General features: G+C 34.0%; 4 protein-coding genes across 9 annotated transcripts; all 4 read left to right on the top strand.

The window, feature by feature from the left end:
• Positions 1 to 2,430: 2,430 nt before the first annotated feature.
• LOC106051330 (uncharacterized) lies at positions 2,431 to 21,736 on the top strand. 4 transcript variants are annotated; one of them, XM_056009770.1, is made up of 7 exons: positions 2,437 to 2,585; positions 8,454 to 8,474; positions 9,564 to 9,635; positions 14,052 to 14,837; positions 17,286 to 17,309; positions 18,316 to 18,410; positions 19,181 to 21,736. In XM_056009770.1, the coding sequence occupies exons 3-7, from the start codon at positions 9,572 to 9,574 to the stop codon at positions 19,367 to 19,369; spliced, it is 1,158 nt and encodes a 385-aa protein (XP_055865745.1). In that variant the 5' UTR covers positions 2,437 to 2,585; positions 8,454 to 8,474; positions 9,564 to 9,571; the 3' UTR covers positions 19,370 to 21,736. The 4 variants fall into 4 exon arrangements, with proteins under 4 accessions (XP_055865744.1, XP_013061955.2, XP_013061954.2 ...); XM_056009769.1 differs by lacking the exon at positions 8,454 to 8,474 and having other exon boundaries at positions 2,431 to 2,585; XM_013206501.2 differs by lacking the exons at positions 8,454 to 8,474; positions 17,286 to 17,309 and having other exon boundaries at positions 2,431 to 2,585; positions 18,322 to 18,410.
• A 2,763-nt stretch (positions 21,737 to 24,499) lies between these two features.
• On the top strand, positions 24,500 to 30,159 carry LOC129922765 (uncharacterized). Of its 3 annotated transcripts, XR_008774621.1 has the most exons (5): positions 24,500 to 24,520; positions 25,430 to 26,330; positions 27,434 to 27,528; positions 27,643 to 27,846; positions 28,619 to 30,159. XR_008774621.1 is itself a non-coding variant. In XM_056009767.1 (4 exons), the coding sequence occupies exons 1-4, from the start codon at positions 24,515 to 24,517 to the stop codon at positions 28,787 to 28,789; spliced, it is 1,173 nt and encodes a 390-aa protein (XP_055865742.1). In that variant the 5' UTR covers positions 24,500 to 24,514; the 3' UTR covers positions 28,790 to 30,159. The 3 variants fall into 3 exon arrangements, 2 of the variants coding, with proteins under 2 accessions (XP_055865742.1, XP_055865743.1); XM_056009767.1 differs by lacking the exon at positions 27,643 to 27,846; XM_056009768.1 differs by lacking the exons at positions 24,500 to 24,520; positions 27,643 to 27,846 and adding an exon at positions 24,875 to 24,980.
• Positions 30,160 to 33,464: 3,305 nt separating this feature from the next.
• LOC106076422 (uncharacterized) lies at positions 33,465 to 40,822 on the top strand. Its single transcript, XM_056009903.1, has 4 exons — positions 33,465 to 33,650; positions 34,526 to 34,638; positions 36,931 to 37,091; positions 38,628 to 40,822. Exons 1-4 carry the CDS (start codon positions 33,626 to 33,628, stop codon positions 38,671 to 38,673), a joined length of 345 nt encoding a protein of 114 aa, XP_055865878.1. The 5' UTR covers positions 33,465 to 33,625; the 3' UTR covers positions 38,674 to 40,822.
• Positions 40,823 to 53,005: 12,183 nt separating this feature from the next.
• LOC106070035 (uncharacterized) lies at positions 53,006 to 56,030 on the top strand. Its single transcript, XM_056009904.1, has 4 exons — positions 53,006 to 53,158; positions 53,286 to 53,407; positions 54,578 to 54,693; positions 55,691 to 56,030. The coding sequence occupies exons 2-4, from the start codon at positions 53,392 to 53,394 to the stop codon at positions 55,874 to 55,876; spliced, it is 318 nt and encodes a 105-aa protein (XP_055865879.1). The 5' UTR covers positions 53,006 to 53,158; positions 53,286 to 53,391; the 3' UTR covers positions 55,877 to 56,030.
• Positions 56,031 to 57,217: the final 1,187 nt, after the last annotated feature.

Below are 57,217 nucleotides of genomic sequence, written 5' to 3'. Positions count from 1 at the left end.
TTGGGAATGTGAAAAAAAAACTATAAATAGGAATTCAAAGACGTTGTACACAGTTAGCTAGCGTAATTTTGTAAGTTGTAAGTACACACACACACACACACACATATATATATATATATATATGTATATATATATATATATATATTGTTATAAACCTGGAGGTGGCACAGATGGGGGTGGTGGTGTGTGTGTGTAGTCAGACGACGCAAATCGCCCCAGGCCAGCGCTAGATGAGCGGTCAACCGTGACGAGTTACGACGATCGGCCGAGACGAGTATCAACATGATGGTTCGGGAAGGATCGACATCGTGAACCGAGCTCAGGAGTGTCACGAGGGATGTAGTCATCTGACCACCCAGAATGGTCGAGCGACGTTCTGTCCGGTTCTAGAAGGCCAGCAGGGACCCTATATAAAGAGCGAAGGTATCAGAGACCATGAGTGACAACATCCCGATCTACAGTTCGTTACAACGGTACAGTACAAGTCCGAGACGAGACAGAGAGACCAGTGCAAGAGTTGATACAGCGGAGAGATATTTGTACAGTCTTGTGTTACGTGCTGCCAATTGTACAGTATTGGCTGTTATTTATTAACATTAAACTATTACGTTATTTTCAAGACTGAGTTGTCAAGTTCTTACAGTTGGTGGTGTCGTTTTGGTGCCATTTGCAGCGAGCCTGGATAGGGAGATTCGTAACAATATATATATATATATATAGCGAAGCGACAACAAAAAAAGTACAGACCTTCATCAACAGATGCCTGAGAAATATCCTAGATGAGTGGGCAGACAACTATAGAGGTGCAGATCTTAGATTGGTCACACCTTAGAAAAGATAACAGCAACAGAGCTAGACAGGCCTTAGAGCGGTATCCCCAGGGAACAAGACGTAGAGGAAGACCAAAAAGAACATGACGACGCAGTACACAAGAGGAAGCCGAGAGGACCGGGAAGAGCTGGGAAGCCATAAAAAAAACTAGCAAGAGACCGTCGAGAGTGGCATGTTTTTGTCGAGGCCCAATGTTCCATAGAGGAATCCAAATGAATGATGATGATAGTAGCCTACTCTAAGTATGATTATATCACTTTGTTAGGGTCCGTCATTTGTTTAGAAGTATTTTTACCAATTGTTTTGTTTAGTGCGATTTCGAGCTTTAAGCGCTATATATCACTTGTTTCTATCAGAAAAGAATGGGGGTGGGCTGGGCAAAAAGTAAGGGGGTTATTGTTAAAGTTAATGCTACTGTGATCGCCTTTAAAATGCATTTTAAATTATAAAAGAAAAAGTTGTAATACTTCCACTTCAAACTCGTGGGCTCAAACCGATACACACTAATCACTATGCCAGCAAAGTGCTTATGAAAATATTTGATTGTATGCGACGACCTATAATTATTAATTCTCTACACAAAGCATTCAACTGATAGGCCTACCACCACATCCCAGAAATTTGTTACCTTCGAGCGAGGAAATACTCACACCTAAGACACCAGATCTCAAGGTGGTGAAGAAACACTTTGACTCGACGAAACAGTCACAGAAACACTATGGGTCTATTATGACAAGAGGAAAGGAGTTAAGAGTCATAATCCACTACAAGACGGAACGGCAGTCAGTTTGCAACTTAAAAAAAACAAACAACAGGAACAGTATAGTTTCGAAACATACTGCTAAGCCTAGATCATATAATGTGAAAAGTGGAAATCAGGTCTACAGAAGAAAAAGGAAACACATCAGAAAGTCTTATGAGAAAGCAAACAGATTTGACAATAATTATGACTTTCAGATGACATCTCAGAACAATTGGAACCACAATACCTAGAGAGTCCAAGATATACAAACTACGCTAGATGCTGCGCTGAATCTATACACACTGCTTCTTCTTACAACTCTAGACCACATGAAAGTTAACGTAACACGATCAGGCAGAATATTATATTATATAAGAGACTTATTTGTGATAAAAAAAATGACTTTTTAGTTGACTAGTTTGTTAGTTATTCTGATAAATAGATTTTCTGAATTAAAGAAGAGAGATGTAACTTATTATATATATGGATTATATGTACATTTGCACACTTTGAGCGCGTCACAGTGCAACACCACTTGTAAGTGTTTACGTAATAAATGGAGACTAAGTTCCTAATAGATTCTATGTCTTATGGTCTCCCCTCTTAAACACTAGTTTGTTATTTGTGTAAAAAAAATATTCTACATTATGCGAAGTAAATTTTTTTCCCCTTGTTCGATACCAAACTAAACAATTATAAAAATTACCAATACTTAATTAATTATCTTTTGATTTTTGTTTTGTCAGGTACAAGAAATAGTTGTGCGAAGTTTCAACTTTATCCGAGATTGGATGTGGGAAAAATAAACATTTTACCAGAATATGTAGGGCTACGTCTGGGGATTTTTATAAATGCAATCTTGGGTTTCTTTTGGAATGTCAACATATGATCGCAAAGTGAATATGTCATCTAGGAATATAGATCTAGATATCTAGATTAGATTATTTCTAGATCTAGTCTAGTAGTCTAGATTACAATTTTCAATATAGATCTAGAGTATTCTAAAGTCTAGGTAAGACTTACACCACATATTTCTTGTACCTAACTCCTAGGCCTAGATATAGAATATAGACTCTATAGACTATAGCCAGACTATAGTATACTATAGATTACTATAGTTATAGAAGTATAGGCATAGGCCTACCCTAGGCGCCTAGCCCTAGGGCCCTAGGCCTAGGCTAATAAACAAGTCAAGTGTGGCCGCTAAACTTTTTTTAAAGGGTTAGATCTAAGACACTGAGTCTTAAGACTAGATCTAGATATAGATCTATATAAAATATTTTTTGATTGGCTAAGTCTAACTTATAAGTAATAAGGAGCCCAGCAATATTTAATATAGTAAAGTCAAAGTGCGAAGTTCGAAATTATTAAGCCCGCAGGCAGCAATTTTCATGTTTGGATTTTTATAGCACCGTAATGGTCTGACCTATGAAAAAACTGATGGTATCTCTGAATTCCTCGTCCTTTTTTCTATTAAAATAGATTGGATTTAATGTATCACTAGGCTTGGTTAAAATTAAACATGAGTTCAAAGAGGTGTAGGTTAGGTATCGCCAAGCGTACTTTACCTCGAGCGGATTTTTCCCCAGTTAGTAAGCTCGAATGGGTTGATGGAAGGTTCGAACAGATCAAAGAAAATATATGTAAAAACATGTTTCAATATTTAATTTTCACTATAAAGTCATTTTCTTTTTACTCCAGCGCAAGAACACAAGCCATTGCACCATTGGATTTCTTACCCTCCACAACTTCAAATAGTCTCTATGAGCTGATGTGCCATCAGACTTAAAAATAGCCTTAAGCCCATTACCCATTTCCTTCACTACCGGGTAGTAAAAAAGAATAATTCCACACCTCCTGAGTTTGACCTCACCATGAACTTAGTCTTTACAAGGAAAAGGAAATAGTATGTGTCGGAATTGAAGAAAAAAGGTGCATGCGCAGTAGCAATATAGTAGTAATTTGGTAAACATTCAAATAAAAAAGTTATAGCAATAAAAAGTGAACTGTTCGAACCTCTTGACAAATGGGGGCTGCTTGAACTTCGCACTTTATTAAATTCTATATTCTGTTTTTGGAGCTGATTTATTTGATTCATAAGCCAAGCCCAAGTTGTTTGATTCCATACAATCACAAATTTAAATGAAGGGTGTTTGTATTAAATTACGATTTTCTTACCAAAATTTATTTCAGACAGCCAGTTTTGGACATCAGTGTTAATGATCTTATAATTTAAATATTAGATCTATATACATATATTTTTTTTTTTTTTGTATAGAGAATAAATGAGCAAATGTTTGAAGTGAGCTTGGTATATTGAATGAAGTTAAATGCTTAGATCTAGACTAGATCAGGGGTGGGCAAATACGACCCGCAGGCCACATGCGGCCCACCGGAGTGTTTCATGCGGCCCGCACACACCTACATAAATTAGGTGTGCTCACAGTTTATACATAAACAAATTCAAATATATTATATATAAAAATATTTCTAAATATCTCTATAAATTATGGAAAGTGTCTCATTATAAAAAGTTTCAAGTAAGTCTCAATCGGTAAATGTAATAACTGATGGAGCTCGACCTTTTAATGAAAAAAACATTCTTGTTTTATGTTTTTTTTTAAATAAAGAATATCCCAGCCATAAACTTTAAATAGGAAAGTTTGCACAATGCTGCATAAAGTATAAACATGTTATATAGAGCGATATTAAGAAAATCATATTAATCAGATCTATGAGGCTTAACCACAAGCAGATCCGAAATGTACCTGAAAAATTATAATCAAAATATTGCTGAAATGCTAGTGCATGTTAAATCTTTTCAAATAAAGCTTTCCAATTTCTCTAGACAAGCGAGAACAGTTTTTTTTTCATTTTCTTTTGCTGAAAGGTGAAACTTTTTCTAATAATAAAAATAAAATTAAGGCTTGTCTTCTAGTTCAAAGATTAAAGAGGAATGCAGTATTTCCCTTGGACAAGGCTACACAGCCCCAGCTGTGACCCATATATTTGCCACATCTATCGCGGGCATAACCATTGTCCCCGGTGGTCGATTTAGATTTTCCTATCGCAGTCTACATCTGTCCTCGGCATAGCCGTCTACATCTCTCCTCCTTTGGTCTCAAATGTGTATCCCACGGCCGTTTGTAAGTTAGAGAAACTATTTGTAGTGAAATGGTTAAAAGTACAACAATTATTCCATAATTGTAGAATTTATAAAAGCAAATTTTAAAACGTCAAGAACCAGTTTTCAATACCATCAGCTCACTATTTAGCGCAGAAGCTGATTCAGCTCCAGAGGACATAACTCTAATTATGACTCGAAAGAGAAGTTCCAGTCAGTACTTCTGCGAGAGTTTTATTTCTGCGCTTTAAAAACTTTGCTGCTAAACTTTCCCATTATTTGGGTACAAATACATATGTCAACAAGTACTGTTTTGTGGAAACTGTAATTTGATAGCAGTCACAAGGATAACAACTAGTAAGATAGTGTCACTATTCCGGAACATTACGCACCAGTGTAAAGAGTTAAATACTTCACATTAAGTACAACTGTCCATTTGGGTGAAATGTTGTGATGTAAAAAGACAATATAATTTTTTTTTAAATCGTAAAATTGGTTTCAGAAATGACTAACTCTTGTTGTAATTCCTAAATTGGGAGTGTGAAAAATGAAAAGTGAATGCATAATACAGCATGAGTTAAAAGATTATACACAGTTAGCTAGCGTATTTTTCAAAGTTGTAAGTACATAAATATATGTATATGCGGCCCCACATTCCAAAATTTTTCTTAATGCGGCCCTCAATACAAAAAGGTTGCCCACCCATGTACTAGATAGATCTAGATTTATATAGAGAGAATATAGAAGATTCCTGAAGCAGTTTAGTGTTTAGGCAAGAATGGCCATCCTAATCTGTATGATACTACAAAAGATCATCTCATCTGTATTAGAAATTTATTAAATCAATAAACAAAAAACACAAACATTCAACACACATATAATCATGCAAACATAAAAAAAAGTCTAAAAGTCTGTGTAGAAGTCACTATCCCAGTGAATTTGGTAGAATAAGTGTGTTCATATTTTTATTTTTTGTTTGTTTGTTTTTAATTATGCATAATTTGGAAACATCTTAATAATTTTATGTGAGGGGCTATGCCTGGGGATCTTAAAATTTAGTAAATGTTAATATAGAATTAAAATCTGAGTTTATTGATGCCTAAATATAGAGACTGTCTGAAATAAATTATGGTGTCCGGAATCAAATAATGTGGGTCAAATTTATCTGAATTAAATGAAAACACATGGCCTCTTTGACCTTAAATATAATAACAAATATAGGTTAGGGGTACAAATATAAGTAGTCATCCTTATTGTCCTTAAAGGGAAACTCCGATGGTTTTGACAATTTTTGATATAATATGTGTTTTGATTTACAGATAATGAATATATTCTTCTTTTTTTTTTATTTGCAATAACAACTTAGTAATTGATGTTTTTCTGAGGTAATTTTCCTGCGCATCCAAAACAGTCAGACTTTCACTGGGTTTCTATGTGACGTCACAAAGGTGTTTTAATCTATTGACTTATTGTATAACAGGAGACCATACAGCAAAGTTTACATTCTCGTAAAAGAAATATATCTTTGTCTATGCAGTTAGATCTAGGATCTTGTAAGCAAAGAAAAAATGCGTATTAAAAGTAGCTTTACATGCATGACTAATCACGTCAGTGTGTATTTTCTCGCCAGACCACTCAACACACAACAAACACTATCGCTTGGTTTTCTTGTCATGACTGACTACACGTAGTCTCGACTAGCCTTACACTGACCAGCTTGTTCGAACCATTCAGACAAACGATCTATTTACTTCTTAGGATAGGGAGAGGCTTAGATGAAAATGTTACTTTTTTTTCTCGAGTTGGTTATCCTAATGCTTTTGGATCTATCTATACATGTTTATATATATAACTGTATCATAGCTCTGGACTAGGCCGTCACTAAGCCTAACAGCCTAACACTACTAACAGCTACTGTAAGAATGAAGCCATACGATTGGTTAAATCAAGTTTCTCTTTCAGTATTGTTTAGGGAAGTGACGCATGAAATAACTTAAAACAAAATCTCAAGGAATCCCGTTTTTTTTTTTGAGATGTCAAGAATTTACTGACTAATTTATTAAATATAAAATTTTCTAAGAATTTAAATAAAAAATGATATAATGTTTACTATTACAACTTTTTACGCAGAATTTAAATATTGTCAATAACTCAAATTTGAAAAACTATCGGAGTTTTCCTTTAAACTAAAGAAGATTTTGATACTTCATTTTCTTTTCTATGTCAAACCATTGTCAAATAATGCGCTGTCAAATTCAAACTTTGAAATTTTGGCCTATAGGTGTCCAAATAGCATAAACTACTCTAGGTCTAGATTAAGATCTAGATCTAAATTCCTTGTTCCATATGCTAGGTCAAATTTGTACAAATGTTTCTTCTTCCCTAGTGCTATTAGACTAAGAGCATGGAATGGGTTGCCTGAGCTAGCCAGAAAAACCAGTGACTTGGTGGAAATTAGGTCATTGGTTAACATGCATGACTGAATGCATGATGGGTAGGACCGTAAGGACGTAATCATCTTCTTTTTTGAAGTAACGTCTGTATTACTGTATTATATAAGATAAGATAAGACTTCAGATGAGTCTAGATCTAGACATGGATCTAGATTGGAATCTAGATATATATATAAAGAATTTTAATATTCTGGCCAAGTGTGTAGACTAAAATAGTAGACCAGTAGTAAAAATGAGTACTGTAATAACCATGTTCTGTAGTGGCTCTATGGCTGCGCACCAGCGCACTAGAAAGAGACTGAAATGAATGGAAGAGAGGAGGAAGTGGAATGTTTTGATGGTTGTTGATCTCCGCCTTGCTGAACTCTTCTCTAACTTGAACCTTCAGTTCTGCTATGTCTTTTTCTACCACATCGACTCTCTGGTTCATCTTGACCTCCATTGTGGTTATTTTCTCACTGATACCAATTCAGTCCTGATCCCTGTGTCTAGTGTGTCTATTTTGTCCTGCATTGTTCTAATTCCTATATCAAATGTGTCAATCTTTTCAATATTGACCTGCATTGTATTTAATTTCTCTTGGAATTCAATCCTCATTGTGCCCATGTTTTCCTGCATCTTACCTAAGAGCTCAGTTATATCTGGCCCTACTTCCAATTCATAACTGTCCGGGTCTTCTTCTTCGTCATTCAGGGCCTGCCGGAGACGAGCTGTAAGCGTCTCCTTACTACCACCAATCTTCAAAGCTCTTGTTTTAACTCTTTAATCAAGAGTTGGCCTAATTGTTTCATAACAGGAGAAGCCATTACTAACCTACCTCTCATCCGTTGAGTCACCTATGATCCCACTTTTGACACCAACGTTATTACATTTACAGGAAGCAACTTAACAGCAAGGAAACAAAGACAACACAAGTTTAATTAAATAAATCACAAAGAAAGGTGGATATCAACAACCATCAAAACATTCCACTTCCTCCTCCTTTCTTCCATTCATTTCAGTCTCTTTATAGTGCGCTGGTGCGCAGCCATAGAGCCTGAATTGGAAACCACTACGCAGTTTATCTATATATCTAGTTATCTGAATGCCCCTACATAACAATGAGAACGAAGAAGGAGAACTTTGTCCATCTGCAATATCTTCCATTTTTATTTCCCCGCACAACTTGCACACTGTTTGTGTGCCTTTTGTCACTAAAGTAGGGTTCATGCTAAAGATCAATCTGTAGTTGACCTCCCTGGACTTTGATGAGATGTGCTTGATGTGCAGGTCCTTATGTAGCTGGTTTTTATGTCTTTTTCAGAATGTTGTGATTTGCTCCCCAGTCTGTACCAGCTAATTTTTCTTAAGAATATTCTTTGGAGGGCCATAGTCTTTGGATGCTTTACTCTGTGCTTTTTACTTTTTTTTTTATTTCAAAGCTAATCTACTTGATTGCTAATCTGGGTTAAAGATTTTAGCTGTTTTTTTTTTTTTCTGGCTTGAGAACCAAAAGTGAAGTAGCATGTCATTTTTTTCTGGACCTGGCGCTTTTTTTTTTAGATTTGTTATCATTCAGTAAAAGTAAGCTGGTTCGTTTTCTTGATTTTTATTTTGGATTTCTGCATTTATATCTTTAATTCTGCCCTCATTGATTTGTAGAGACCTACACTTTTTGATATGGTTTACTGCTTCTTGTCATTTCATGAGTGTGTTGTCGTTTCCCATAACTTTGTTCTGTTTTCTTCCTGGTTTAGGCATTTTACAAACAATAGCCAGAATAATTTAAAAGTTTGATCGTAGTCCACATAAGGATTAAGGGTACAAACTAGGGACCATCATGATGACAATCCAAAGCCTATACCACAATACCCAGCAGCTATCTAAAGCTGAGGAATTAGATGATAGCCAAATAATTCAGAAGTTGAGATTTCTAGATGTTTATTGTTTTAATTTTTTTTGTATTGTATACAATAGAAATAAACTGTTTTGTATTGTTGGTACTTATAGCTATGAAATAGCAATTTGAATAAAAAAATATTTGTTTAAATTATTTTAAATACTTTTTTTAAAAAGGTGGAGTATATTCTAAAACATTTCTAAGAAACTATATCTAGATCTTTTTAAAAAAAACAACTCCATATACCCTACTTATATATTATGTTATATCTTTTTTTATTTATTCTCACCAGTTTAAGAACTCAAAAAAAAGAGTAAACTATTTTTGTTACTCAATCTGTGGCTGTAATTAACTTCGTACTCAATTGATAATTTTTCTTTTCTCTCTTATTTTTTAAACATAGTGATAAAAAAGTGTTATTTATACATTTTGATATATAAATGTTATATGTATTTATTTATACTTCAAGAAGTCTCTTATATATTGCATTTATTTTTTCGTACTTAAAGCAGTCTTAACATTTTTTTATTAAAGGATTTTCAATGGACAAAAAAGTTGTCAATTCAGAAAAGACCAGCTCTGATGAAATAATTGAAAAATCTCAAAGTATGTTTTTTTCTTGTTTTTTTTTAGCAAATGAATATTTAAAACATTAGAAATATATATCATGTTGTTGTTTTTTTTTTGGCATTATTGACAATGCTGTGTAATAATGTAACTTAAAATAGAAAAAAATTGTTTGGTAGTTTTTTGAAAAAGATACTATTGTTTTTAAACAATTATTTTGTATATATTCAATGTTAAATTTATATCTCAAAAACAAAAAAAAATTAAGCCAGTATGTTTTCTTGCAACTTGAGTTGATATAGTTCAGCGATGCCCAAACTACGTCCCGCGGGCCAGATCCGGCCCGCGGCGTGCTTCAATCCGGCCCGCCAAAACATTGGAACAAAATGATTAAAAAATGTAAAAATGAGAAAGTTAAATTTGATATTTTCTTTAAGTTAGAATTCTCACTCTTTTTTTGGTGAATTCCATCTTTATGTTTGGTATTCTAATATTCATATTCAATATTTTTTTTATTGTAAGAACACAACTGTTGTTTTTTGTCAATGGCGATAAAACTTGACAGCTATTTTTAAAATCTTGAAAAATTCCGCTACTATCTTGAGCTAGCCTGTCCTTGACACCTTGTGTGTACAACACAGAGCATCATTGATGCCTCGTTTTGGGTCGTGTTCTTTTGATGTCAAAGCGATTGGTACCGTAGTGTTTAACGTTTGTGATTTAATAAAATGGGAAAACCTAAGAAACGAAAAGTGGATTCTGCATGTAGAAACTTTTTAAAAAGTGAACAGATCTTTACTTTTTTGCGGAATTCGATAATAAGTCAACATTTTTCATTTGTAAAGAAAGTGTGGCTGTTTTTAAAGAACATAACATTAAAAGGCATTATGAAACCAAATACATAAACACAAATGGTGACATTCTTGATTTGAGCCATGAAGACAAGATTGCCAAGTTACGAATAGAGATCGTGGGATTGACGAGAATATTTAACAAAAAGAGACAAGAAAATGAGTCGGCGATAAGGGCCAGCTACAGCTCACATCCTAAATAGAGCAATGAAGCCTTTATCCAATGGCGAATGTGTAAAAAAAAGTGCTTGCTAGCAGTGATGGAAGAAATGTGTCCTGAAAAGAAGAATGCATTAGAAGCTGTCAGCTTTTTTCGCATGACACTACACAATTTCCATTCACATTAAAAGACAGAGCAGCAGAATTCGAAATGTTTTCTATTGCTGCTGATGAGTCCACTGACATAACTGATACCGCGTAACTCTTGGTATTTATTCGCGGTACAAACAAAAATTTTGATATAAGAGGAGTTAGCAGCTATGAGGAGCATGCATGGGGCTACAACTGCAGAAGACCTGTTCAAAAAAGTGTCAGCCATCATAGAGGACCTTGCTCTTCCTTGGAATAAATTAGTTGGAGTGATTACTTATGGCGCTAGAAATATGCCTGGATGTCACAGCGGACTGACAGCAAGAGTTATTTTAAAAAGTTGTTGAGTCAAATGGAACAACCCTTGCGTCTTCACTGCATCATTCACCATACAAAATCTTTGAATCTAGACCATGTGATGTTGATTGTGTTCAGTACTGTACATTCCATCAAATCACAAGCGTTGACTCACAGAACTATCAAAGATTTTCTGACAGAAATATGAAGACGTTCTATTTCACAGTGAAGTGCGGGGGCTGGTTAAGCCGAGGAAAGGTATTAATACGTTGTTTTTTTATTTGAGACACAAAATTGAAGTATTTATGATGGAAAAATCAAAACAAGTGCCACAACTGAACGACCCCTCATGGTTGTGGGATTTGGCTATTTTATGCGACATCACATCACATCTAAATGAACTCAACACCAAACTACAAGGGAAAGACAAATTGATTTCGCATGTGTATGCAGACATGTGTATGCAGACATAAGCGCTTTCCAAACAAAATTGCAACTCTTCATTCAACACTTCCAACCTGAACCACTCTACAAAATGATGAGCAGCTAAATAAAGAAAAAATGATCCAACATCTGAGGCTCTTGATGAATAATTTCAGTGAAAGATTTGTGGATTTTCATAATTTAAAAATGAAATCCGTCTTTTTCAAAATCCATTTGCTGCCGATGTGTCAAGTGCTTCGACAGATCTGCAACTGGAACTGATTGACTTACAAGGGTGATCACAAGTTTTTCAAGCACTTATTTGTGTGAACAAACTTTTTCAGTTATGAAATATGCGAAATCCATGTGACGTAATCGACTCACAGATGAACATCTAGATTCAGTGCTTCAACTTGGTGTTTCATCTATGCAGCCAGATATTCAGAAGATGGTTTTGGATAAACTTCATGCATCACATTAATTTATGTAATAAGGTCCACAAATAAAACTAATAAAAATAGCTTATTGTATTTTTTTTTCCTTTTTGGTGATATGGCCCGCGACACGAATGCCAAGAATTAAAATGGCCCGCAGACCAAATAAGGTTGGGCATCACTGATATAGTTGATAAAAAAGTTAGTTTTTGCTACTGATAAACTGAGTATTAAGGCTATAGTTATATTAAAATACAATTATTGCTGTCAAACATTGTTATACTGAACTGATTTTAAAAGTTGTATCTTTCATTTAGCCTGTAGTCTGGCTTTGTAATTGCCATAACTGAGGATGAGTTGTTTTATTTTGTTTTTTTTTATAAAGAGCTTTTTCAGACATTCTGTTATGTTTAAAACATTTACCACAGCCCAACTTGTGTTGAATTGAAAGGCACTGATGTCCTAGTCTCAGTTGTAATGCAAATCACACATTTGAATCACCTGTGTATATCTAATGTCATAAAATATGTTAATGAAAGAAAAGTTTAAATGTATTTGACAGTGACTTCTAGTAGTTAATAAATGCATTTAAACAAAAAGTGAATGACCTGAATTCAAAACCACTGGCTAAAGCCTCCTCAACCTCCTAAAGCTAATACATTAACCACTGTGCCAGGGAAATGCTTATGAAAAAAAAAGGATTTCATGCATAGTTACCTATATTTAGTTTCAAACTTTTCTCTATTAGATACAAAGTATAAAGGGGACTAATTTAACATACCAGCCTTTCAACCCATTACAATTTCTTTCCTTTGTTTGAGATACCAAACAAAATAATTACCAATAGTTAATTGGTGTGGGATTAGGTGTGGGAGAAATAATGTGTACAAACTTTTTACCAGATAGACAGAGTGAGCTTATATAAGCTTTGTAAAAGAGCTTAAATTACACTTTAACAAGGGAAATGACTCAATAATATGACTAGTCTACAGCGTTTTGAAGTTCTCAAACATTTTGGTGTTTCATACTTCATTTTTTAGTTGTTTTTTTTTTTTTTAATTTTCAAAGGATTTTAAAAATTTGATGTCGAAATTCAAATTAGAACTTAGAAAATAGCTTTTAAGCAAAAGATAGTGACTGCACCAACATAAAGTAAACAAAAAATGTGTTCAGTGGTCTGACATTTAGCTCAGTACCTTCTGTGAAGCAGAAAGTCAAAGTGGGGTAATCCAAATGTTTACTTACCTATACAGTAGAGCATGCTGTCTGGTATGTGCAGTATTGAGAGGGTGAGGTGTTTGTCGGCTATTTAGTGACATCACCCATGCTAGGTCATTGGAGGGCTATACATAATGTAATATACATGTGATGCAAAGTTACATCAACAGTAGCGTTTTGATGGATGGAGGAATGCCAAAAGTGATATCTGATTTATTTTGGTCAGATGAAAAAGGTGTTGTTTCTAAGTTTATTTATGTTATCTGAAATAGTAAATGTCTAATAAACAGAATTTTTTTTCAAAAGGAACAATAAGGAAAATACCCAACAAATGAAGTGAATTAAAATAAAAAGCAATTTTAATTTATGCAAGTTAGAATTAACTGAATTCCACTGTTTGATTTTTATTATAATAAACTTTTTATTTTAACATAAACCTATAGTCATCCTTATTTTACTTAAGTAATCAAATCAAGTTTTATTGTTTAGCTTGTCACCACATGAAATGTGTATATCATTACTAGCTATGTAAAGTTTTTAGTTATTATAGATAGCCATTCCATACAGACAAATGCCAGCATTTACATTTAAAAAAATCTTTTTACTTAAATAAAATTGAAAAAGCATTCAATTCGGTTTTCTTATTCAGTTTAATTTTCAGAGTAGCCCTCAATAATTTGTCAAAATGTGTATGTATTGGTTATAGGCAGTTGAAGTGTGGCATTTCCAATATTTGTGATAATTACATACATACTATTCTTTGAAACAAGAGGGATTTAGAACCAATTGAAATGGTCCTGGAAAGTTTGGAATGAATTTTGTATGTAGATATTACATTTGAATAATAATTTATTTCTCATTTTAATTAGTAATTTTTTATAGCTCATTGCATAATTTGAACATTTGTTTAAAATGTATTCCAGAAGCTGTAGTATTTCCAATAAGTAAATTACATTGGAATGCTTGCACCCATAATCCTGGACATAGGGATTTTATACCTTTGAAAACTTTTAACAGTGAGCATCTTCCAGAAAAATACAGGAGTGAAGATATTTTGAACTACATTCTATCACTAGCAGCTTTAACTGTTCGAATAGTAGTTACGGTAAGAAGCCCTGAAAGGCCAGCAGATTATTTGTATTTTTGTGGAAATGGTACATTGTGGACTGGCACTGGAACTGTGACAGATATAAAACCTAAAAATCTTAAAGCTTTGAAACATTTCTGTATTACTGAGAGTACCACTGCAGTCATCAGCATTAAAACAGCATGCCATGTTGTTTTTGATAGCCTTGAGGCCTCTCATTGTTACGTGAATTTCTTTTTTGATGATGAAGAGAACAAAGAAGGTGTGAAACATGTCACAGGTAAGATTGTGAGCATTAAAAATGAAGAGGAAGACTGGAGTATTTTTCAATGTCACACCACTGATGTTTCTTTGATAAAGACTATAATTTCAAACTTAAAAATGATTTCAAAGTCAAGATATGTACAATCTCTATCTGAAAGCATTGCAGTGATCGCATCTCATCCTCATGGAATGTCTAAACACATTAGTGTTGGAAGGTGGACTTATGGCTCCAGCAATCCTTGCATGGAGCAGAGACGCAGTTTTTCTCCTAATCTAAGTATTCGTATACTAGATGACAGTATTAAATATACATTATTTCCATGGGAGCCAATAGATGTTCTTGTCAATAGTTCAAGAGGTAAGCTTATTATATGAATCTTTCAAAGAACACCAAAACAAAAATGTTATTATATAAATGCCACAGATTTCACATCTGAAGAAAAAAATAATTAAATAACAAATGAAAAAGATTACAAATTGTTGCCTTTATTAAAGTATAAATGGTAAAATAATATGAGATGAAATATTAATTATAAAGTTTCTTATATAATCTAAAAGTAAATATAATTTTCTTCAAATTCCATTAAGTTACATTTACCAAGTTTTTTTTTTTTTTGTATGTTGTAGTTAAATAACAATTGGAACTAATATATAATATTTAAATTATCAGGTTGAACATATTCTAAGTACCAATTACCTGTGAAATGACTGAAATATTATTCCATTTTTATTTGTACTCATTTTCATATCCTAGTGCGAAAATGTTTGTAAAATGATTAACATGTTTCGGATGTTCCTTCAGAGTTGAAGATAATTACTTCCTAGTCCAAACCTCCCGCAGGACGACGGGGGATGGGAGCGGGCAGGGTTTGAACCCGGGACCATCGATAAATCTGAACGACAGTCCAGCGCGCAAACCGCATGACCAGGCAGCCATAATAAGAATAATTAATAGATAAAAAGCTAATGTCTAATTATAATTTATAATTAAACAATACTTTTTTTAAAAAAATAAAGCTTATACAAAATGTAATTGTATCAATTAATTTGGATCAGTCATGTAATTAAATTTGTTATAGATCCAGACCAACAACAATAAATCTGTGAGATTAATAATATTTTTACACATTCTTTTGTTTAGCGCAATTTCATGCTTTTAGCTTTCTCGATATGCTATGATCCTATCACTTATCTGGACCAGTTGGGAAAATTGCAAAAAAAGAGGAGGGGGGGGAAGAAAGGTATAGGTGGATTTTACCATATACCCATAAACGTTTTATGAAGAACATCTCGTACTTAGGTAAGTGAGGTAAAATGTACCTTGGTGCTAAAACTGGCTTTCAACATTATAAAATAATCTCATTAAGCAATATTGTATAGATACTGAATAGATAGACATTGCTCACTTCATCATCATCATCTGTCCCTTGACTTTCGTCGTAGGGGTGCTCCATTTTTCCCAGTCAGCAGCTGTTCTTAGTAGGATATCAAGAGAGAGTCTGGTCCATTCTTTTGTTGTCCAGCCATCTTTTCTTTGGATGACCCTTTCTTCATGCTGTACCATGAATTTGACTTTTGATGGTGACTTATGTCTTACAATATGACCGAACCAGCTCAGCTTTCATCCCTTCACAGTATTGAGTTCTTCATTTTTGACTTGTAATTTACAAACTCATTGGTCTGCTTTTCCTGGTATCTGATACCCAGCAATTTTCTGTGGCATTTACTCTTAAAAGCTTGGATTCTTCTTTCAGCCTCAACAATCAGTGTCCAACTTTCACAGCCATATAAAAGTACAGAGACCACTGGCGAAGAATACAGTTTTAATTGTACTGGTAATCTGATGTTATTCTTCCAGATTTTTTATAATTTGGCCATGGCAGCAGACCTGTAGCTTAAAGGGTTTTTATCTCTTATTGATCTTATATCTCTTTTTAGGTATTTAAATGAGGCAAATTCTTCTAATGTTTTGCCATTCAACTTTACGCAACATCTTCACCACAAACTATTATTTTGCTTTTTTCAGTACTGATTTCCATGTCAACTGCTCTGTTGCAGCGCTCAGTTTTGAAGTAAGATCTTGTACTTGGTCTCAATTTTCTCCAATGAGGTCTATATCATCTTCAAACCAGAGATTAGAAATATACCACCCATTTATTGTCAAGCTAGGATTAAATCTCGAGTCATAATACCCTCCAGAAATAAGTTAAAAAGAGCTGGACAGAGAATGCATCCTTGCCGCACTATTATGGAGGTCCTAAAATTTCTCTGTAGTGTAACTGAGTTGATTTTCTGCGTGCGTCCAGCGTGTCTGAAGGTCATGGCCATTGTGTGATGTGTTTCATTTCCAGTGTGTGTGTGTGTGTATAGACTGCATCAGTGGTATGCTAGACGTGCTGGTTTCATTCACTGTTTACTGTAGTCTAATTTTGTTGAATAAAGCCATGTTATTGGTATTCTAGTCGTTACATTCTCCAATTTGGTTGTTTAGAACTACTAGGCTATTCGGATTTTGATTTAGGGCTTAGATAAGATCAGTAATGCTTTTTTTTATTGATGTTGAATGCCCTCATCACTTGTCACATGCCTTTATGCCCTACCGGCATAAATATTATTAAGTGAAATCTACATCATTGTTGTAATTTCTTGATACTTAGAACTACGTATGAAGTAGTGAATGTTTTTATTTTATTTTAAAATGCAGAATTTTTTTTAAATTTACATTACCAGTATAAAATAAAATAATAATAAAAAAAAAATATATATATTTTTAAAAATTTTCATTTGCCTTTCTCATGGTAACCAGTAACAGACAGGCCAGTTCAATGTTGTAAGCACATTCATTCATTTTTATAAAGAAACTTAGTGTTGACTTTATACTTAAGTTATTTTTTTTTACATTTTTATTTTATATATACGTTTGCCTATTTTTAATTAAAGGAAAAAAAACGTTTTAATGTACTGAATGAATGTGATGTAGAGCAGAGAGCTGCAGTTAGTTTTCTTTGCCAGTTCAAAAACCCTACCAAAAAAAGATAATAAAAATAAAAAACTTTCAGAATTAAATCCACCAAACAGAAACAAAATTTCTTTTGAAATTATGAAATTTTTTATTTAGAAATTCTCCACCTTGATTCAAACAACTTTTAAATACAAATGCAAATATTTGAAATCTAAGAATGTTTTTTAACATTTTTGGTGTATTTAATAGTGTATTAATATCAGAACTTTTAATTGAAAAATGAAAACATTAAAAATGAACTTTGAGAAAAAAAATTATATTTGATTCTAATTTATTTTGACTTATGATACACAATAACATTTAGTTAATGACCTTTAGTGAAAGAGTTCTTTTTATCATGATTGTGCTTCTATGTGAAAAAAATGTTAAGTCATCTATCATTCTAACTTGTTTGACATGGCTTTGGTGTGTAGAAGAATGAAGCAACTAGTGCCACATTAAAAGCTAGAATATCTATTTATTATGTTATATTATGTTATATTATAATTCAAATTTTAAAGTAGGCTATCAACAGGTAATGGAAAGTGAGGAAAATACTTAAAACTTCAGAAAGTGATGGATGGTTTGAGATATTTAAGTGAAAAAGCATTGTAAAAATCTTTAAAAGCTTACAATTAATTTTTTTTGTGGCAGTGTTATGAAACAAATCTTCATTAATATTCTCAGGGATATTTTGTAAAATATTTACATGCATTTGGCGCCCATTGAGTTAGAAGAAATTCTAAAATGTTTTAGAATAGGCTTACATGAGTATCAAAATTAATTTTGTGAAATGAAGATTTAAAATGCAGTATTAAGAGTTTCATCATTCTAGTTTCAGAGCCTGTTGGAATAGAGTGTGATGTACATTTCCCTGATGGAACTACCAGCAAGTGTCATGTTTGGCAAGTGGATCGTACAGTTAAATATGTATGTATATTTTTTAATGGTTGAAAATTTATGTTCACTCTAAATAAAATTATTTGGCTGTCTTTCATTTGTTTATTATATTCTTAACAGTTTATGCTATTGGAAAACACATATGCTTTTGCTTACATTAGAATAGGGTTGAGGACATGTGTACTGCTGATATTATATTTTGTGGCAATTTAAATTCAATGGATATCCAGAACATAGATCATAGAGTTTTCAACAGTCTTTTTTTTTTAAAATGATAACCCAAAATATATATGAATTTTACTTTTAATTAGTAAAAGTTCTCACAAATTTAGGCAATGGATCTCTAATGATGCTATTGTATAAGGCTTTTGATATTTCCAGAACTGCTGAAAGAAAACTGATTTTGAAATAAATACTATTGACTTTAAAAAGCCATACACTTAATGAGGAATACATTTTTTTTCATTGTACATACAAGCCAGTCTTGAACTTTTTATTTAGTTTTGATAAATTTCGATGTATGTTATCGTTATGATATTTTGGTAGAAAATAGAACTTTAAACATTTCTAAGTTCTTCTTCTGTGTTCTCATTATCATGTTGGAGGATTCAAATAGCCATAGCCCTATATCTGAGATGAACTGCATAATAGTTTCAAGAGTAGGCAGCTCTTCTTAAGAGTTTTTCTTATATAGGCGTGCTCTGGGACTGGCATCTTGTTTGGGAGTCTAAATAATACATAATATATTTTTAAAAAATATTATTCTTTGAATTTATTTTGTCAAAATATTTCTTTTTCAGACCAAAATGTCTCTTATAAATGAATGTGGAATAGGAATTAATGTTCCTTCAGAGCAGCTGTACCTTGAACTGCAACTAAGTAATGGAGATACACAAGTTATGAAAGATGATAAACTGCTTGAATACTATTGGAATGACCTGACTGCTTCCTCTACAATATTCCTGAAAATATCACAAAATGAATTATAACATACTAAAAGATCTAACATCTTGCTTCACAAAAATTAATTTTAAGAACTATAAATGTTCATGTCATTTAAGCTAGTCCTCCTGACATATATTTCATTTTCTCCAGGGTAATTAAAGGTTGATTCCAAACATGAATGCTTGGAAACCTTGGGATAATCAAACCAATGTGAAAGAATTACCTATTTGTAGTCATCATTTTTTTTTTAGTAAATAATTGCATCATATAAACTTGATGTGGGCTGCAGGAAAGATTACCCAACTAATAACCCTCATGCATCTGCAATCCAGGGTTCCAACACATGCATTCTGTGATTACTTACCAGAAACAAAAATTATGTCTTTATACTTGTGTAATGGAATCACTATAACCAAGAATTCCAAATTGAAAACAAACAAAACATTGTTAGTAAAATAATAATTTGAACAATAACCATGGTCAAGTTTTTATTTCCAATCAAAAGTGAGCATCATTCCTTTTTCTGCATATTATATGGCTTTTGAATTTACACTCTGAATTTAAAGGACATTACATTTGAAGTCTGGCTTTTTTAATATTCTTTATTACAAAGTAAAAAATTCCATTAGTCACATTTTTCATATAGGATTGATCTTATGCTTTTTTACCCCCATGTAGGGCTGTCAATTTGTCATAATTTAAGAAAGCTTTGAGAATATCTAAACTCCTATTTTGAATTGCATCCCTTGGAATCGAATGGCATAGTTTCTCATTTAGTTCCCCTTTCAGACCTTGTGATCTAAGGGGCACATGATGTAAAGATCATCTGTTTCTGTGGCCCATGGTTAACGACGGTGTCATGTGGCCTGCACAGCGACCAATCACCTTTACTTTTCCCCAACTTATGTCAGGTACCCATTAGAGCTTGGTGGACTCAGAGGCGCCCAAAGATCCTGAAATTCAAAATTCCAGTCTTCACCAGGATTCAAACGGGGAACCACCGGTTTGGAAGTCAAGTGCTTTACCACTCAACCACTAAGCCTCCCAGTTTCTCATTTAATATTATCATCCAAAGGGGATCAATCAAACTTTGTTGGGACTAAGATTAATGGAACTCACACTTATGAAGTTTTCAAAAACATGCTTCCCCCCCCCCCCCCCCTTAAGATGCAGAATCCAACATAAAAAGAATAAAAACTGCATTGTTGTATTTCTTGAGATTTTAATAGCACATAAACCTTGCACATATATCACTACATCATGAATGTCTATAAATGAGATTTGACTGGAGCACACTAAGCTTAACATGGAGACACGCTAAACAGATATCAAATGATGATGACACAAAATAGAGCAGTGAGATAAGTAACAAACGAATATTCACATTTGACTAGAGTAACACCTTTAGTAAAATCACTAAATTTAGTAAGCCTTCAGGATAGAAAACACTGAACTATAATTTTCAAATTCAAAAACAAAATCTAATAAAACACTCAGAAAGACACATTCCTCGTTCCATATGCTAGGACAAATTTTTACAAATGCTCTTTCTTCCCTAGTGCTATTAGAGCATGGAATGGGTTGCCTGAGCTAGCCAGAAAAACCAGTGACTTGGCAGAATTTAGGTCAATGGTTAAATGCATGACACGTAGGACGTAATCATCTTCTTTTGAAGTAACGTCTGTATTATATAAGATATATGATAGACACATTAAGCATTGCTTAAAATTTGATCTGTGATAAAGACTAAATTCAGTATTTTACAAACTGTAGTGTTTCCCATTGCCTGATAGGTAGTTAAATAGTGGCCCACGCATGAACTAATTCCTATGGTAAATGCAAAAAATAAATATTGATTTCATTAGCTCTTCTCAGTACGGTAACAATAGCAGAAAAAAAAATTATAAAATATCAATTTGAACTGCTGTAGATTTTGAATCTATTTTCAAATAAAGATCAACTATTTAATGATTTCTGGTTTGTCTGAAGAACACCATCATATTTCAAAACAAGCTGTTGTTATTTTATTTCAGTTTCCTTCAAACTTTTAGTGCGGCGCAGGATTTTCTGTTACATTTCAACAAAATCGTAATATAGAATCAAGCTCGAGCTAAAGCTTATCAATACAATGCCAGATTTTTGCCCTTTAAAAAACACCATCAAATTCATTCAACTTTATTTATTCTTATGTTTCTCTTTATTTTATTATTGTTCTATAATTTATAATAAATAAAAATGTTGGTTTATCATCCTTTATTTTTTTAACACATAGGAAATGATCCAACCTAAAAAAAAATAAGCAAAATGTTCCGTTGAATTCTTACAATTGTGAAAATGTTTGGGAAATACTGGACTTATTTATAAACATGTTGCCAATAAAAAGAAATGAAACAATAAAAGTACATACATTTGTCTTTTCTTTTTAATTTTGTTTGGTTGTGATGTCAAGTCTATGTGACTGTGCAATGTAAATAATGCAAAATAAATTATGAAGCCATTCAAGTATATTTCTCATCAGATATTTAGATAACATATTTCCTGCTAACTGATTTTTAATAATACATCCTTTAAACCAACCTTCATAGTCATATAAAAATCGCGAATCAAATTTTACCTATTTATTCGATCTTATTATTTTAAGTAGATATTCACTATCTATGCACAATCAGCCTGAACAAAGTTGACAGTTTTGACTGCATTCATCTTTTCAGGGAACCCCCCCCCCCCCCCCGTCTCAATCACTGCTAGCAGGCACTTGATTACGCATTCGCTGTCGAAAAATGACTTCATTACTTTCCTTAAAATGTGAGCACCCTTCTGACTCCTGTCTCTTCTTGGTAAATATTTTCACCAATCCTTCAATCTCCAGAGGTATCTTTTCTTCGTGGCTAAAACTATTTTGTTTGCTTGTAAGACATAATGCTGTTTAATGTTGTGCTCCATAATAACAGCCATACTTTCTTTTCAGACCAAATACGTTCGTTTGTCTTTCACAAGACATCTGTCCACTTTTAAAAAAAAAGTTTCTACATTCAGTCTTCTTCTTCGTTCTCATTTTACACGTTGGAGGGTTCAGATCAGTAATCCTATATATGAGATGAACCGCGCAGTGCTTTCCAGATCAGGCAGTTCTATGTATAGTTTTTCTTCTATATGAGGGTTTTGGGGCCAAAGTCTAGTTCTTGATCTAGTATGCAGCTTTGAAGGACATTGTCAGAATTCTCTGGTGATGTTCCACATGGGCAGGTTTTCGCTAGTCCTGACGTTTAGCTTCCGGAACATATGTTGTTTCATTTCTTTGTGTCCGGTTCTGAGTCGAAAAATTATGCGTTGGTCATGTTAAGATAGCTCATAATAGGCGTCCTTTTTCTTGTCATTACATTCAGTCAACTTTTTATCTCTTCCTCTCAACCATTTCATTAACGCACAAATATTAGATGGCACTGCACTAGTCACGTTGTTAATGAAAGAACAGAATTTAGAAATGAAATGATAGAAATGTAATGAAATTTAGGTAGGCCTACACGGGCAGTAGCGGTGATTTTCTTCATTTTGCGCCGATATTTTGGCGGCAGGATACAGCACAACGTTTTGGGCCGGATCTGGCCAGCGGGACGTAGTTTGGCTATCACTGGACAAAAATATTTGGGATTTCCACAATAATATGTAAACAAAGTTTAGTTTATGATTTGTAGGATCCGGGTTTACGCAAACTAAGCGAGACGTGGTGTCACACGCTATAGTTATTTAGGTGTGTGTAGATTAGTATTGGCTTGTATGTGTAGCCACTCCACGTGTGTTGAGTGACTCTTGGTCTGTGATTAAAATATATAACAAGTCCTCCCAAAGCACATTCTACTGTATAACACATCCACTTTTATAAGATTCACAAATGAAAATGAACTCCGCACTTTAAAACACAACAAAATTGTTCACATTGCTGTCGTATAGTAATGTTATTGCCTAAAACTTATATGATACAGACGTTACTTCAAAAAAGAAGATGATTACGTCCTACGCGTCATGCATTTAGTCATGCATGTTAACTAATGACCTAAATTCTGCCAAGTCACTGGTTTTCCTGGCTAGCTCAGGCAACCCATTCCATGCCCTAATAGCACTAGGGAAGAAGGAGTATTTGTACCAATTTGTCCTAGCATATGGAACGAGGAATGTGCCTTAATCTTTGTGTCTTTCTGAGTATTTTATTAAATTTTGTTTTTGTATTTGAAGATTATGGTTCAGTGTTTTATGTATGATTGCTACTTTACTTTTAAGTCTTCTGTCCTGAAGGCTTACTAAATTAAGTGATTTCACTTAAGGTGGTTCTCTAGTCAAATGTGAATATTCGTTTGTTATGAATCCTACTGCTATATTTTTAGTCTTTTCCAGTTTCTTAATGTTTTCTTGAGTTTTCTTTTAATAAACCCTAATGCTTTGTTTGATTTTTTGATAGTTTCATCAATATGGGGATTCCATGACAGTTTTTTTTTTATTTATTATCACACCTAGGTATTTTGCGTTTTTAGTCTGTGTTACTGGTTTACCATGAATAAGATAAGAGGAATTATTTTGTTTTAGTTTTTTTTTTGTTACTCTTAACAACTGACATTTTTCTGGGTGGAAAGACATGCTCCAATTTGATTCCCATTTCTGTAATTCATCTAATTCTATTTGTAAAATTTATGTATCTTGTGTTGTTTTTATTGTTCTATATATTATGCAATCGTCTGCGAACAATCTGACTTTTATTCCTGAACTAATGCAATTTGGTGACTCATTTATGTAAATTAAAAATAGTAGTGGACCTATGACTATTCCTTGAGGTACACCTGAGTTTACTGTTATTTGTGTTGATTTAGAGCCATTTATTATTACAGTTTGTTCTCTCCCTATCAGAAAATCTTTAAATCCACTGATGCAATGGACTATCAATGCCAAAATTTTTTAATTTTTTAAGCAAATGATGGTAATGAACTTTGTCAAAAGCCTTGGAAAAATCTAATAAGATAGCATCTATTTGTTCACTATTATCTAAACCTTTTGAAAAATCATCAATTAGTCCTATTAGTTGTGTTTCACATGATCTATATTTCCTAAAACCATATTGGTATAGAGTAAGGACATTATGTTTGTCTAAGTGGTTTATGATGTTGCTACATATTATGTGTTCTAGGATTTTACATGTGATGCTGGTAAGTGATACTGGTCTGTAGTTTCCTGGGTCAGATTTTTCTCTTTTTTAAAATGGGGGGGGGGGGGGGGTTTGACATTAGCTTCTTTCCAGTCCTTTGGTACTCTGCCCTGGTTAAGAGATGCCTGAAAAAGTATTTTTAACACTGGTGCTAGATCATTGCTTAGTTCTTTGATCTACCTGGAATACCATCAGGTCCAGACGCTTTATTTGGTTTGATGTTGGCTAATAGTTTTTGGATTCCCTTGTTACAGAACAAGTATAAATTCTTCTAAAATTTTGATAAGCATTTTGCAAACAAGGAGATACGAAAAAACAACAACAACAATGATTTCTTTTTGAGGTTAAAGTACCGTTAAAGTCGCAAAACAAATGGGGAATTTCCGTAAAGATTTTACAATTCTAGTGGTAGCCATAAAATTATCTCTTGAGACTTGGCATGACCAACAGAAAGAATTTCGGTACGATATAGATGTTTAAGCTTAATTACATTTTCATAATAAAATACACGTTAGAGCTAGATGTAGGCCTATATGTAGGCCCTTTATATATATGTATGTTGAATACATATTTTAGTTTGAGCTCATTTCTACTTATTTATTATTAAAGTGCTCTAAATATTATGAAAGCTTGCTTATCTATTTACATCGATTACAGTATGATTATGACTAAGAACTATAGTAAATAGTGTTCTACTTAGATTACGTTGTAAATATTGGTCAAATACATTTATTAAATGGGTAACATATAACATTTCTAGAATTATATATATTATGTGTATATATAGCCTATTATATACTTCAAATTAAGGTCATTTTCAGAAAAAAAAAAGGTTTTTAACTTCCCTGACCTTATATGACTTTCATTTTTTGAAAACTCCCTGTTAATCACAATTTTTGTTTCTTTTCAGGGAATGATTGACCTACATAAAAAACTTAAGCGTGTAATGAAATACAAAAATCCTTGGCCCAAATCATGTGCAGGCAGACATAAACACAAGATGTTTATACCTATTAAACAGTTCAGCGTGAAGAATCTACCAAAAAGGAATAGAGATGAAAGACTTGTGGACATAATTAAATTACTATCGGATTGTACTGTTCGAATTACTGTAAAGAAAACAGATTACTTAGGTCTAGAAACTAAACTGACAAACCAAGTACAAACCGGCACAGGCACAGTCATCAATGTCTTAAACAAGCAAAAGGGCATGGCGAGAATACAAATTAAAACCGCTTTCCATGTTGTTTCAAGTGACCTAGAGGCTCGGAATACAACGGTAGATTTTTTCTACGACGAAGAAAAATCAGACAAGATACGGACTTTGCAAGGCGCCTGCTTGGATAATTCTGATTCAAATGAAGATTGGAGTATTTTTGAATGTTATACCGAGGACAAAAATTTGGCTGTTTTTTTAAAATCAAGCCTTGATCATTATTATAAAAAATCATCATTGTACAAGGAAGCAAGTAATCTCGCTATCATCGTGTCCCATCCTCACGGATTCTCAAAACATGTGAGCGTCGGAGAATGGAGACCGTCTGATGAAAAAGTTGTCGGAAGGAAAATAAAACCAATTAAAAGAATAAGACACAACCCAGACTGGAACACGTCCAAGAAAAGAAATGCCATTTACCAGTTTCAATTCCTCTCACATCCCTGCATATCTTTTTTACCTCTACAAATGAGTAGTTCTATGGCAGTAATAGTGTTAGCATCATTTCAACAAGGCTTTGCTTTCTACGACACTTCTTTGTATCTATATGACATGTATCAACGTTCATTCCCAACTATGGTCAACAAAAATGGACGTAAGTATTCTTGTCATAGTCCGGACATGGAGACGTAAAGCACAGATCAGAATGAAGAGGTGCACCTAAAGTAGGCCAGGACCCCCTCCATGGGCTGTAGCGCCACTGGGATGGATGGATGGGTTCTTGTCATAGTCCGGACATGGAGACGTAAAGCACAGATCAGAATGAAGAGGTGCACCTAAAGTAGGCCAGGACCCCCTCCATGGGCTGTAGCGCCACTGGGATGGATGGATGGGTTCTTGTCATAGTCCGGGCATGGAGACTTAAAGCACAGATCAGAACGAAGAGGTGCAGCTAAAGTAGGCCAGGACCCCCTCCATGGGCTGTAGCGCCACTGGGATGGATGGATGGGTTCTTGTCATAGGCTATAATTTAAACAAAACAGACAATAAACTGCATTGCAGTAGCGTACCTTTAGACTTTGCTGCCTAGTGTGGAACTTCATTTGATTATCAGTAATGTTAGGCTGAAAAGATAAATAATACACAATGCATCGCATTATCTATTTTATATTTAGAGCTTTTATATAGCGCTACATTCATGCTTATTGCATGCTCAGAGCGCTTTGGTCCAATCTCATTTGTGGACCAGTGGGGGGGGGGAGAAGGTATCTAGGAGTTGGTTTTTCGTGCTGCCTTTAGGCGTTCAGTAAACACAACTCTGACCGAGTGGGGTGTCGAACTTCGAACCCCCTTCTAGATTGCCAAGCCAAGTTCAAGCGCACTTAGCCTATCGACCACGCTTCCCACTATATAATGTCTAGAGAAGGCGAATAAAATAGTTACAGCTTTTTTTTTTCATTAACGATAACTGTTACAGACCTACATATTGCTCTAAAAAGGATAATATAGTTAAAAAGATTCAATATAAAGGAATATATATATATATATATATATATATATTAAAGATTAAGCCATGATTTAAAAGCTATTAGGTACCATTTTATAAGATTGCAATATTCTTTGTCTTCAACTTTAGTAACCTCTCTAGATATATTCATTACTTTGCACGGTAATTTTACAGTGAAGGAAAGAAATTCACGATCTCTAAAATAATTAAATGTTATTAAATTATCATTTTGTATTGGCTATTTTAAACAGAGTCTGAAGCTGTAGCTATTGAGTGTAATGTTCAGTTTCCAGATGATACTGAGTCCAAGTGCCAGATCTGGAGATTTAATAAACCTGTCAAAGAGGTAAGTATTAAGATATATAGTGACCAAACAAAGCGTGTGTTTTATACGCTTTATCATCATCTTCATCTGTCCTTGCGTGATTCTTCACCTAACCAAATCCCTCCAATTTTCCAGGTCAGCAGCTATTTTTAGCAGAATATTTAGGATGACGCCGCCAATCTTTCATGTTCTTAGCCAGCTTTTCTTTGGACGACCTTTTCTTCGGTGCTTCCTGTTCTATTCCTTGAAAAAATGCCTGTTGAAAGTCAGTCATGTCTTACAATATGATAAACCAGCTCAGTTTTCGTCTCTTCACAGTATTGAGGAGTTCCTTCTGAGGTATATATTTCTGGTTCATATGTGATTTACATTTAGTGACCTTCTGTGGTATATATTTACGGCCCTTCTGTTGCATATGTTCAGGGTCTTCCTGTGGTATATGTCTAGGACCCTTCTGTTGCACATTTTTAGGGCCCTTCTGTGGTATACATTAAGAACCCTTCTGTTCTAAATAGGCATATTTATCCATCTAATTATTCTTACTTATCTCCATCTTTTTTGTTTTGTCTTTACAAAGCAAGCATTTCTGTTTAGCACCTTGTATTTTTACTATCTTAACTTAAGCAAAACTGCTTGTGCGTATCATAGATTCAAACAGATATTCACATCCCGATACATCACATAAAGTTAAAGACTAATATTTAAGAATGTGTTTAATAATTATGGGGGTCGCTTACCACTTGCTGTAATGAGACAGGCTGGGATTTTCAATCTCGGGACTCCACCCAGCTCTAGGGGTGGAAGCGTGGTCGAGAGGCCAAGTGTGCTTGAGCTTGGCTTGTCTTGGCTACCTAGAAGGGGGCTTGAGGTTCGACACCCGACTCGGGCAGAGTTGTGTTTACTGAGCACCTAAAGGCAGCACGGAAAACCAACTCTTAGATACCCCCTCCCCCACTGGTCCACAAATGAGATTGGACCAAAGCGCTCTGAGCATGAAAGTAGCGCTATATAAAAGCTATAATAATAATAATAATAATAGGGGTACATTACTTTACAAAAATTATTATGTCACAATGTCTAGACCTTTTTTTTTGTATACTTTTTACCCTAGACCAAATCGCTTCTTATGACGGAAGGCGGTATCCATGGAACAGCGGACGATATCTATTTGGAGCTTGAATTCCCTGAAGGTTCAAAACAAATCATGAGAGATGATAAAGACATGGATTATTACTGGGATGCATTAACATGTGCTGTGAAAATATGGATGAAGCGAAGATAATGCAGACAGTATTTTTTACAGAATATCTGTGTATAATCATTAGATAAATTTACACTCAGTATTCCACTATACTAATGTTTTACTTCTTTTATCTAGACTAAATTATCTTCTTATATTAACTCCCTTTTATAAATAGATGAATTTTCCAAGAAATAATGTATGATTAACAGGGGTTTTAGCCAGTGGAGTAGCTAGGAAATGGCCATCATTTGATGGTCGGGAGGCTTGACCCTTTTGGGGGCCCTTGCATTTTGCGTAATATTTAATATTTAATGTAAAAACACTCATTTGGGAACCCGGGGGGATTTTGAAATTCTCCCCTTCCCTCCTTCACAGTAGCTACGCCTCTGGTTTGAGCTCGATCAAGACACCGGCCCAAAACCCTTCCTATTGAGCAAATACTATGTAGAGGGCTGTCAGATCTGGAAACTACTGCGCAGTTTATCACAGATATAGGACTACTTATCTGAGCCCTCCACCGTGTAAAAAAGAACAAAGAAGAAGAACCGGGAGCTGTCCCAAGTGTCAATAAACTATTAAAGAATAGAAATAAACTAAACACTACGACAATCTGCAAACACTTCTTCCTGCTAATCTTCCAAGGGAACTCTCATACATACCAAGTGTCCCATAGTGCGAGCACAACAACAATACAAATAACTTAATAGAAAACAAGAAAAACATTAACTCTTTCTCTCCGTAATTATTTACCACATTCTGGGGGAATCAACGCTGGTATCGTCAGTTAGGAGAGAACTAAATACCGTTTTAAAAAGACAATACTTCCTTTTTACAACTTATAAAAATATTCTTTACTTTAAATTCTTACTCCTAAACAATATTTTTGATAAAGTATACCGTGTCTTTCCAAATTATTTTTTAAACTAAAATAACGGAAAAGAAAAAAAACAAAACAAAAAAAAAAAAAAAACAACAACAATAAAACAAAAAAAAAAGCAAAAAAAAAAAAAAAAAACAAAAAACTTGGTGAAAAACAATTAAAAAGGATCATACATTTTTTTATCAAACCATTTAATTTATTTTTTTGGTGGACCTACACAGTTTAAACCTGTCTGTCAGTCAGTGTGACACGCTTAGATCTTAAAAACTAGATGAGCTATTGAAAATCTAATTTCATCAAATTTTATTTCGGCTGGCAAGGTTTAGCTTCATTGGCTATATTTTTCTTCTGAAAGTGGACCGTTTTTTAAATTAATTATGCAAGTCGTTTTTTTTTTTTGTTATGCAAGTCGTTTTTTTTAAAAAATATGTAAGGGATATTTTATTAACGAAAAAAGTTTTTTCTACACATTTATAGATTCAATTTTGTCTAATGCCAAAAATAATGTAATAAAATTTGTTTATACTTATTTGTCTGTCTTATTATTTATGATCTACCGACGATTAACATAAACCGTTACTCTCTATTTTAGAAACTGGGAACACACTTTTGTGGACTAGTTTGGGGGAGGTGTAATTTGAGAGAAGGTTTCCATGCTACCTTTTCAAAAGTAATAAAAATAAAATGCTGGAGCCTCTGTGATGGAACTCTGACGTGTTTGCCACTGAGCTATTCAAGTACTTATAAAAATAGAAGGTTTAATTGCTATTGTTAGTTAAAAATGTTTGTGTAAATGACCTGATTCTCTACATAAGGTTTATCTCCCCTAAGTTTAGTATATTTTCTATATAAAACAATATTAATTAATTACGACCAGTTGTGTTTTTGTTCATGAGTCACGTGCTGGTATTGACATTGAATAATTGTACATAGTTTCAATTTTATCAGAGAATGAAAAGTAGGAAGAATAATGTGTAAAATATTTGACACCGACAGACAGACAGACAGAGTGTTAATATAATCTTTGTAAAAAGAGACGGCTACACGGCATGGGGGAGGTCATGTGTACAATGTGAATAAACCCTAAAATTTGAAATATGTGAAACTATTTTGGTAAAAAACTTAGGCGTATGTTTATGAGCATGAATGTGGAAGAAGACCACATACATATTACAAAATAATAATAATAATAATAGTAATATCCTTAATAAATATACATTAATAAACATATCAATGATTCGAGCACCCTTAGTCCTAAAGTGGCGCCTAGGTGGAAACATCAAGTAATGGAATCAGGCCTCCGTCGGGTTATCATGGGTGAACTTTTTATTTATATATATCTGACTAGAGGAACATGAACCTGGCAACCCTGTCCAACAAGTCCGCCACGCAGCTCAATAAGTTTCCATCATAGTAGAACAATAGAAGTAGCGGGTTCTGCATGGTATTGTGGTGGTTACATAATAGAATTATGAAGAAATCCTCCGTGGGTTAGCAAGCGGACCTAGGACCGGAGTCTGTGATTGTGAAAAGCTTCCGGTCCACAGCAGTCTTTTGGATAAAATCCTTTTCAGCGGTAATCAGGTTGTTGTTTTTTTTCAGCGCACATTCCCTACTGTAATTCATTGACAGTAGGCATATCGCATCAGTGATTAGGCTGTTTTCGGAATGAATTTAAAGTACCGGTAAGCATATTCTAGTCTGGCTCTAAATTAGACGAGCAACAATGTAAAGATATTTGCAAAGCAGACGTCAATAAATATTTATTTATATATATATATTTTTTTATGCTCGACAAAGTAAAAGCTATCTACAAATTAATTTCTGGACCACATTGCTCTTAAGTATTTATCAGTGTATATATAACAATGAGATGCCCTTGTACCTTAGCGAACTGATTACTCCATATGTCCCCCAGAGAGCCCTGCGCTCAATGGACGCAACGCTTTTAGTGGTGTCACGTTTCTCCCACAAAAGCTACGGTCTGCGGGCTTTTTCAGTGCACGGACCAAAGGTTTGGAACTCACTCCTCATTGATCTCAGACAGACAACATGCTACAGCACTTTTAAGAAGAACATTAAGACCTACTTGTTTAAAACTTTTTTAGATTAGTTTTTTATTTCTACTGTCGTGTTTGTGTTTGTAATGTTATTACAGCGCCTTGAGCCTACATTTTGTTTGTTAACAGCGCTTTATAAATAAAATTATTATTATTTTCTTTTTTAACATTATATTTCTTTGTAATATATATTGATATAGCAACTTATAATATTGCTAATTTTAAAACCAAAAAAAAAAAGTAACAGAAAATAAAAAACAAACAAACAATATCTCCGTTGTGAAAGCTATGGGTTGTCTTTAATTTCTTTTTCTATTAATTTTGTAATTCTTCCTTATTTCAAGCACTTCCAAGGAGTGTTGTAAGCTATACAGAATCAAACTCTTCCATTAACAATCCAGCTAGCACTCATTTCAAGTATACTGCAGAAACGATGCTTCATCTGTTATTCAAAGGATACCAGCACATAGAGAACTAGAAGGAAATGAGAAGGCCGACACACTCGCCAAGAGTGGGAGAACTAACTTACAAATAAACTCTGCACTCTATCCAGAAGAAATTAAGAAACTAATAGTAAATAAAATAAATGAGAAATGGACAAGCTCTCATCCTAATCACAAGAAAGATGATGACTATTATAAGCTTTCCCGACAAGATCAGGGTCTAATCTTTCGACTCAGGACCGGACACAACAACATATGTACCGGAAGCTCAAAATTGGAACCAGTGAAATATGCCCATTTGGAGTGTCACCTGAGAATGCTGACCATATCCTACAAAACTGCTCTCTTTAGCAAGAGGCCCGTATTAGCCACTGGCCCCAAAATACACAAATAGAAAGAAAACTATATGGAGAGTTCACTGATTTGGAAACCACTGCGCAGTTCATCTCATGTATTGGTCTAGTCATTTGAACGCTCCAACATAACAATGAGAAGGAAGAAGAAAGAAGAAGATTCCTAATCCTTAAATAATTCTGTGTACCATGTCACTAAATTATCGTGTCAAACTAAAGTGCGCAACACTACATTTAAATTATTCTATTCTCTAATCCTAAACATCGTATTTGTTTATCGGATGATTTCATTTTACTTCAGATTTATAAATTGCCCATTCCTCTTTTAAAAGATCTGGATCTACTCATAGCATTGATAAATAAAAAAAAAAAAACACACGCACGCTCGCATGCAGTAACAAACATATGGACACATTTATTATGAAATAGTTTCATGACAGCCTGCTCGTTAACCGTTGGCCATATAAACAGATTCCTCTTCTTCTACTTCTTAAACTGTCAGGTAGAGTTGAGCCTTCGGCTCCTGGAACTCTAGGCCAGCAAAAGTGAACAAGAGCTCCCTCTCACCGGCCTGTATGAAAACAGTGTACACTGTTTTGTCTGGCGGGTGGGTCAGACCGGCAAGAGGCTGCGTATAGATCTACTAAGACCCCGCCATTTCTCTTTTCTACACCAGGCTAACCTTGCAGGACACGCCATTTATTATGTAACGGCCCCTTGAGGAACAGCGCCGGATTGTGACAAGGTTGTGGGAGCTTTTTTACAACTCCGCGCAGTGCAATGAGGATGCTCTCGCACCATTTAGGCACCCCCGCGGGAGATAACCTTAACACCATCAGTCACAAAAGACCGCAATGTCTGAAAGGGGACATTACTCTTTTACTAGTTTCTTTAAAGCTTTTAATATGCAAACTGGAATTTCCCATAGGCCCAGTTCAACTATTGTATGACCTATAGCTATTCTATTTTAATATTTTTCAGGTTTTTCCCATTATTTGTTGGCAAAATAAATTGGTTTCTTGTTAAATTAACCATACATACGAAATAACGTTTATTCCTATACTGTATTAATGTTGCTATTTTTACAATATAATTGTAATATATTAAATTATTATTGTTTTTTCCAATTATAATAGAGAATGTCGCTGGGCAAAGGAAAATCGGGTAAGGGCTTTTTTTACACCTATGTCTAATGATAAGTTATTATAATTTATGCTAAATAAAATTAATGAAAATTAATAATATACTTGATTTCACATAGGAAAGACAAATATTCGAGCCAAATTTTCCAATGAAATTTTTGGTAAATTAAATTTCAAATGTGAGTTAATCAAACAGCGAGAGTATTAGGCCCAATGAGATTATGACTATAGAGAAAGATTTCAGTTCATAATCCCTAAGATAAAAAAATGTAACAAATATATTACGTAATATATTATGATTATTGTTTTTCAACCCAATGTTCAAAGCATAGACTTGTTAGCCAAATCATATCAACAACCCTTTACATTCAAAACAAGAAACAATCAAATGGAAATTAATTACTAGAGATAGTGGGTTGATGTTTTTGCTTGTTTTTTTATTTACAAAGCAAAATCTAATCTTAAAGCGAGACAATGTTTAGATCACAGACCTATATATCTATCTATATCTATATCTATATCTATATCTATATCTATATCTATATCTATATCTATATCTATCTATCTATCTATCTATCTATCTATCTATCTATCTATCTATCAATATAAATATATAAATAAATAAATAAATATATATATATATATATATATATATATATATATATATATAGGTCTGTGGTTTAGATATATTCTATAATACAAACATAGTTTATTTTTCGCTGATTGTTTCGAGTTTTAAATAAACGTATCTCAGTTTAGAGTCTAGAGTGATGCGTGTCAACAGAACTAAGGTAAATGGATGTTTATTTTTGAAACCTCTTTTAAATGAAGTTCATGCAGTGTGTATCGCTTTATTGAAGAAGTCTGTTATGAATAGCATTCCCTATGTTTCCTCAGAGGCGTGTCCAATGAATTTCGACTCTATTCCAGTAGTGCTCTGTAATGGCAATCCATTTAAAGTGAACATAGAACTTCAAAACATTCACGGAACAGACTACACAGTTCAATATGTAAGCCAGTGTTTTTCAATTATTATTATCATTATTTTCGTTATTATCTTAATTATAACACTAAAAGTATATATTAAATACTGTAAATAGTTTAAATGGTAGCTCGCTGTTTGGGTGGTTAAGAGCCTGGCTTCCGAACCTGGGGTCATGGGTTCGAATCTCGGTATTTCTGATGGGTACCTGACCTTAGTTGGGAACGTAAAGGCGGTTGGTCGTTGTGTTGGGGAAATTACTTAACTTTAAATAGTAAAAGGAATATAAATATAAAGAAAATCAGACAAGTTTCGTGAAATATCACAAATATGTATTATTGAGATATTAAACTATTATATGATAGCCCTGGATGTGAGTAGCCACGGGAAATACTGCATTATTCACTAATTTCGGAATCGAAATCAAGCCTTATTATTATTATTATTATTACATAATAGTCCGATTAAAGTCCCAATTTACTAAATACGCATGAGATTCTTCTCAAAGTGATTAAATAATATACATTCTATTTATAAAACGAAAAAGTTTCATTTCTCAAGGAGAAATCATGGAAAGATTAAATGCACTTTATAAACACACAATTTTTCTTAATTTTAATAATAGATTTACAAAAGTAGACCAATTAGGACGCTTGAAACCTGTTGACCGATAAATACTCTTTATACTAACTTTATAGGATATCAGGCTCTTGCTAGAAATAAAGCTCTGGGAAGCCCATTATCTCCTCTCAAATGCTTAATTTTATTTTTACTTCGAAATATTCTAAGCTCTTTACACTTCTGATGAGACCCTAGACGCGTACTTCTTCTTCTTCTTCTTCTTCTAGCCAGCTTTATTGCAGCTGAGCTGTGAGCTCTTTTGCAGACTGTGCCAAGGAAAAAAAGTGTGCTGTTTTCTTTAGTTGTTCAGCACTGCCGTACAGGGTGTTGGTTATGTTGGGCTGTAGTGGAAGTAGGGTCTGCCTAAGGTGGATTAGGGAGGGGCATTCAAAGAGGATAAGGTTTACGGTTTTAAAGGGGTGGGCGCAGTGTCTGCAAAGGGGGAGTTGTGTGGAGTTTATTTTGTTCAGGTGGTAATTTAATAATGGTGTGTGTCCTGTTCTTAGTTGGAAGATTGTAGATTGTTCTTTGCGGGGGAGAAAGTTAATACTGTCCAGTTTGTTAGGCGTAGTCATTTCTTTGTACATGGCTCGTACAAAACCTGACAGTATCCTACACCCAATAATATTGTCAGCTCTGCAAGCGCCTCGAAGGCCACTCCTGCGGTAACCCTCGTGATCTTTTCGAGGCTGATGAGCCTTTTCGTGGGTTACAGCTAAGGCTGCATTTAGATGCTTATATTTTCTTTCCTTTAGTCGCGATTCTTCCACTAGAGAATAGACCCTACATGCGATATACAAATATTACTCCAAACTTTTCTTTAGTAATTTATATATTCTATTAAAATTCTATTCCATTTATATTATCTTGTAAATTGCAGACGCCCCTTTTGAAAAGAAGATAGTTAAGACGTATCCAAGACTTAAACTCTGCTCAGTCCTTGGTTTTCCTGTCTAATTCAGGCAACCCATTCCATGCTCTAATGGCACTAGGAAAAAAGGAGCACTTGTATGAATTAGTCCTAGAGTATGGAATAAGAAATATGCGTTTACCTTAGTGTCGATCTCAGAAATTTATAAGTTTGTTTTTATATTTTTAATTTATGATTCAGTGTTTTTATGTTTTATTGCTGCTATACATTACAGGCTGCGCATATTTAATAACTTCTAGTTTATGTTCTTAATCATACTTATAATAAATTCAAATAAAAGACATATTGTATTTATAGATCGATATTAAGTAAGCTTATGGATCCATTGGCGCTATGAGGACATAGACTAAAGATAGAAAAATACGATTACATGGATATCTATAGTACATATATAGTACATATACTCTAACAAGATCCTCGAAATAAAGAATCACCCTTTGTGTCAGGATTTTGTGATTTTACCATCACAAGAGAGTTACAAGACACCGATAACAAAGACAAACAGACACAAACACTCTTTTGTTCCCCTGGCAATCAAATCATTAAATAGAAACTATCTGATATAAACTTTATCACATGTAAATTATGAGTGAGTCTGGTGTGAATGTACATTTTGGTTTCTTATAGTTATAGTTTTTTGTTTGGTGTAATGCACAAATTGTAAGACAAATTTCCTTATGGACAATAAAGATTGTTATTTTATTATTCATAATTTCACCCTCAAAAATATGAAGTTAAAAAAAATTAACTTATTTCTTTTTTTTTAAGATCAAACAAGAGATTCTTGCTGAAAAGAATATAACAAATGATGAGGCTTACGCCATGTTTATAGTAAAACAATCCTGCAAAACTGAACTTCCAGATCAAGAGAAAATGATTGACTATCGTAAAGATGTCGTTGGTTGTGACTACATAGAACTAGTCTTAAAGTAGGTGCACTCACTAATTAATGAACAATGCAATTATTAAATAAAAAATGAAAATATTTTATGCTCGACTGCAACACTAAGGTGGGGCGGGGTGGCCGAGCGTTATATCGCTAGGCTTACGAACTGAGGGCTCTCGAGTTTAAATCTCTGAAAAAGTTTGGGAGTTTTGAGTCCACTGATTTGGTCGTTGTGCTGGTCACACAAGAAACTCGTTAACCATGAGCTATAGAGAAAATAAGTGACTTTTACATCGTCTTCCCCTATATAACGCATTGGGTACCTTTGTTTTTAACAGGGCATAGTACTAGTTAGAAGGTCAGGAAAGCAAAACAAAAAATAGGTGTTTTGTTCAGGCAGATAGTGGCTGAATAGTTGTGAGGTGGTAAATGTTTATAAATAGTTATGTAACAATAAATATGAAAACCCTAGCTAGTAGATTAAGAGACTGTGGGGAAAAAAACAAATAACATTAAAATATTTTCAATTATGATATCAGCCAAATGTGTAGTGACAATGGATCTAGCAGACATTTAGGTGACCATGAACATTCATTGGAAGATTCTCTCGTTATCTGTCAGAGGGAGATGTCTTTGTGATAGTAAAAATCCTAACCCTGAGAGTTTTTTTTTTTTTTTGTTTTTACAAATCTTATATCAACTCACTATGTCCGTCTGTATGTATGGTAAAACAATGTATACGTTATTTCTCCCACACCCAATCTCGGATTAAGCTGAAATTTTCACAATAATTTCTTTTATTTGACAACACAAGAAACAATAAAAAGTTAAACAATTAGCTAATTATTGGTGATTATTTTGTCTTCGGTAAATTGAACAAGGGAAAGAAATCATACTTTACAGATGTGATAATATAAGTTGAATTAGTCCCCTTGAGAACGCTTGAGCCCTAAGTAAACATTTTCGTATGCATTTAAAGAACGATCATGTAAACATTCACCAAGATACCCGCTTCTTCCCTCACCTTTCACAACTGGACCAGACATTTGATACTGTCATAGCGCATTGAGAAAGTAAAACGCTTAAATAATTGGTAAAATATTGATATAGCACAGATTAATACGTCTAGGTCAATGTATCATATGCATCTTCCTTAACGGAACACTTCGTACATTGTGAATATTTGGCAGAACACTTTGCTTATTTTTTTTAGAGAGGTTAATTCACGTGGCGTTCTGCTAGTTAATTATTTCTGTGTTTCGTGCAACACCTATTCAGGTCACGCGGAACCCTAGGGATCAGGAAACCCTGGTCTAGGTCAGTCAAACAAATAATTACACGACTGAACCTAACAAATGGATACAATTACACAAGCTGTGTTTTTTAACGAAGTATTTTCTATACTCGTGATGTGTTTGGTTTCAAAAGACAATACGCATTTTTTTTTCTTGATAATGATCTTACCACCAGCATGTAGGATAAAAGTTACAAGTAAAACTGTAGATTATCACCAAACGAGGAGATACTATTCGACTCCTTGATACAAATGCATGTTTAAATCTTTTCTTTGTATTTACAGAAATGACAACGGAAATAACGAGAAGAAAACAACAGATCAAAGATGAGATTACTGTTATAGGTTTTGACATTCCCTAGAAAACTTACTATACCTCAAATTAAGAAAATAATTCATGAATCTAAGTTTTACATGTACTACTTTTACTGTTATATTCACAGAGTGTTTTTTTTGAAGAGTGTTTACATATTTTACAAAATATTTCTAAATCATGTGCCTTGAGATATGTATTGTTGAGTATAATCTTATTTTGTTGATCAGGTTAGACCTAGCTGTCTACAACTATGGGAGCCTTAAACCACAGAAACATTATTAAATGCTGTTTTAATATTACATTCTTATCTCCACATTTTAATGCTGTCATGGTATATATTAACTTTTTTTTTTTACTGTTCGATATTAGTTTATTTTTAATGGTCATTAGACTGTAGTTGGTGGCATCTTTGTTGACTCTTTTGCAACTTCAAGTCATGTCTCTATTATGCTGCTTATTAGGAGCCCGGCTAGTCTTTTTTTTTTTCTTGACGCCGTTTATCTAATTCAGTGTTTCTCAAACTTTATCCTGAACGAAACACTTTGCACATTCTGAATATTTAGTGGAACACTGCTTATTTTTTTTAGAGCGATTAGTTCACTGCTGGCCCCATCATCATCATCATCACTCCTTTGAGTTCCTCAAGGAACATTGGGCATCGACAAAAACACGCCACTCTCCACGGTCTCTTGCTAGTTTTTTTTTTATGGTTTCCCAGCTCTTCCCGGTCCTCTCGGCTTCTTTAAGTACACTGCGTCGCCATGTTCTTTTTGGTCTTCCTCTGCGTCTTGTTCCCTGGGGGTTCCACTCTAAGGCCTGCCTAGCTCTGTTGCTGGTATTTTTTCTAAGGGTGTGACCAATCCATTTCCACTTCTACTACTACTAGTTAATTATTCAAGTAGTTTGTGAAACACCTATTCAGGCCTGGCGGAACAATAGTTTTCCGTGGAACACAGTTTGGGAAACACTGATCTATCTTATCATTTTCGCCTCGCTTTCATAGAAATGTTTCTTCTTGGATGCACTTAATATCATTTGACCTTCTTTGATTTGACAGTCTGGGCAAATTATGAAATATTCTATACACATTTTTGAGTCTCAATACCATTGGAGCTTCTTTGATTTGACAAGCTGGGCTAATTATTAAATATTCTATACACATTCTTGAGTCTCAATACCATTGGGGCTTCTTTGCTGGGAAAATGATTAAATATTCTATACACATGCTTGAGTCTCAATACCATTGGGGCTTCTTTGCTGGGAAAATGATTAAATATTCTATACACATGCTTGAGTCTCAATACCATTGGGGCTTCTTTGCTGGGAAAATGATTAAATATTCTATACACATGCTTGAGTCTCAATACCATTGGAGCTTTTTTTATTTAACAAGCTGGGCAAATTATTAAATATAGTATACAAAAGCTTGAGTCATTAATTTTAAGGATCAAAACAAGAATTGACTTATTAGACGAAATGGAATACTTAGCTGAAGCATCGTTTTTCAATCATGTAGGATTTACTCTTCATATTCATTCTGGTAGCTTAATGTGAATCATTCACTCAATCATTCATTCATTCATTCATTCATTCATTACTAGTGGAACACAGAATTTAGAGTTTGTTTCCTAAATTTGGTTATCTTCTATAGATCCTGTTTACTAAATAATATTTAGTTTCTTTAAAAAAAAAATTGTTTAAAATGGTTTGAAATCCTCATTTGGTGAAAATCTCTGTCCCTCGAGCCCAGCTCTAATGGACTAATTAATTCAACCAGCTGGGGGTGATTAGAGAGGTGGAGGTATTGCTGGGAAAAGTGGATAGATCTAAAAGGTTATTACGTAGAGGAATTAGTCTTAATGCTTTATTATTAGGCCAGAATTATTGCAGACCCTAGATGTATTTCTAGATAATATCTACACAGATATTTGAACTTAAAGAAGACTGGGAAAAGATAGTGTGAGGATTGAGCTTACAGAAAGTGCAATAATTTACAGATACATTGACTTCTAGCCTAGACAAAAAAAAAGTTTTAGTGTGCTAGATAATGTATCATATTAGTGAAGTTTGTAAATATTTTCATTTGTTATCTTTTACTGACAATTCATTTTTGTTCTACTGTGCAATTAAACGTTTGATAATTGATTAAAGAAAATAGCCTATATGCTTATGCCGTTTTCATTTTTGTTTTGTAATTTATTATTTAAATACATTATTTTCACTGATTTACTGTTAATATATGAATAGTATTATAATTATTGTTTTTTTTTATATAGCTCCAAGGGCAGGCACTCGTCCTATTTCTTTTATAGACATGTAGGGGAGAGGGGGAATGTGGGAGATAGTTTTTCATATTGCCTTCTTTGTTTCGTGATCAACAAACACAACTCACCTCAGTAGCATAGCTAGGGGGAGGAGTAGGGGAGGGGGGGGGGCAAATTTCGAAGTCCCCCCGGGCTCCTACTTGAGGGGGGGACCCTTTAAATGGGTGTTCCACATTTTTATTTTCAAAGAAATATTAAAATGACGCCACTGTCATAAAATCTTGCAATTCACGTTGTTATATAAGCTAGTAAACCTATCCATGGGCGCCCGCAGGATTTTTAGCTGGGGGGGGAGGTGTGCAGGCTACAACCTATGTCTGAAAGTCGTAGCTTTAACTTTTTTTATCTTTAGAAAGAATATCAGAATGAAATAAGATAAGAATAAAGATAAGAATGGAGAAAGAAGGTTGACAGATCTTGTGTGGTGCCCCAACGGTCCAGCAGACCAAGGGATAGATGAAAGTGAAGGTGAAGCTAGACGTGAACCTGACTTATTTGATTTCATATAATGATTATTTTATTGATCTAATTGTTTTTTTTTTAATGGGGTCATTCTCTTATTCAAAGCCTCATTAAAAACAAAAAATTTAAAAAAAATCCTTAAGCTAGGTGTCTTGCTTATAGTGGTATTAATACTTTGCAGTTCACGCGATAATATGAAAAACTACTTATTAATTGTTGTTTTAAATTTAGTTCCACTTATATGAATATTAAATTAATTTTTCCTCTTTGAAAAAAATAGTTTTTTTTTTTAAATTAATAGTTTGTATGACAGAACTTACATAACTTAGCTATACATTTGTAAAAAAAAAAACAGTTTGCATAAATGTGTTCAAAATATGGTAAGTTATCATCTCCCTTACTAAATAGCCTCCTGTGTTTGTTACTATTGATAGTGAATAGTTGTAAAAATGGTGCATTTTTAATGAAAAACTGCTTGCATAGTTGATATTAAAAAATTAAATTTTTTTTTCAGAAAAGAAAAAAAGTAGCCGTTGAATCAGAAATTTCAATAGTCTAAAATATCATGATGTCGGATTTTCCATATGTTTTCTAGTTTACGAAATCTAAACTGGACGGACGGACGGACAGACATTCCACACAAACTTATAGCGTCTTTTCCCTCTTTCGGAGACCGCTAAAAAACCAAAACAACTGTTTATACGTGCAGCCCGTGCATCCTTACAATCGATCAAACAAAAAAAGGCAAATTCTGAATAAATGTACTACTGAATTGCTTCTCATCGCGGTAGACATTCCGGCGATGAACGCTTATCTGGCAGTTCTGATATTATTCTGTACGTTGCAATTCTTGAATCGTTTTAGTATGGTGCCAAAACAGGTTGAACTGAGCATTTATTATTGATTGAAAAGCGAGACGTTAATGAAGAAACTAACAAATCAAGAATCCAAGATACGGAATGTCAAGTCGAGTTCTGTAATAATCCCAAAATGCAAACATGTTGTTTTTGCTAGGTGAATCTGTCGACTGCAAAGTCTCGGCAGCACCAACTCGTTACCAAGTTTGTCTGCCAGCAGTGTCACCTTACTCAGGATGCCATCCCTGAAGTGTTCCTCAGCATGGTCAAGATGGTTTTTGATTATGTCATTAATGTGACGGCCGATGTGCTGTTAAGCGGCCGCTTGTGCAGAGATGGACAGACTGCAACATCACGATAACTGGTTCAAGAACGGGTGAAAAGTTGACGACAATTAAAATTCCAGAAACATACGAGAAGCAGACACTGATTACACATATGTAGATTGTCTGGTTTAACTTACAATCGTTATTTTAACAGTCAAAGATCTTCTCAAAGTTGTGACTTAAAGCGCGAACTAATTCGTGTTTCTCTGTCCATCGTGTCTCACACAAAAAAGGTAAATTTAGCACCAACGCTCTAGCTAGGGACTGTTACGTAAGACATAGATAATATTCTTGATTATCTTCTTGATGACACCAACATCATTAAGTGTATCTGAAACGTCATTCAGGTCAATGATAACAAGTTTAAGTCTGTGGTACGCGCAACGGACAAGGTCTGGTTTTTGATATTTTTCTTGAATCCTTGCCTGAACACAGTTCTGAATGCTACCCATCACGGGAGTAGTTTGTCGATGTCTAGACTGTACATAATGTATTCGCTTACAATGATGTTAGATATAGGCACTGCGGCTCTCTTAAAGACAGGGATAAAAGCTATGAATTCTTCTCGAGTACAATTTATCTCAAATCCAACACTCAAACACATCAATTCAGTGCCAGAAAATACCCAGAAAACGCAGTTAATTCATGCTGCTGACAGTGATCCGTCGATACAAATCAACGTTTTGACTCGGCATGGGAAGAACTTTCTTATATCTCTTCTATCGTAAACTGATGGACGTGTTAAATCTGCTTTTTTAAGTGCTATCTATGACCACAACTCTGCAAGACGTAAATATATTCACTAAGATAACTGCACTGTTCAATCTTGTTCAAAGAAACTTTCCTATATAGAAAGGTAGTTGGCAAGGATTCGTCCTACAAGACAAAAAAAATATTATAGGCCTTTACCAAATATAATGATAACTATAATAGTGTGCAAGTGAAAACAAATCGTCACGACTAACATGCTATACAATATTGAATTGCAAGCCTATAATAAAGCGTACATGGTCGGACATGAACTACAGATGAGCCTATTCTAGTTTATTACAATAAAAGTTTATCCTTATTTACTTTGTTTCAGTGGAAGCACTACATGTTAAGTTGCTTCCTAGCAGAAGTTAATTGATTTGAAGGTGTAAAAAATTGGCTTGAATTTGGTTACTCGGAATTCAGAAAGGTGCACGTACATAGTCAGCCATCAATTCCTGATAAGCCTAGCCCTAGGCTAGTCTACTACAACTGTACTTTAGTCACAAATGGAAGCACTACTTGTTCAGTTGTTAATTAGATTTTGATTTATCTGCAAAAAAATGGCTTGAATTTGGCTGCCCAGAATCCGGGGGGGGGGATGCAAGTGCACCCCCTTGCACCCCCCTGCGGGCGCCCTTGACCCTATTGCACGTATTCCACACATTAGACTAACATAGGCCAATATATATATTAATAATATTATCTCATGTCATAATGTCAAATATACAATTCCAGGAGCTCAAAAAAAAGTCCCCAGTTTTGGTTTAAAAACAAAACTAACAAACAAAAAAAAAAACAATCTAAGAATGTATTTACATAACGAGATTTAATATGCACTGTTTGGTATTGTTTATTGGCGATTACATATCTCGGTTCCCGGTCATTCAAAATACAAGTTCTCTGTTAACAACAAATGACAAATACTTTATGTAGCCTACAAAGGCTACACATGTTACATTTAATCAAAATAATTGTTTTCTTTTCCTATTATAACATCTCTTACTTTTATTAACTGTTTGTAAGTTATTTACTGTTCTTAAGGTGGTGTATTTGTATGAGGAAAAAAAAACAGATTGCATAATTAATTACAAAAAAAAAAAAAACAAATAAAATAAAGCAGATTTGATTTAAAAAGATAAAATGTAGATGTACTTAAAATTGGATTTCTACTTTTTGAGATCCAAATGTCACAGACGAACAGATTGATAAAACAAAACTAATAAAGGCTTTTTCCAGCAAAAAGAAGCTGATAAACGACCACAATGTTATGTTTTTAAGGCTCAAACGTGCATAGAATGTAATATTACTATATCCTTTGGTAATTTAACACCCCTATTTTTAGATGATTATTAGATGTTACTTTAGATTCTGATGCGCGTGACTTGTGTGCAGCTTAGAATGACAAACACTAGTAATCAACATTTAATAATAATAAGGGGTCTCTTCAATCCAGCCATAAAGAGGCAACGAATCAATAAACAGTATCCCAAGAATAAGTTACAATCCATAACTCATAAGTACAAGTACAACTGCATTTCACAAAACACCACATCAAAGAATCGTAACACAATATCATTTGTTCTTCTTCTCCGAGGACCAAGTAACAACTAACTTTATGACCGCATGGTCAGATTGAGACCGAGACCCTTCACGTGAGATTAACACGCATGCTTTATGTGACTACATTTCATCTCATGTCATAGTACAGTCATAGTGATTCTCAAACAATGCTGTGACAGGTAAAAGTTATTATTATTTTTTGAGTAACATAGCAATCGGAAATTCCCTCTCTAGTTTATGGGGAAATTACGTAACTATTTATGTCTCCGGTATGACTTTTCCAACTATTTACTTACAATGGAGCTTGGTAAGTAGAGGAGACTACAAGTGGAAACAAACAACAAAATGCCTCAACTAATCTCTTTCATTTATTAGTCACACCATTTATTTATTTAAATCAAGAAAGAGCTGTTATTTTTTAAAAGCTTACTGTTAGTTTTATCCTTTGAAACACGCGGAGTCATTAATAGCATGTACATAGTTGGAATAATTATAACATTAGGCTTCATTAGCTAAAGTACACAATGATTAAACAATTATAATGCAAGAGTGCTTGCCATTTACCTAAGCATACAATGGTGTAGAAATCTTCCTTTTTTGCTGGAATTTTCGTGATTTAGAAGGTAGAACCACACATTTAGAGTTAGAAAAAAAATTAGCTTTCATGTAAACGAACGAATGAAAGAGATATAGACACACAAAAACACATATAGATAGATAGATAGATAGATAGACAGACAGACAGACAGACAGACAGACAGACAGACAGACAGACAGACAGACAGATAGATAGATAGATAGATAGATAGATAGATAGATAGATAGATAGACAGACAGATAGACAGATAGATAGATAGATAGATAGATAGATAGATAGACAGACAGACAGAAAGATAGATAGATAGATAGATAGATAGATAGATAGATAGATAGATAGATAGATAGATAGATAGATAGATAGAAAGATATTTAGATAGATAGATAGATAGATAGATAGATAGATAGATAGATCGAGAGAAAAACTAATGATACATCATATATAGTGACAGTTTCTAAACTACAAATATTCTGGCGCCTTCTACAAATTTCATTGTCAATATAGCTATTTTTTCAAAGCAGGACACCTCAATTAGTATATCAATAAATCTATGATGCATTAACTAAAAAAAAAAGTTTATCTGACTTTTCACTTGAACAGAAGCGGCACATGGATTTAGTCATGAGGTTCACGTTCTTCTGCCTGATCAAAAAGTCTATTTAAAGACTATAGATTCTTGTGATGCTAATGGAGTAGACTTCACCGTGGAACAAGTAAGTGTATGCGACACACTTAGGCATATACATATAGACTATAGACCAAATACAAATAAAAAATATCTATATGTATAAAACGAGCAGAATATATATTTGAAAAACGAAACAAACATATATATAAGGAAAAGAACTCCAAATTTTGAACTATACCTGTTAATAATGTAGATTTTTTTCACATTTAAAAATCAAACCTTATAATTAATAACTAATTTTTTTTTTCAATTGATTCATATTTTGTTAGTCACAAAAATAATTTTATCAAGTTTCCACTTGATCTGAGAATGGGTGTAGGAGAAATCACGTGAACAATTATCTAAGGGGACAAACCACCACATATTTAGCCATATCTTTTATTACGGAAGGATTAATTTCCCTTTCTGGTATCAAACAAAATAATCTTTTAATAGTAATTAATTCACTGTTAATTTAAATCTTTTTATTGATTCATGTTTTGTAGGGTAAAATAGATAGTTGTGGAAAGTTTCAACTTTATCCTACAATGGGTGTTGGAGAAATAAAGGTGTTCAACATTTCTACCAGAAAAACAGACATGATAAGTTCATATAAGCTTTGTAAAAAAAGATATCATAAAAGGCAAAACAGAACTGTATATAACATTACTATTTATGAATATTGAATTTGAGTTTTAATTATGAGTATTGGAGGTCCAAATTTGTTAAATTTCTGGATTTGCTTAAAAAAATCATAAAAATTAGATAAACATGCTGTGGTGAAGAAGGGGGGGGTGAGGCGGGAGTTCGTGGTGTGTACTAAATTATCTCTGTAAAGTTAGAACATTGTTAAATTATAAAAATTTTTTGTTTTTTAGTCCAAGAAAATACTCCTCGATGACATTGATGTTCAAAGATTCTTTACAAATGCTGACGAGTTTAAATTAGTCTTAAAAAAAGGAAAAGATTCTGTTGAAATGGAGGACGACAGAAAGACTCTAGATTATCTATACAACATCACAGATCATTACATTCTAGAGATACAATTAATATAAAGAAAATATATTAAAGTAAGTCAATGAGCTACTGGCAGTGGCCTAGCTGGGAATTCGCCATCATTTGAGGGCTCGATGGGACTTGACCTCCTTAGGGCTCCGGCATTTTGCGTAATATTTAATGTAAAAAACACTCATTTGGATTTTCGAATTCTCCCACTCCCTCCACCAACCCTAGCTACGCCTCTGGCTACTTAATGCTCGATAGTAAAACGATTGATTGCTTGGAGGTTGACTTTAATTCTTATTAATAATAATACCTTTAATATGAAAAGTATCTATGTTCATTTTATTTACATAATACAATACCAAAGCCAGTATCCTGGTTATTCATTTAGTGTATAAGTGGGTATTTATAAAAGAATATTTGTTTTGGTGCTTTAGAAGAGATTATACTGTTTCCTAACAGGTTTTATTTATGCCTAATGAGAGCAGACTATCCCACCCCTCTCTTATATCTCTCATCCGTGTCAGGGTTCATTTCTTGCTTGTCTTTGTCTTTGCTCATTAGGCTCGTTAGGGGTTACACTTAATTGATACTTGCTTGGCTCATTAATGTTCACACGAATAAGAACAATGACTACTATTACTACTAGATTACTACTAGATACACTTTCATTCCTACTATAGATATCCATTGAAATACAAATAATACTTTAATATTCATAAGCACATAATGAAATCAACTCTCTATATTTATTAATCCACCATCACCAGTCCATCAAATTTCAATAAATATAAACACCAGTCCAGGAAGAAACTATTCAAACTTTCTGGACCGGGAACAAGACCTCACTAACTAACACACTCTCTCGCACATTCAACAAAGACTTAACCATGCAGTACATAACACATGCAAGACTATTCACATAACAAAGGGATATAACTAACATATCAAAATATCAAAGTAACATTCATTCTTGACGTATCTCCCCTGACAATCCGATTACTCGTCATACTATCCCCGGACAAACTTACCCGAACCCAACACTTTCCTGGTTGTTTCACTTTGAGATTTGCTTTTCAGTCTTTTCTAGATTTTCATGAATTTTCCTGAATACCTTTTACACTTCGTTTAATCCATTTCCTTTCCATATCCTGTCCTTTCAACTTTAAACACACATGTAGTCCTCCTGCCCTGTCTTCTAATTTTCCCATCACTTTTTTAATTTTTGAAATTTTCTGATTATTTTTTTCCACAGACATTACAGTTGTGTGAAACAGTTCAAGTCTTATTGTATTATATCTCTCATCGTGAGAAATATTTGATTTTGCTGTGTTTTGCTGTTAATGAACCATATAGAATGTATGAAATAATTTAAATATGGTATTTGATTTGTACCTCTGTTCTATGCATACATTTCAAACATTGAATTCCGTAACGTAGTGTGTATATTTGTGAATTTTTTTTTATTCAACAAAGCTATTGTAGTGATACGAATTCATGCTAGGGTAACAAAAACTTATATAAGTAGTTGTCTGTTTGGCTCAGTGCTATTTCTATTTCATTCATTATGTATGATAAAAAGACATACATTTTATTACTAGTTAGTAAGTAAAGTTCCCTTTTCAGACCTTGTGATCTATAGGGCAAATGATGAAAAGGTCATTTGTTTCACGGTTTTATGAGAGTGTCATGTGACCAGCACAACGATCAACAGTCTTTACTTTTCCCCAACTGATGCAGGTGATTCGAACCCAGCAACTCGATTTAGAAGCCAAAGGATTTACCGCTCAGCCACCGCGCCTCTATATGTGTCCTATTAATTACATTCTATTGTTCTTAGATCACGAAAAAAAAAAGTAGAGTTTAGTATCTATATTGTTGTACCTAAATTGGCGGTGCATATTTTATGTTTTAAAATTTTATTTTATACTAAGTAACATTTATAGAATTTAATTAGTATCTGTAAGAAAACTAGAATTGAACAGATTTTTTTCTGTTACTTTTCTTTTAGATAAAAACAACGGCGGTAAATGATATTATAAGTATCAATAAAATATAATAACAAATTCATATGCTTGTTGCAGATTTATTATATTATTTTAAGTGAAGTACGTATACAATTTTAATCTTGCCTTTGTCAACATTGGTAAATATTCGTTAATATCAACTGGCCTGTAGACCTCATCTTCTGAAAGGGGAAGTTTTACTTTTTTTTGTTTATTTTTGTGAAAATAATTTCTAAAAGTAAAGTAAAAAAAAGTTCCCCTTGTGGTCTATGGGGCAGATTATGTAAAGATGTGGCCTACCGTTTACGAGGGTGTCATATGGCCAGCACAACGACCAACCGCCTTTACTTTTCCCCAACTAATGCCAGGTACCCATTAGAGCTGGGTAGACTCAAAGGCGCCCAAAGATCCCGAAATTAAAAATCCCAGTCTTCACCAGGATTTAAACCCGGGACCCCCGGTTCAGAAGCCAAGCGCTTTACCGCTCAGCAACCGAGGCCTACGAAAATAATTTCTAAACGTTAAAATTTAATAATTAGGGAGGAGCAGATAATGCATTATTCTCATAATACCATAGCCAACGGTTAACGTCTGTATTATGTGGACAGCGATATAAGGTAGCGTAAAGGAAAAACACACGAGAATATGGAGAAATTTTGAAAAAAAAAATACAACACAAATTAAACAATCTAAGGAAAGCTATTTTGAAACATCTTTCCTTTGCGTTTCTTATGGAATGTATGGCCTCAGTAACAGCGTGTACAATGTAGCCGCTCAATGGCTTCCCAGTTCTTTCCTGTCCTCTCAGCTTTACCTAAAACACTGCATCGCCACATTCTTTTTGGTCTTTCGCTGCGTCTTGTGCCCTCGGCCTCCACTCTAAGGCCTGCCTAGCTCTGTTGTTGGTATCTTTTTCTAAGGGTGTGACCAATCCATCTCCACTTCCTCTTTAAGATCTGCACCTCTATATTTCTCAGTCCGCCCATCTCCCACGGTATTGTGTTTTCTATTGTGTCCCACCAGTGTATTTTAAAACTGCTTTTCTTGTTTTAGTGAAATGTCGAAACGATATTGTCCGATGATCATAAATCGTCCATAAAGCACATTTATGCTCTCTGTGTTATATGATTAACGTCTTTGCTGATTTAGATATAGATACAGGAAGGTTTTCAATTCATAGCGTATTTTTCGGTCTTAATTTTTTTGTTCTACTATTTCATTTGAGGCCACCTTAATCACTTCGCATAGGGCCTCCAGTTACCTGAGGTCGCATTTTTTTGTAGGCTAATATTAATATTAATGAAAAATAATGTGCCCAAATATTTTAGGCTATACTGTGTGTATTACCACATTTGTTATTATTATCATGATGGCTTTCCAAAAGAGAAATAAAGAAGAAATTTATTCAGTGACGTAGCTAGTTATCTGGGGGCCCCGGGAGGCTTGAACTTTTTAAGGGCCCCTGCATTTTGACAATCGGCATCATGGCATAAGATAATGTAATTATATATATGTGGAAGTCCAAAATGGTACAGTATATAAGTAAGAAGTGGCGTAACTAGGGGGAGGTGCGGTCCGAACCGGATGTCACCTAAGTCGGAAAAATGCACTTTTCCAAAACGAAACTTTAAAAAAAAAATTACCACCTCGAATGTCTCTCACATTTTAGTATCAACATGTCTCGGAACTTCATAATTTAATTCTATTTGACTTGTAATCTTCCTATTATGAGAGAAAGAATGCTTTGTAGACGCTAGGAGAAAGAGATGGCTGCCTGGTCGTGCGGTTTGCGCGCTGGACTGTCGTTCAGATTTATCGATGTGACGCCATGTTTGACGTAGACGGCCTTGTTTTTGCATTCCTCTTTTCGGCTTTCATGTTAAGGCTGAATTTGTTAAACGTGTTTCGTCTTGTCTAATGATATGTCTCACAAATGTCAATCGACGATCAGTCACCACTTTCTTTAGACTGTGTCTGTGTGGGGAAAGATTTCTCTATTGGTAACATTACCTTGCTATGTTAATTGTTGGATCCTTATCAGCCATTACTGCTCAGCCTCTCTTCAACCTTCCTCGTCTAGTAGCGTGAGTGGCCGTTGGGACAATGATTGTATTGAGTAGGTGGATTTTAATCTACAGGCTAATTGTTTTGTTTGTTAAGATAGGCCGAATTTTTTTGAAAGACGGCTCGAGGTTTGCAATCCGACATGCAACACCATGACATGCATCTGCATCGCTTGAGATAGCACAGCCTAAATAGGTGAACTTTTCTATTTGTACAAGGTATTTATGACCAATTTTGATAGGGTACTGAGTAAAGACACCCAATATGCATAACTTTGAGAGCGTCTTTATCCTTCGTTTCCTGTATTCATTTAATTGTATTTCAAAGTAATGCTATGTCGTCTGCCAAGTCCTAATCTGTTTGCCTTACGCCATCGGAACCCGATTGCAGCCTGTTTAATGTATTTTTATGACACAAACTTGTTTGCAAATGTTGGAAAGAAGGTGCTGTGCCACAAGACCTGCGGGATGCTAAAATCGTTACACTGTATAAAAACAAAGGTGACAGAAGTGACTGCAACAATTACAGGGGAATCTCCTTCCTAAGTATTGTAGGCAAAGTCTTTGCTCGAGTGATACTTTCCAGGCTAATAAAACTCGCTGATCGGGTCTATCCAGAATCACAATGCTCAGGGAGATCCACGATTGACATGATTTTCTCCATCCGACAACTCCAGTAAAAGTGCAGAGAACAAAGGATGCCTTTGTATATTGCGTTCATTGACAAAGGCCTTCGATCTAGTCAGCAGAGATGCCTTATTGTCTTGCTATTTTCCAAAGTAATTTCGATGGACGCTATCAACTTTTTAAAAAAATATACAAACTGACCAACAGCCTCTGTAAGTATTCTAGGCTTCGCTTGTCGATGTTTCGCAGGACGTGAACCTGTTCGGTGCTTGATTTACCTTTTTGGAAGCAGCTAAGAAACACTATTATAATTTAAAACTTTTTCCGTAAGATCTCTTAAATAATCTCGAATAAAAATAGGTTAATTGTATAATAATTGTTTATTTTTAATTTATGTACTAATTTTTGATAAATGTAAAAAACAACGACATTTAAAAATAGAATCGAAAAAATTTTCGCGTGTAACCAATCAATGAATTAGCTTACAGTTTTATTGTTCAACAAAAAGAAACAAAATAATCAATTATTGTTTGTTTTTTTTATACGGGAGATTATTTTTTTCTGGGGGGGGGGGGGGATGACACCCCGAGCTTACCGCACCGGGTGACACCAACCCTAGTGATACCACTGTAAGATTAACAAAAATAATCATCAAGACTCTCTTAATGAATAATACCGTTGTAAATTGGCGAGACAATGCTCAAGTGACAAATTCATATCTCCTCACGACGAGTTTTCTGTGCCATAAAGGCATCTATGACATCATCAAGGATAGATCAATGCTGTCTAGTATTTTTTATTTCATGCTGTGGCATAATATTTAATATTTAATGTTAAAAAAAAATTAGAACATTCATATGGAGGACACCTCTAGTGGGGGCCCGCGGAACTTTCGAATTTATACCCCCACCCCCACCCTAGCTACGCCACTGAATACATTTTATCTGCAATACCAAAGTTATATAAAGTTCTAAGAATATAGATCTAAGCTTATAATTTTTTTTAGTTCGAGGATAATTTTTTCCCTAAAAGTTCCGAAAGACCACTTTTCACAAGCAATGATTATATATGTGTCAGTGGTGAAATTTAAATGAAAATTGTTCTATTAATATATTACCGGTAATTTCCGTTATGTTTTAAAATCTTTAACAATCTCAACTACCATTGAAAGAATATCTACTGAGTTTAAAAGGGCTAGACTACATATCAATAACTGATAAAATAATTTTTTTAAAATTTTACATTTCAGCTCTAGGTGAGCAGTTTTCTAAAGAAGTCAGCATTAAATTAAATATAAAACGATAAAATGATATTCTGATGCTTGAAATGAATTGTGCCAATGAAGTCATATTATTAGTCAAGTGTGTTGTATTTCTCCCCAGATTTCTTATCAGTGCCTAGATCATTATGAATCCTAAGCCATAAGGACAACATCAATTCCACAATTAAACATTTCGATGTTATTTAGTGAACATATTTAACTGTCTAATGGCTGGAACTTATGGTAATTATAATTATAATTTTTTTTATGTTAAGTCTGAGAGATAAAAAAAAAAAAAAGAATGACTTTGTAACTAGAATTTTTTAATTTTATATTTTCAAATTTTTTAAAGCAGTTATGGAATAGTATGATATGATAGTACATATGATAATGGCACTTTTAAAGACTCTTTTTATAAGCTACAAAAAAATAACACTGCAGATTGGAAAATTCTGCCATGTTAAATGAAACCTTAAAATGAATGAAAACCAGGGGCGGACTGGTTATATGGACATTAGGGCAAAATGGGCCAGTTGTACCACCGAAAGGGCCACATGGTTGCCACTATGTATTAAATAGTTAAAGGTTTCTTGTTATTCTCCTAAATTGAGAGCCGTGCTAAAACAATCTTGTACTTTACAGGGTAATATTACTTTTATCTAACTCCGAAATAATGTGAAAGCAACATGATGCCTTATGTCAGTTATAAAGATATGGAGCTCAATGTATGTATACGCACAGTTATCGATACATTATCAATCTTAACATAATGATTTTGAAGACAGGTCGGCCTAGAGTTGGATGACTATCATATGATATACAATGCCCGGGCCAATTAGGACACTCATTCCGCCCCTGATGATTACTATAAAAAGAGGCAGTGCATCTATTTCATTGATATCATCATCAGTCTCCTGACTTAAATTGTAAAGGCGCTGTGACGGCTAGTGAAACCAAATCCCTCAACTCTTCCCTCTCAGTAGCTGCACTTTTTCATTATTTCAAGTTGTAAGCCATCTTTTCTTTGTAAAGTAAAGTTCCATTTTCAGACCTTGCGATCCATAGGGTAGATGATGTTACGGGCATCTGTTTTTTTGGCCAACGTTTAACGAGCAGGGTGTCATGAAGCCAGGACAACGACAAACCGCCTTTACTTTCCCCAACTAAAGTCAGGTACCCATTAGAGTTGGGTGGACTCTAAAAATCCCGAAATTCAAAATCTTAGTCCTTACCGAGATTCGAACCCAAGAACAAAGGCTCGGAAGCCAAGCGCTTAACCACACAGCCACCTGCTTTATCTTTTTTTTTGGACATGCCTTTATTCTTGCTCCCTCCATCGTACCTTGAAGAAGGATCTATGCCAGTGAGTAGTATCTAATAATGATTATAAATATAAATGTGTATTATTTACAGAAGTGACCCACGGTCACAGCCATGACGTGTTCATTGTTCTACCAAGTGGTGGAGAGAGACTTCGTAAACTAATATACTCAGTGGACTTACATGGCAGTGACTACACGGTTAGGGATGTAAGTAGACTAGAACGTGTCGCACTCTAAGTTACACCTGTTCCCTGGGACACGCTGTACATTGTTTCATATATTTTATGTGTCTACTGTGAGCTGAAAATAAAACGCCCTGATGGTGTAACTGGTAGCTAATGGTAAAGATACACTGGAGATAATAATAATAACAATAACAATAATAGTAATAATAATAATAATAATAATTATCTTTATTGTAAAAAAGTACCCTTTTCAGACATTGTGGTCTATAGAGCAGATGATGTTAAGTTCATCTGGTTCTGTGGCCTACGGTTAACGAGGATGTCATGTGGCCAGAACAACGACCAACCGCCTTTACTTTTCCCCAACTAATGTCAGGTACCCGTTAGAGATTGGAGGACTCAGAGGCGCCCGAAGATCCTGAATCCTGACAATCTTGTCCGTAATGATATTTGTCTTACAATTTGTGCATTACACCATACAAAACATTGCAACTATAAAAAAAACAAAATGTACATTCACACCTAAATCATTCATAATTAATGCAGAAATATTTAAGAATGAAATCGATTGTATCGAATCGATGGCCAATCGTAATTTATAAAAACGTAGAGAAACTCTTCAAAATATTCTTTTATTTTTTACATGCGAAAAAAAAATTATAACGCGTGTAGGTTTTATAACTTTTTCGAATTCTATTTTCCTAGTCGTTACATTTATTGAAGCATATTTCATGGGTTGGAAATATCAGTATTACAGTGTGTAAATGTTTAACTCAACATGGCAAAAATTATGGCATGCAGGCAATAGTGGTTCAAATTTCAAATACTATGCAAAGGAAGTATTATGTTTTTAATACTAGTGGAAATACACTTAATAAGTCAATTTTGCATTAATAACTTATATACTTTTTACAAGCCTAATATTTAGGCCTATTTAACTGTTAAGTGTCATATATAATTGAAAAAGAAACAAATTTCTAAATAAGATATTATTAAGGTTTTTGTTGTTGTCATTTCAGTCCAAGATCATTCTCTTTCAAGAGTTATCCATCTTAGATGTTGATAATTATGACCTGGTTATCGTTAGGAGTGATAATACAACAACTCTCATGAATGACGCTGAACCAACAATAGACTATCTCTATGACCTGGCATCCGATGCATACATTAAAATTCAGCTCAAATCTGCTCAGGTCTCAAGCTAGTAAACCAGCTGATGACAAATACTCTTAAAGACTAATTAGTTTTACTTATTCTATATTTTTTTTTTTCATTCCATAATAATAAAATATGTCTGTTTACATTTACAAAATAGTGTATCGGACAAGTATTCACCATTAAAGTATTATCGAAAGCGAATTATTTTGAATTAATCCTTTTTTTCACATTCATACTATTTGAATAATTATTATTTACATTAAATTTTCTTTTATTAAAAAGAGGTCTACATACTCGGCCTTGTTACATTTCCCAAGGTATTGTTTGAAAACAAAAAAATAAATTTGTGTCCAATTAAAATCAAGAAAAAAAACCTATAATAAACATTCTGAAGTAACAATAACTATTTGGATCACCCTGATAATTGATAGTGTGTCACCACAATGTCTAAAACCACACATTTTATAGGTTGAATTATTTTTAAGGCTTCCAAGGCTTGCGTTTTTTAAATGTCTCTGACAGTCAAATCCAGCTTCTGACCTTCTCGTGTGTATTTCTAGAAGTTCCGGCGGAACCTGTTCTTACAAACTTCCAGGAGAAAGAAGGGATGAAAGGCAGACCAGTGGTGTATCAAGACCAGATTTACTTCTTTTTGATGGCAGACGTCAGCATTAAACTATGCCTGAATAATAATCAACTCACCCTTCACTACGGTGTAAGATGTCTATTGCGAACTATTATATGAAAATGTCATTGTTCACACAGCTTCACAAAACACTGGACAACGTAACATTATAGTACCGGTAGTTAATTACGCAGTATCAGTATGATATAATTCAGTTGTGTAAATCATTTGATATACGTAAGAAATTTGATTTTCGATTTTTTGATCACCTATGTTCTGCAGAAACATACGAGCTGAAAAGAATATCCTCTAATTTTCTACAGTTCTTCTTCAATGCGTGCAAACATTTTTTTTTTTAAGTTGGATAATGGATAATGCAAATACTGATTATATCAGCAAAAAAGGGCAGCAAAGATTACGACTACTAAGAAAACTGTCCTCGTTTAATGTTAGCGAAAAGGCCTTGGCTATGTTTTATCACGCTCACATCTGCAATATTTTAAGTTTCAATATCATTGCCTGGTATGGCAATCTGAGCATTAAAAATAAAAATAAACTTAATAGAATCCTAAATGCTGCTGGCAAAATCATTGGCAAAAAACAAACCCCATTTGGGCAGTTGTTTGAGACAAACATCTATAAAAAAGCTAACAAGATCCTCGAAATAAAGAATCACCCTTTGTGTCAGGATTTTGTGATTTTACCATCACAAAAGAGATACAAGACACTGATAGCAAAGACAAACAGACACAAACACTCTTTT

The sequence above is a fragment of the Biomphalaria glabrata genome, chromosome 14 (genome assembly GCF_947242115.1).
Source record: "Biomphalaria glabrata chromosome 14, xgBioGlab47.1, whole genome shotgun sequence".
NCBI lineage: Eukaryota > Metazoa > Mollusca > Gastropoda > Planorbidae > Biomphalaria > Biomphalaria glabrata.
The sequence above is the reverse complement of the archived record's forward strand: the minus strand, read 5'-3'. Positions and strand labels throughout refer to the sequence as shown.

Coding starts and splice junctions, on each gene's coding strand:
- LOC106051330 (XM_056009769.1), top strand. CDS start 9,572: ATGGACAAAAAAGTTGTCAATTCAGAAAAGACCAGCTCTGATGAAATA. Junction 9,636..14,051: donor AATAATTGAAAAATCTCAAA/GTATGTTTTTTT, acceptor AATGTATTCCAG/AAGCTGTAGTATTTCCAATA. Junction 17,310..18,315: donor AGACAGGCCAGTTCAATGTT/GTAAGCACATTC, acceptor TCATCATTCTAG/TTTCAGAGCCTGTTGGAATA.
- LOC129922765 (XM_056009767.1), top strand. Junction 26,331..27,433: donor TATGGTCAACAAAAATGGAC/GTAAGTATTCTT, acceptor TATTTTAAACAG/AGTCTGAAGCTGTAGCTATT. Junction 27,529..28,618: donor TTAATAAACCTGTCAAAGAG/GTAAGTATTAAG, acceptor TTTTTACCCTAG/ACCAAATCGCTTCTTATGAC.
- LOC106076422 (XM_056009903.1), top strand. CDS start 33,626: ATGTCGCTGGGCAAAGGAAAATCGG. Junction 34,639..36,930: donor CAGACTACACAGTTCAATAT/GTAAGCCAGTGT, acceptor TTTTTTTTTAAG/ATCAAACAAGAGATTCTTGC. Junction 37,092..38,627: donor TACATAGAACTAGTCTTAAA/GTAGGTGCACTC, acceptor TTGTATTTACAG/AAATGACAACGGAAATAACG.
- LOC106070035 (XM_056009904.1), top strand. Junction 54,694..55,690: donor GTGACTACACGGTTAGGGAT/GTAAGTAGACTA, acceptor TTGTCATTTCAG/TCCAAGATCATTCTCTTTCA.